At 40.8% G+C, this 72,089-nt stretch overlaps 1 long non-coding RNA gene and 2 other non-coding genes across 3 annotated transcripts; 1 reads left to right on the forward strand and 2 right to left on the reverse strand.

The window, feature by feature from the left end:
* Positions 1-2,855: 2,855 nt before the first annotated feature.
* LOC143685414 (U6 spliceosomal RNA) lies at positions 2,856-2,965 on the reverse strand. The gene has a single exon (XR_013176644.1). It is a non-coding gene; the product is annotated as a U6 spliceosomal RNA (small nuclear RNA).
* A 9,658-nt stretch (positions 2,966-12,623) lies between these two features.
* LOC143682492 (uncharacterized) lies at positions 12,624-19,926 on the reverse strand. The gene is made up of 3 exons (XR_013175160.1): positions 19,841-19,926; positions 16,487-16,600; positions 12,624-12,945 (listed from the first exon to the last, which is right to left on the reverse strand). It is a non-coding gene; the product is annotated as an uncharacterized LOC143682492 (long non-coding RNA).
* A 48,886-nt stretch (positions 19,927-68,812) lies between these two features.
* Positions 68,813-68,919, forward strand: LOC143685397 (U6 spliceosomal RNA). The gene has a single exon (XR_013176633.1). It is a non-coding gene; the product is annotated as a U6 spliceosomal RNA (small nuclear RNA).
* The last annotated feature ends 3,170 nt before the right edge of the window (positions 68,920-72,089 follow it).

Below are 72,089 nucleotides of genomic sequence, written 5' to 3' on the forward strand. Positions count from 1 at the left end.
TTCAGAGAGGACATACCTGACGAACATCTTGTTTAAGACTTCAAACCTGGTTGACTGTATTTCTCAGTTTTCCCAGGACAGTACTAGATTATGCCTGTTGCCCTAGCATATCCCCTTTCACTCTTTAAAGTGTCTGTTTGCGTGGAAAGATATATAGTCACCATTTTCATAACACCTTCCTTGTACAAAGTTATTTTTGTGACTTATCACCTCACCCTAGACCTGTGTGTCTGAACCCACATTCTTATCAACCTTGTAAGGTTATGGGGAGAACCACATGGTTCACCTATTGACATTCTCAGAATGTGTCCCCAAAACACTCTCTGGGTGCCATGGAAAGAGGGCGTTCTAGGCGATTCTAACCATTTGTGACTTTGCATTGGTTCTAGTCTTCTCTGTCCGTATCTTGCTCTTGACCCCACTCTTCATTGAAACTCCTCCATTGAGTTCTTACTTCTTCTTCACCCATCTTTGCCTTCTCCTAATACTTAAAAGTAATAAGAGAACTCATTCATGCCCTCTTTAGTCACAGCCCCAGAGGCAGGAACAGTTTTATCAAATTTATCCCAGCCTCAGAAACTCCCGTCCTTCAACTTTCAGATTTTTCTTAATCCAGTATACATGGTTTTTCAAATTATGTTATAATAAAGAAGAAGGAGGCTACTAATGAGGCAATTGTATCAAGGTATGTGCAGAAAAGAAATGCAACATTTAGGCCACAGAATGTGTGAGCTTTGTTGCCCTTTGGTCAGCTGTGGATCCCACAGTTAATGGGGGCCCTGGAGTGAACTGGGAGGGGAGGATGTAAGATAAGTAACAGCTTAGGGAACGTGGGTTAAGTGAGAATAGGAATATGTTGGAGATGGGCAGACCTGTGAAGGTCAGTCCAACGCAAGCAGGCAGGAATTAATATGATCCCTGTTGCTAAATATTTGAAGGGCCCAAATGAGTGTGGTATTCATATTCCAGATGGCATAACCACTGCTATGATCATTGCTTTTATTTATTGTAATTATTGTTATTTCTTTAGAAAGACTTTTCTGATTTTAGTCAGTTGGACCAGGAGAGTCCCTTATCTCCTGAGGAAAACTTGGTCTTAATTGTGAATTTCAGGAACCAATGATGAATGGCTTTTGCAGAAAATTGGTATGAGCTATTTATTAAAAACACCCCATGGAACATGCACCTCTCCCGGCAAAGGACCATAATCTGGCCCACAGAATTTGATTTGCAAAACCTTAGGGAAGATTTGACATCATTAATAAGAGAGGAGCTCCTTATCTAAATTATTTATGACCTCCAGCAACTATGTCAATTTGTGGCTATTTCACAGTTGCTGGCTATCACCAAGTTAGACATACACTCAGAAGGCAAGTAAGTTGTCCCGAGCAGCTAGGCAATGAATGCTATGAATACAGATGTGTGCCTTTCTCAGTGTGTTTTTCATCTCCTGCTATGGTTTAAATGCCAAGTGTGTAAATAAAAAGACAACAGGATGTCATAAGAAAAGCTATCCTACAGTGAAGATCTTTCTAGGGAATAATAAGTAATCTTCCAAAGGTTGGCCTCTAGACTTGTAAACCTGTAACAGGTTTTGTTGCCTAGAATCCTAAGCAATTAATGGAATTATTTAAAGGTTTAATGCATTGTTGAAGAGTTGAATAGACATGTATAAATAAAAAAATAAAAATCTTTACTTTGCACCTCTGCCAATAATCTGCCCCAATCAACTCTTTTGTTTTTTTTTTTGCATGGGCAGGTACCGGGAATCGAACCCGGGTCTCTGGCATGGTGGGCGAGAACTCTACCCACTGAGCCACCATGGCCCACCCAGCAATAAATTATTTTATTTGGTCTATCTGCTCAGAAGCAAAATGAGATCAATCCATCTGCTTCCTCTGTCCCAAAAGGGTAATGCTATCGAGAAGTGAAATAGAGGGCTAGAAATAGAAAAATGGGGGAAAATCATGGCCTTGGAAAACCTATCACTTGCTAACCATTGGATAACTAGGAGTTGCCTGAAGCATAATATAAGTTGGTCAAATAAGTCATGAAAATTCCCCTCCTTCTCTTCATCTTCTGTCTTTCTCTTACCTTGAAGTCTTCTTATTCTCTGTCCATCTCTCATATAAAGAGTCCCCCAAGTTCCCCTTGGCCATTTTCTCAGATACCATTTCTTCACTGGTAATCATATCTGCTTCTACCGTTTCAATTATCAACCACAGGCTGATGATTCCCAGAAATCGATGCCTTCAATCCTAATGCTTCTTTGAGCTCCACACCCAATTTCCAACAGACTCTGTATTTCTCTTTGTAGCCACTTTCTGGACATCTCCATCTCAATCTCCCTATGTAGATAATGGTGACTGACATCTGAAAGTAAGTCAGATATATATTATGAGCCTTTTGCCACTGTTTGTGATGATCTATGAGGCAATGTCTTAGAGAGAAGCTGGTTCAAACCATGCAAACCATTCAAATCTCATTTTATTTTCAAAGAACTGGGCAGGATTTGGGGGAATCTGTATATAAGACTCTATGATGAAACAGAAAAACTAGATAAACATGAGACAGCTTAAAATGAGTATGGGAATAGAGCTTGTAGGAATTCACCAAGCTGAATAAGGGAGCAGTGAAGTTCCCAAGAGATCTTCTGTGCTATTACATGAATCTCTTCCCTCCTTTCTTTGTATTGGTCAGAGGTGGGAACATCATTTAGGATGGAGCAATGAGAACCTTCCCAGGATTTTTAGACTTAAAGTCAAGAAAGAACCAAAATATTCTGTCTTCAACAGCTAAATGTCCTAGAGAAGCACAAGGTGGTCAACAAAGAGAAAAAGGAGGACACCATTGCTTAAGATGGAAAATAATTCTTTATGAACTTGTGTGTTATCCTTGCACAGAGGCTATGCTAATCTTCTTTTGTATCATTCCAATTTTAGTGTATTGCTACAAAGTGATGACTGGAAAAGATGCCTGGTAGTATTCAAGTCCCAGGTTCTGTCTCTCTTTGAAATGCTACTCTGTTACTGCCCTTAGCAAGATTTGTTTTTCTTTGGTCAAAAGAAAGGAATGAAAACCCACTCCAACTCTTTAAGGCTAGTCAGGTTCATTCTTGAAACCAAAGGAGTTTTACTGAAGACAGTCACCAAAGCCTGCTGTACCTCTGCAATGATAGGGTCACCTGTTCCTGATTTTTCTTTACCTCTGATGGATGAAGTGCCCCTGTGCTGGTTTGAATACCCAGAAAAAGCTATGTTTTAATTCTAATCAATCTTGCAAGAGCAATGGTTTCTTCTAATCGCTATTCAGTTGGAAACTTGGTTAGGCCATCTCCACAGAGATGTGACTCAATCGATTGTGGGTATTAAACTCGATTAGATGGAGACATGTCTCTATTTATTCTACGTGGGTCTTTATTCCCTTACTGAAATCCTATAAAAGAGGAGAAATTTTTGGAGAGAGTTCCTTGAGAGAACAAGGAGAGAACTGCAGAACCATGACAGAATGGCGAGAGCCACAAGGAGAACCCACACAGACAGAGACCTTTGGAGATGAAGGAAAATGCCCCTGGGGAGCTTCATGAAACAAGATGGAAGAGAAAGCTAGCAGACTTCCCCATGTGCCCTACCAGCTGAGAGAGAAACCCTGAACATCATTGGCCTTCTGGAACCAAGGTATCTTTCCCTGGATGCCTTAGATTGGACATTTCTATAGACTTTCTTTAATTGGCCTTAGAACTGTAAACTTGCAACTTATTAAATTCCCCTCTTTGCAAGCCATTCTGTTTCTGGTATATTGCATTCTGCCAGCTAGCAAACTAGAATAACGCACAATGACATTGTGCTTATATTTATGCTCCTTGCAACCTCGCACAGTATCTCACATAGAGAAGGTGCCTAGCTAGCATACTTTGGGATCCTTTCCTGCAGCATAATCCAGTGACGACACGTTTTTTTATTTGGCAGTCTGATTCACATATCACCCGTGTGTGCCTTATCACCAGTTATTTGCAGTGGAAGTTTGACCAGGATACACAAGCTAGAGTGTGACCGAAAGAGGTCTGGCTTTGATCTTGGCTCTGCCACCAAGCAGCTTTCCATTGTCACACTCTGATCTCCATTTCTCACTGCTCCTTGTGCATGCTAAAACAAAAAGGCTATTTTTTTTTAACAATCAGATATGTGTCCTCAATAAACTGCTTTCTTAGATTAGTAAAAAAAAATTCTAAACTACAGAACAGCCTAACATGCCCTCTCAGCATGCACCTTGTGAAGAAGGCAGGAAACATGGGGAAAGCAGGAAGGCCACAATGACTAGGCAGAACAGCCTCTTAGAAAAACTATCAGAAAGACATACATCTTATGCCAAGGTCTTTTGTCAGCCCCCTCCCTTCTTTTGACCGAAGGATTGGGTTTAGCCTCTGCTCCTCTGTGACATTTCACTCCTCTTCTATTTCATTCCAGGCATTCAACTCCAGTGATTTATTTTGGAAATGTTATCATTTGCTAGCTTAGCTTTTATCTCAGTTGGATGCCTTTCCTGTTTCACTGCTTTTCTTTCAAGGAGGCAGAGCCCACACTTGACTCTGGGAATTTTATTCAACACACCCCTGTTGTTAGATGAAGTAGGGAAACTTTGATTAAAAAGCCTACGCAGAACTTGGGTGATGGCCTAGGATGTGTATCTGCCACCCTCTGAAGGCTGAAGGAGAGATAAAGTGAATGGAGCCTCTGTTTGGGATACTGGCCCAGTAAATAAACCCCAGTTGGGTGGGACCCAGAGGATGTTCTGCTCGTGTCGGCATGGAGCAAAAGCCTTTAAGGAAATGGCTCCAAATGATGATTCTGGGGTTATGAGTGGCGAGCTAAGATTCCTCTGCCGCCCAGGTCTGTTTCTGATCATGCAAAATCAGTCTTCACAGACAATGAAAAATTGCTGTTTTGGGATTCTGGGACTGTGAGAGACAGGGATGGCATTAAAGGGAAGCCAGAAATACAAAGCTAGGATGATGGAAAAGAAGACTCTGCAAGTAATTGGCAAGGAGTAGCACTTTGGCAAATGTTGAAAATCATCACCATCATCATCATCATAATAACACTTTATACTTAACTAGAATTTTAAAAAGTTGTATATACAAATTACATTCATAATCATTAACACACTTGTTCTTATAAAATTTCAAGGGCTAAAACTATGCAGAGGAGGGAAACCATGATGTAATGTCATTGATAATCTGAACAACACCCAGAAGGGAAAACCAGTTATCCAAGACTGATTGTAGAAAGAAAAAAAATATTTTAAGAGGTAAAAATTGAAACCCAAAATGTTATATGGGAGAATTTATTAGCCTCTTGATTGGTGAGGGAAGTCAGGCCTTGCTTATCAATTCATAAGGTTCAGAAACATACAGGAATTTATCACAATTTAAAACTTAGATTGACGAAAATCATCTTGCAAACAAATGACAAAAGACAAGCTATGAGAAAATATTTTAAACAAAAAGAATTGATATCCTATAAATCAACAGAAAAAAACAAGTAACTAATTCAAAAATAAGCAAAAGAAATGAATAAGCATGTCACAAAATAAGAAAGTAAAATAACTAATACGCATATGGAAATGTACTCAATGTCTCTAGTAATCAAGGAAGAAATAAATATATAAAGATACTTTCACCCATCAGATTGGCAAATATTAAGAACATTAATAATATCCAGAGTTAATAAGGATGTAGGAAAATAGCATTTGTATCTATTGGTAGGAGTATAGAGTATTAAAAATTATTTTGGAAGGCACTTTGGGTAATCCAAAAAATTCAAAATGCACATACTGTTCAAACAGGAATTCTATATCTTGGAATTGTTCTTAAAGAAATATTTACATGTGGGAACAAAGATGTTTGTAAAGGATGTTCATTTCAGCCTGTTTATAAGAGCAAAGTTGGAGAAATATAAAGACATAAGGGAATCGTTAAATAAAATGTAACGCATCCTTATAATGGATACTATGCAGTTGTTAAAAAGAATAAGGAAAACCTATGTATACTAACATATGATGCATAAGATATACAGTTAAATGAAAATGAGAAAAGCACAAGACATTGGGTATTATGTGATTCCATTTATGTAAAAGATGTGTGTGTGTTGTATTAGTTTGCTACTGCTGCCATAACAAATTGCCACAAATTGGGTGGCTTAAAACAACATAAATTTATTATGCTATAATTCTAGAGGTCAAAAGTCTGAAAGTGGTCTCAAATGAGCTAAATCGAATGTGTTGGCCGGACTGCACTCCTTTCTGGAGGTTCCAGGGGAGAATCCATGTTCTTATCTGTTCTGCTCCTGCAGGCTGCCTGCACTCCTTGGCTCATGGCCACTTCTTCCATTTTCAAAGCCATCAGTGGCCAGTTGTCTTTCTCATATCACAGCACTCTGACACTGGCTCTTCTACCTCCCTCTTCCACAGTAAACACCCTTGTGATTGCATTGGGTCCTTCTATATAATCCAAAATAATCTTCTTTATTTTAAGGTCATCCTTAATTCTGTCTGCAACTTTAACTGCCCTTTGCTGGGTAACCTAACATAGTCACAGATTAGGACATAGATATCTTTAGAGGCCAATTTTTATGCTTAATACAGGTGTATAAGCACATGTATGCATGTAAATGCATAGAAAAGGACTGGAAGGACATACACCTAACTGTATACTAAACTAAATATATAACGGTGATTATTTCTGAGAAGGAGGAAGGGAAATTAGAAGAGAAATAAAGGATAACTGTCTCATTTTACCTGAGGATCATCAGATTTACCTTGGAGTAGCAAACCCTGAATTAAAAGATTTTAAGGCATATTAATAAAACAGCATCGAATTTTGATTATTTGTTTATATTTCTCATTTTGTCATCATGTACAATCTCCATTTTCTTGGACACTACATTTATAATGGATTCAATGGTAGAATTATTGGGAGATCAACATATATCCATGAATAATAGATTTTAGAAGTAATAACAGATTCTGTTGCAAAAAAGATCTGCCCCTGTGATTTGCTGATGGTCATGTGAAAGTCTGGAATGTATAGAAAAGTGTCTTATCTGTCTCCAAGAAGCACTTATGTGTCAGATGTAATGGGAGGTATGTGTGGTGTGAAACTAATATTGAAATTTACAGAAAGCTGACATATTTCCTATCACATTCTTCTATCTTGATTATCTCATCAGGTGCTTCTGCTTAATTAGTCCTATAGCGTTTTACTCCTCATTTCCCTCACACCTCATTCTTCAGTCTGTGTTGTCTTAGTCTTAGAGTTTCATTTCATCTCTTGGCTCATTTGTCTCTAATTTAAGCATTTCTTCTTTGCTTTTTCAGCTATTTTTATAGTCCTTGAAATTTTTATACATTTGACTAAATAAATACTCCAAAGTATATGAAAGTATTTGCATCAATATATGCTCACAAATACATATAATTATAAAAATGTTTTTATGCGCTATTAAAATAAATGACTGGCTTAAGGTTACACGTAAAGAAAAACTGAGCTTATTTTTAAAAACTGAATAGTTGAACATATACAATTTTCCTAAGTACTATCCACCTCATATGCATCAAATGTAAATATTTATGAATTAACAGGTTGGTTTTCATACGATCACATGGTCGCTTGAACATTCATTGATTAGAGTGATGGTATGAAAAATCACATCAGGCTACACATTGACTCTTTTAAAACAATAATCTATTTATGAATCATTCTTTTTTATGATTTAATGAGAGAGAGAGGGGGAACAAAGAGATGTTCGTAGGCAGAGAAGACTTGGACTTCAGAATGGGTCAGGATGGGGTAAAAAGTAGAGGCATAGGCCAAACTCTGGGTGGGTGGGAAGTTGCAAAGCAGCTGCCTGAGTACTAGCAGGCTGAGAAGAGGGAAAGCCGAGATGCTGGGTAGCTCAGCCTGTGGGGGTGGTTTCTGTGAGAAGCCCTTTGCAACCATCCAGCAGATACTGAGACAGAACTGCAGCTCATAACCGAAAGGCTGTAACCCAGCTGAGAGCTTAGAGGAAAGCGTCTCTCAGGAAGGAGTGTGGTTTCCTTTCTGCTGATGCAGAAGGAGCAGGAGAGGGTGACTCTCCCATTTCCAAAATAATCAACAGTAGTAGCGGGAGCCTCAGAGATGCTGGGTGCCGGGGGCGGGGAGGTGCTGGTGGCTCTAATAGGTGGTAGCAGTTATAAGCGGTACCAGCTATGACCATGGCAGAAGCCTCAAACTCTCCTGACTTCATGGCCCAAACCATCGACTGCTGCACTCAGCCGTCAGCCCATTCCTTCTGCAAGCTTGTTAATCTAGTCCACCTGCTATTTGAAATTATAGCATGCTCTTTAACTGCCTTTGCATTTTCTCTATATTGTTTTCTATCTTTAGGTTGCCTTCTCCTTCAGGGCTGAATCTGTGTTTTTATAACTCCTTATGAATATGCAACAGAGCATATACGAAAGCTCAGTGATGATGAGCAGAACTAGAGAGCGGGGGAACCTTCAGGCTCACATACATTTCGACCCATCTCAGGGAGCTAAGTGTTTAAAAAATATATAGCTATGGAAAGCTTTTTGTTGTTCTACTTTTTTTCAGTTTATTTTAATAACATAAGTAAAAGGAAATGGCATCAATATACCCAGAAAACATAAAAGAAGTTCAGGTAAAAACTCAATTAGAGGGGGTGCACGGGTGGTTCGGTGGTAGAATGTTGCCTTCCATGTGGGACACCCGGTTTCAATTCCTGGACCATGCACACCCCCCAAAAAAAATTCAATTAGAGATGGCGAATGAAACATATGCATTTAATTCCGTTTCTTCCACAAATCCTACTAAAATATCAATAAAATGATTTAAAAAAAATATATAAGCCCGCCAGAGAAGACTTTGGCAAAAAATTTTTGAAAGCTTGGAAACTGAAGGAAAGAGTGATAACTGACTAAGTAAATTTAAAAAAAACTGAATCTTGAGCTGGTACAAGGCAAAGGTAAGAAAAAAAGTTTTTTTTAACTGCAGGCCCCTCAAAAAGCTCAGGAATTGATGGCACCAAGATCTTTGCAGTGGGAATGAGTGTGCAAATAATGACAGACCTGACTGAAAGTCTATTAGAGAAGCAGTTAGATCCTGAGAGCCTGTCTCCAAGTGCAAATAGCTGACCTCTCCTACACTGGGGGTGAACACTGGAGATGTGGTGTCTGGATACTTTTACAGACGGTCTCTGGACTGGAGAACTTAAAGATATTGAAGTTTCCAGTTATTACTACTGCACAATTAACCACCTTAAAACTTAGTGAGATAGAACAATCATTTTATTATGCTCACAGAGTCTTGAGTCAGTATATTCAGACAGTACCTGGCAAGGACAGCTTGTTTCTGCCCCACAGTGTCTGGGAAGACATGATGGTCAGGGTGCTGTAATCATCCTGAGATGTCTTCACTCAACTTGTCTGGAAGTTGATGCTGGCTGTCACTAAAGGCCTTGGCTGGACTCAGTTTGTCCAGAAGGCCTGTATGTGCTCTGCCCGCTCCTCCCCACACCCTTTGCTGGTCTTTCTGGGTGAGTTGGGGCTTCCATGTAGCATGGTAGCTGAGCTGCAAAAGCAAGTTTATCATGAAAGCAAGAGAGAAGTCAGTGTCATTCTTGGGGCTCTAGCCTCCTGCAAGATATAGCCTTCCAGAGGATGAACCCAGGTTATAGTTTTGAGTTATATGCCCATAGCTCAGGGAAAAAAAAGTAGAGTCATCCTCAATGTCAGGGGTTTACAGTTTTGTGAGTCTATGTAGCTTTGATTCTGACTCTGACAATTAGTCCAGCAGAAGTCCTCTTTTGACTTCCACAGTCTTTTTTTTTTCAGATCTGAGCTTATGCTGCCTTCACAACTCAATGGAAATGTTTTTCTTGCAGTGCTTCAACTTTTGAGTTCAACTTTTGCCATGTTTTGATCACTATAGGTTCAGGGTATTAGTGTGTTCAGATGGACATTTGTTGAGCACCTTTTGTCAGTTTATATTTAGATTTGCATAGACATCACTCAAGAAAGAGGCTGTTAATCCCAACCCCCCATCCCCCCAGTGGAATATCTTGACTTCAGGTCGTTTGAAACATCTTAGTTTGGTCAGAGAGTCTGCATAGCAGGGAAATGAACTGGAAGAGAAACCGCCCTATACTACCCAGCCATCACCTTAAAAATATATAGTATTATGACTAAATGACTAAAATATGATATGTTATTAAGATAAATTTAACCACATTAAAGAACATTACATTTAAACATGCTATTCTTACAAAGCCAGATTTAAAGAAATAAACACCTATGTAATCTTTTGGCATCTTATTCACTAAACCTCTTAAAATTGTTAATATTTTTTTGCAGGCAAAACCCTGGCTCTTTTCCCTCCCCTTTTAGATTTGTCATTGAAGTCTCTAAGATTATATGAAGCTTAGCTCTGCAGATAAGTGCAAATGGATGTTCTCATAGCACTCCATAGTTGCTCCCGTAGCTCTGTTAGTTTAGTCCTGTTGTCGTTCATTAAAGTGAGGAAGAACTGTAAGTAGCATGAGAAAAACACAGCATCACTTCTCTTCCTCTCCTTGGAGGGCTGGCTCTTTCTTCCACAGAACAAACCTGGAAAAAGTAACATGGTAGTCACACCATAATGACTGAGGAGTGTAAAACCCTTTTTCTACTCAGAAAAAAAGTTTAATTTTCAGCAGCTTTTTTGAGAGGATCTCACCCTTCCCCTACATTCATGAATAACTTTTCCTTAGAATCTAAGGTGTTGCTTTCGACAACTCCCATAATATGTAAATCAATTTCCATGGTAACCAAAATATTTGTAAAACAGCTTCCAGTTACAAAACAAAATGTTTTAAGTTTGATTTACATTTATTTTTAAAGGATGTTTTAAGAACTTTGTAAATGAGTTATTTGTTTTTAATGCACTTTTAATCTTACCATCTAATGTTCCTCTACACGCTGATTTCTGCCTGGTGGATGAGACTTCCTCCTAGTTTCTACCTCACCCAGCCAGGCCACTTTCAGCTTCTAGCCTCTTCCACCCTCCTTCCGTCACAGGTTGCAGGGCTTTTCCATCCCTATTTCATCCCCAGTGTCAGAACGGTCAGTCTCCTACTTTGGAGCCCAAAGAGAAGACATACCACATCTCCTGGTTCTCTGCACTGGAATCCATTTATAGTATCTGCTCAACCCCTCAACTCACCCTTCCAGTTATGAGAACAGACTCAGGGGACGCACCTCTGTAAGGGAGGATAAGAGGGACATGTAGACTCTCTATGTGATCTAATATTCTTGGGGGTGGTAATAAATAAGCAAGAAGATGGTGAGGAGCACCAACTGTTAAGGGTGATACCAATGGACCAAGACTGGAAATATGTGGACATAAGTTTCTATTCACTGGGATAAAAACCAGCTCTAATCCCAGACTCTACCGGGAAGGAGTTTGGCAGAGCCTTTGATGGCTCTGTTGTTGCTGTTTCCCGAGATGGATCAGCCCTCAGGTACACAAGCTAGAGCCCTTGAGACCAGCATTTCAATAGGCGATGCAGCTTTAGCAAGAAGAGTGTAAACATTAAGACAGGCAACATCCATCTTACTGGGAAGCCAAATTGGAGTCAGGAAAAATGAAATTCATATTGTGTGTGCCAGGCTCACTGCTCTCACAGTAATGGAGATTAACTTGGCCAGCAAAGGAGCGAATTTGACCAGATTGATTGAGGTGATCCTCCTCTGCATTCCCAAAGCTCCCTGCTCATGATTCTGGAACAGCCCTCATCAACACTCCTCTAATTGTCTGTTGGGTGGTCTTTCTTCTCCGCTTGACTATGAACTCCTTGAGGGCAGGCGCCATGCTTAATTCATCTTAACCACAGTGCGTTAAACAGTGCCTAGCCTCAAGCAGGTACTCTAAAAATGCCCAAGTGTAAGGTTCAATGGATGAAAATCAAAGAGGGTGACAGAATTTGAATCCTAAAGTTCAGATTTTGGGTAGACAGATATGTCTGCTACCTGTAGAGGATCTGCACCTTTAAAACTGCTTCCTCTTCAATTTAGGAGAGGTGTCTTCCTCATTTAGAAGCCTGTTCAAGAATCTATCCAGCCTAACCTGTGGCTAATTGTTAGCCTTCTGCAGTTTAAAGTTTGTGGACCATGCTCGCAGGCCTCACCTATAAGGGATGACCATTTTAATTCACTGGACCAAGTAGCCTGAGAAAGAAGGAAGCACATTGACAGCCAGCCAGGGGAGAAGATCATTGCATAAGGCAACAGGAAACCATGGAATTAAATGGAGATTGGTAGGCATCGATTCAACAGTCTATCTAAGGTTTTCTTGCTTTTTCCCTCCCCAGACCATAAAGTCAGCTTCTCAGGGTAATGACTGAGTCCTGCTTAACTCTGCATTCCTAGCACCTGGCATGATTTAAGAAGAAACATCTGAAGATATTTCATCCCTTGAGACACAGTAGGAATATGGGATGGAATGCCAATATGTAAGAATGATGGGTAGATGGGGATCTTTACCAGATGGTGCAGGGACGGAGTTAATGGGGAAGAGAAGGGAGGAAAATAACATTTATTGGGCACTAATTATATACCAGACATAGTGTATAAAATTACATACATATTACAGAAGTTGATTGTTTTCCAAAATTTCTGAGACTTGATTTATTCCAGATTAACAACATCTCTGAAGTTCGGATATCTTAACTCCAAAAAGCAAACGAAGAGAAAAAGAATTTTCCAGCCCAGAAGGTATGGTAATAAGCATATTTTGAAAGACTTGTGTTTTTAAGCCCTTTTATTTTGTATAATGGCGTCTCTCCAGATCAGTTGAAGAAAGTAGTAAGTCTCCATCATTATTTTGCAGAGATCAAAACCATCTGGGTTTCTCTGGAAAAAGGAAAAAATATATTATATCCAATCTTAAATCTTAGGCATATAAGCATGGATAAAAATAATGCATTTGATTCATCTGTCTCATACTGAAAATCAGAATTTGCAATGATCATTCATCACCTAAAACTGGCGTTTTATATATACATATAATTTTTATTCTTTGGAAATGCTTCTTGATATGTGGCAAATTCCCTCATCCTTGGGAGTTATTGTAATTGCATCTGCAGAACCAAAGGAGAGGATGATGCAATCATCTTTTGAGGAGATTTCTTGGGGCCATCTGTTTTCTGTAGCAAAGTCGTTCGTTTCCAAACTCCCCTTTCAGCCTGTGCTTCTGGAGTGTTTCCATGAAGTCTGTGAGATCATCACAATCTAACCCGCCCCGGTAGGACCATTCTGGCCGGTCCACCAGGCTTTCTTCCCCTCTGTCCATGGCCCGCGGTGATATCCTATTGCACCCTGATGGAGCCAGGAGATCACCACATTGTCCCCCCGGGGAAGCTGCCTCTATTCAGACTCTCTAGTAAACAATCTTCTATCTGTTCTTACCCAATCTTAAAAGACCACACTAAAAATCATTTTACAGATGAGGCAGCTGATGTTCAGAAGTGTTAAAATACTATTATCTGCCCATGATCGTACATCAAAATAAGGACTAGAGTCAGGAGAGTGATGATTTGGAATCAGTTCTGACTCAAAATCTATACTCGTTTTCCTTTATGCCCCTCTGGGAGATTAGTTGGGGAGAACAACATAAAATTAGAGGAAGCATTATGTACTGGGTATAGATTTTGGTCTACAAACTTGAGTGTAGAAGAAATTCTCCTGTCTTTGTCTGTACCTCAGCATAATTTATATGTCTAGATCTCATTCTGTCAGAGATAGACTCTCGGCCAATGTAGGCTACCTGTCTCCCGACTTTTCTGGTTCCATCCAGGCTCTAGGGGGCAAGTTGGGGATGGGAGGCCTCAGGTTCTTAGCTGTCCTCCAGTCACACTGGGGCTCACTAAACTACCCACCCTCTCCTCCAGTGATGTCCAGTCAGACCTCAGTCCCTTAAGGAAGCACAGTTTACCCTGCTTCTTTCATGCCCCTCTTGGTCACATGACAATCATCCTGCAGAACCCAGTAGGACGCCTGGAACCACTCTCCACTTCTGGGCCATGCTGGGGCTTGGATGACTCCGGGAGGTTGAGACCCTGTCTGCTTAGACATACCAAGTAAGTATTCTCTGGAATCATGCGGCCTCACAGGCCATCTACCTGGATAGCAGGGAGCCAGTCTCCTCTGCTTTCAGATCCCACTTTCTGGTCTGAGGTTCTGCCTCTTCTACCTAGAGTGAAGTAAGCTCTGTAAAGGCAGGGATTGTGTCTAATTCATCTTTGTATTCTAGCACCTGTCGTGAAGACTGGCAGACTAAAAGACCTTCTACAAAGGCTTGCTGAATGAATGATTGTCACCTTCCTAGATGGGAATCACTACCTACTTTCTTCTCTTGCTTTGTTGTGGTCTGTTTTCAAAGCTTGTCCAATATGCCACAAGTATATAAGAGAGTGGAGGGAAAGGATATTAGATCATACACGTGCTCTTTAAGGACTGGCTTGTCACAACTTAAAGCAGCAAGCACATTCCAGGAATTTGGCTGTGTGGTCACTAGAGGTGATTCTAGCAGATGCAGTCAGTGCCCCATCCACGTACTCTCACTCCTACAACCTCAGTGCATAACAGCAGACCTCCAACTGCCCACACTTGCATCCTTTTCCTGAGGATTTTCTTTGGTCACCGAGGCCACGCTATCTACTTGTGCCATGAAAGTGTCAGGGAATTAACACCCTCCAGCAGCAACCCTTAATCAATGACTAATAGGAGTTGGTGTATAAATACCCCAGCTCCCCTGTCCTTAGAATGGTAATGGTATATCTCTGAGGCATGTGTTTTCACCAGCTTCAATAATTTTGCACATGGATGCTCAATAAAATGCTTTTTATAATAATAAAAAACTTAAAAACAACATAATTGAGGACCCAGTTAAGCAAATTATGACAAGATAGGATGTGCCCATTAAATGGAATATTTTACATGTAATTAAAATGCTTGTTTTATAACATGAAAAAAGGTGGCAATATAGGCACGTTGCACATATTTTCAAATCCCACTAGGAGCTAGGGTCCTGCTTCTACCCACTATGCTTACAGTTTCCCTGGCCCTGTAAGAGTGATGTCTTCTGAAAGGGAGCCCCAAAAGAAGATGGTACTAGAATAAAGATAAATGTGCAGTCAGGAAAAGTGGGCAAAACCAATATAAATATCAGAAATTAAGGAAGTGAAAAGGGAATTGAAAGACACTGCATTAACAGAACTCTACTTGCAACCCTTCTTCCTTGGGTACTTCCTGGGCTGTGCCACCATCCCATGCCCCCAAGAAAGGAATAATCACAATGAATACTTTTCATTGAATACCCACTACAAGCCACACATCATACTAGGTGTTTTGAAGCATTATTAATAATATTTCCAGCAAACTTCTGGGAAAATATCACAATCTCTATTTTTTTTTAAATAAGGAAATTATGGCTCAGGATGGTTTCAATAGCCAGCCTATGATTGCTTCACTAGTAAGTGATATCAGAATTTAAACTCTAGTATGTCTGTTGCTTATAAGATCTGTGCTAGGGACAGAAAGATGACCTTTCCTATTGACTTGGAAGTGATTGCGAAACTTCTGAACAAGGTCAAGGAAATGTGTCACTACAGGAGCTTGGGAAGAAAGCCCTTCTAACCCATGCTGGGCTGGTTCCTGGTGTGGCCACCTGCAAGTGACCCTGCTCTCATCTTGTTTCTTTTAATTATGTATTGAATTGACATCAGACTTTCCAATGAATAAGGCACAAAAGCTGGCCTTTCTTTACTTTTGAGTCCGTTCTCAGCTGTGGCAGCAAACAATTACCAGAAAAGAATTCCAGCTGGGAGGTGTGCATCTAGCCACATGCCAGGGCCTCTGCTTGCCTGCTAAGATGGTTTTCCCTAATTCTAGAGAGGTGCAGTGAGCAGGCTGAGTTGGCTTCCACTGGCTTGTGAGAGATGACTATGTATATCTCTTCCCAACTCGGTGTTCAGTGATGTCATGAGGGTAGCTTGAGGCTGGCCATATTGTGGATATTTGTACCATGGAAATTGGCAAAGGCTGCAGATCAGGGTTATTTTCTTGGAAATGGGGTTGGCTACTGGACATCCCCCTTAAGGACCAGAGGCTGCCCTTTAGACACTGCCATTTGTCCTGCTGCAGCAAAGACAAAGTGGTAAGACAGTGGATAGTATAAACTGGGTCACCAAACCTATTAGGGAGTTAGGGGTCCTGTAAACATACCCTTGTGCCCTGATCCAGTTTTGAACCAACTAAGAAAGAGAACAGTCCAGCAGATGGAATCCATGGTTTACGTTCTGTGCTGATAAAGAATAGGTTGGTGAATGTGATTTCAGTGCAGCAAGAATGAGCTTCCTCATCCTGCACTCCAAAATCAGGCAGACATACCCACCTGGACACAAGTTCAGCTGGCCAATCACTGGGCTCCCCAGATGAGCTCTCCCACTTCCAGTCTTACAGCACAGAGAATCAGAACAAAATCTTAGTTTCTGTGACCTGCTGACTCCTAAGGGAAAGAAGAGAAGAATAGACTAGGATACCTATACCTAGTGCCTCTCCCAAAGCTCTCAATAAAAGCAGTTGCTCCTTCTGTCCTGGGGAGGAGCCAGTGAGGATCAGAAAGGCAGTAGCCGCATTATTCTACTTGAGCACCTATAACATGGAAGGAAACACCAGAGTAGAGAAGAACCATTATCCTTCCAGGAAAACCTAAATCTAAGTGGGAAAGTGATGAGAAATGTAAAGTGGATTTACTGAATCACAAGCTGGACACATATCTACCATCCCAGTATCAGTTGTTTTTTTTTAAAGTCTCAAAGTATCTGGTATCTTAAGGAAAATATGCTACATGCTTCTATGTATTTATATGCACACTCACACGCAGGCACACACACACACCTTTAACCATTGCATTGCAGATGGTGTGTACAAAAGCCATTGGAGCCTATAAAAGCAATACAGGGACCTCGTAGTCCCCTCCTAGCTGTAGACTCCCTGTGTCATCTGGCCACAGGTGAGAATTCTTGTGGGACCTCTCCTAGAGAGTCAGCTTTGTCTTCCCCTGGGCTCAATGGGTTCTTCACCTAGAAGCACACAGATACCTCTGATTTCCTGCTCTACCCATTCACTTTGGGGCTGATGTGGCTTTACACTGGTTGATCAGGACACCATAGGGGGATGGCCTTCTGCATTGTGTCTTTACAAAAGTTTTCTCTTGAACATATCCCTCCAGTTCTCATTCTGGAGATGCAAAAAAATACCTACCAGTCTGTAGGTATCCTGCCTGCTTTAGGGCATGTCATGAAAACCGATGCAGGTGACTCTTTCCTCCTGAGAGGAGACCAGTTTGGTCTGGGAAAATCTGACTGGGATCTATAATACCTAAGTGGACCCTCCTAAGGGGTGGAGGAAAAGGCACCATACAGTCAAGGCAAGAAACAAAAAAACAAGAACTGAAAAATTCTGATCTATTAAACAAAACCTAAGCTAGAGGACTAGAAAAAGCTGAACTGAATGTCAAAGAACAGATAGACAACAAAGTCACCCAGCAAGAAAATCCTAGGGAAAAAAAGTGATAACAATCTCCAGAATAAACTAATTAAAGTAATTAAATGCTTAGGCACCAGCAAAAAAAACTAATTATACTAGGAAAATTGAAGAAATGGTCCAGTCAAAGGAACACATCAACAATTCAAATGAGATACAGGAGTTGAAACAATTAGTTCAGAATGTTTGAACAGACATGGAAAAATCATCAAAAATCAAATCAATGAATTGAGGGAGGATATAAAGAAGGCAAGGAATGAACAAAAAGAAGAAATTGAAAGTCTGAAAAAACAAATCACAGAACTTATGGGAATGAAAGGCATAGTAGAAGAGATGAAATAAAAACAATGGAAATCTACAATGTCAGATTTCAAGAGGCAGAAGATAGGATTAGTGAACTGGAGGATGGGACATCTGAAATATGACAAGCAAAAGAAAATATAGGGAAAAGAATGGAAAGATATGAGCAAGGACTCCGGGAATTGAATGACAACATGAAGTGCACAAATATATGTTTTGTGGGTGTCCCAGAAGGAGAAGAGAAGGGAAAAGGAGGAGAAAAACTAATGGGGGAAATTATCACTGAAAATTTCCCAACTCTTATGAAAGGCTTAAAATTATAGATTCAAGAAGTGCAGCATACCCCAAATAGAAGAGATCCAAATAGATGTACTCCAAGACACTTACTAATCAGAATGTCAGATGTCAAAGAGAAAGAGAACATCTTGAAAGCAGCAAGAGAAAAACAATCCATCACGTACAAGGGAAGCCCAATAAGACTATGCGTAGGTTTCTCAGCAGAAACCATGGAGGCAAGAAGACATTGGGATGATATATTTATGATAGTAAAAGAGAAAAACTGCCAACCAAGAATTCTATATCCAGCAAAACTGTTCTTCAGAAATGAGGGGGAAATTAAAACATTTGCAGACAAAAATTCACTGAGAAAATTTGTGACCAAGAGACCAGCTCTGTAAGAAATACTAAAGGGAGCCCTAGAGACAGATAAGAAAAGACAGGAGAGAGAGGTGTGGAGAAGAGTATAGAAATGAAGACTATCAGTAAAGGTAAAAAGAGGAGAACAAATAGAGGAACCTTATAGGCAGAGTGGAAAGCAATGGTGACTAAAGAACATGACATATTTAGGGAGCTGCAGAAGTTCAGTATTGTTGGACCCAATGGGCAAAGGAAGCAGGGATGAGGCTTCCAGTGTGACAGATACTGTTCTAAACTGCTCTATATTGATTATCTCGCCTAATTTCCATAGCACTTTGGGGGTGGTACTGTTAGTCCCATTTTACAGATGAGGATGTGAAGACTTAGAGAGGTTCTATACCTTGCTCAAGGTCATCAAGACTCCCCAGAAGGAGTGACATTATTAATCACTACACAAAACTGTCTCCCTCATTTCTATCTTCATACACCAGCTCACAGACAAACTTTTCTGGTTTCAGTTTCATCAAGTGGCCACCAGAGTCCTTGTTTTCATCAAGAGATTTGGAAATATCCTGATTAAAAACAACATCTTGGAAATATGGAATGCAGCCATTTAACAACATCACTCCTCGGTTAATAAGAATGCAGATTGAACCCCATTCCTCCAAACACAACCGTCACTATACAGCAAAGGAATTTCAAGTTCAAGTCTGAGATTCAATAACTATCAGCTAATCAAAATGTAGCACACCCTTAAAGTGGCTTTAGAAAGGTTTGACCTGGAGAGGGAGTTTTAGAAAGAGCTGTTTATTTGAAATTAGAGAGACAAAAGTGTTTATTGAAAAGCAGCGAGGTAGGGTGCATGGGTGGTTCAGTGGTAGAATGTTTGCCTTCCATATGGGAGACCCAGGTTCGATTCCCAGACCATGCACCAAAAAAAAAAAAAAAAAAAAAAAGCAACCAGGGAAAATATACCTGGAAGTATTATGTATTCAAGGAATATGATGTATACAACCTATTCTTAAATGTCTAGAAAATAGATAGATGACTATATAGCTAGACAGAGAGATGGATGGGCAGACATAATTGGTAGAGTGATAAAATGATAAGGTAATTATGGCAAAATGTTAAAAGTTAGACGTGGATATCTGAGTGGGGTTTATGTTAGAGTTCTTTATGTGGATTTTGCAGATTTCTTGCAATTGTCCTGTAGATCTGAAATTATTTCAAAATAAAAAATTATCTTAAAAAAAAAACACCTTACCACTGTTCTCATGGGTCTCTCTTCCTTCTCTTAATGCCCTCATAACAGCCCGGCATGATGGAAATCCCAGCAAACCTGTAGTCCAAGAGCCTCTGTTCAGTCACTTAAGATACTGTAGGAACTTGGGTGAGAACTTTTATCTCTTGTTAATTCCTTGATTCTGAGTAAGAGTAATTAAGAGTGCAGATTCTGGGGCCAGATTTGTAAAGCTCAAATCCTAGCTTTGCTATTTCCCCTCTGTGTGCCTTAGACGAGACATTTAAATTCTCATGCATCGGTTTCCACATCTGTAAATCAAGAATAATAATAGTACCAACTAATGGGAAGAGTAAACAGGATAATTTGTACTAGGATCTTAGGACAGTGTCTGGCCCAGAGAAAGAACACACAAAATATGTCAGCTTTCTTTATGTGATTTTCTTCTTGTTCCAGACTTCTCTGCTCCATTCAAAGCTACATGCTCCCTCCTCAAGAAAATCATTCTTCTTTTTCTTTAATTTTTTTCTACTTAAGGAAGGCAACTTTACTCTTCTGAGTATAATATCATTGCTGGCATTGCATCTCCATGTGGATTTGAAGAGGCCAGACCTCCAGCTTTGGCCTGGCCCACTTGGAACTCGGTGTCCTTTGTTTGCTGCAGCTCCTCATGATCAACAGGAAGCCATTTCGTTGCATATAAATAACGGCAGCGTTATTTCCTGTCTGCTCTCTGGTGGGAATTGCTGTCTCTTTGCCATAACCAAACATTCTGATCTGGGGAGATAGAACATATGATGATAAACTTTGTATTTGTTTCTTTTGAAAGAAGGAATCCTATAATTTTGAGTTGACAACTTCTACTGCATAGCTATGGAAACCGTGCCCAGTCACAACTGAAATGTGGTTTCTATATATGTTCTTTGGATGTACATGCTATAAGCATTGCATTTTAGCAAGTATTTTATTTTCAATTCTGTTTCCATGGTGTTAAATTAGAGCCCATCAGCTAACAGCTTCTCTGTTCAGTCTTCAGGATTCCTTTCTATCTTTGGGATGTTGAATCATGTGGTGGGAACCACAAAAATCTTGTGATTAGTTCTGGCTATGCTACTTCTGTCCATGTGCCCTCGGGCAGGTTACCCAGATCTTCCTGACCCAATAAAAGTCTCTGGATTATAAGCATCTCATATGGTTTGGGTGAAGGTTGTGTGAGGCAATATGTGCCTAGGTACTCAATACCTTTCTAAAATGCCATATAAAGGTAAAACAATTTTGCTTCCAGAAAAGATGCTTGCTTTAGAAGTTGTACATCACAAGTAATTTCTGGAGTTCCCATTTCTTCCTGACAGTTTGATTATGAGGAGTATAAAAAAGTAGGGGATAAATGCAAGCTACTTGGATAAGAATCCCAACCACAAGATTATCTATGTAAATCTTGAGAAGATTACTTAACCTCTCTAAGCATCATCTTTAAGTTTTTCATTTAAGTTCTTCATCTTTAAAACAATAATAAAAATTTATATCTAGCTTTATTGAACAAACTAGAAAATAATTGCATGTTAAATAGAGGGCTTGTCAGATGTACTTTCAATTGGTTTTATGTGATGATCACAGTCCATTTACAAATGATACTTATTACTGGAGGTAAAGGTGCAGTACACAAGCTGACACCATCAAATTCCAAATTACTCAGAACAATCTGGAACTGGTATCTACCAAAAGAAATATCATTTGTCAACACCTGAAAATTCTTTACCATTCTTGAAGAGCATCTGCTTATATATAACAACTACTCACAGATCCTGCAACAAACATTTATTAAGCATCTACTAAGTGCATGGAAACATGAATAAAAGGGCAAGAGTGTGTTCTACATGGTGTGGCCTGTTGGAGTCAAGCAAGCTTGTGCACAAGTAACTAATCTCAGCAGTAACTCATTGGTAATACTCACACAGCTATCTCTGGTGCACATTGTAATAGAATGATCAAGAATGCAAAGTTGAATTCTTTCAAACACAATTTCTTGCATAGGAGTCCATGAGAACTCAGAATAAGAAAAACAGATTCAAAGATTCATTGATACGGAGGTACAGCAGGGATATGCCTGCTACTGCAAAGCTTCGTACAGTCTCTGGCTGGCCCTCATATTGAAGAACAGATGGGTATGGAAGAAGTGTTAATTATTAAACAGGAGCCCTTTGAACCATGTCAATCCGGTGACTACCTTCTGTACTAGTGTAGTCATTAAGGCATTCAATTTGGATAGAGTTTGAAAATACGTAGTCTCCCTGGGCCAGAGCTGTCCCTTGTTGGAGAGAAGAAATAGTTCTAAGTTGAAACAATTATGTCAGTAACTTAATCAGGAAAGGTGAGGCCTGAGCCAAGCAAGAAAAGAATCTCATTTTCAGTCTTGGAGTCCATTCAGCTTGGCTTATTTAGTCAATTAAGTGTAGCTATATTTTAGTTATAAAGCACATAAACAATACCCTGGCTATGGATCAAATGTGATAAATTTTAATAAAACAACTGAAGCAGTCACAAAACTACACATGTGAGATGTGTGTGCAGGCATACATACACACAACTCAACCCTGGATTGTGATGCTCTTCATGTCCCAGTGAATGGCAATTCTCTTCCCCTCTATCCTTTTTCTTCTCTTCCCTTCTTTCCTCTTTCTTTTCTCATTCCCCTCCCCCTTTCTTTTCTTATTCCTTTCTCAGCCTGATTTTGAGAACAATAGGATACTAATGGAAGGGTAAAAGAGTCATTTAGAACTGACCATTATGCCAGGACTCTCATTTGTTATTTAGAGCGCGATGGTAGCAACAGGAGCCCCTCATGGGTCTGACTTTCACCTCAATACTTCATTTTTAGGAGGCAGCTGAGCCTTTATTGAGTCTCCTCTAAGGGGAAACGTCTTGAGGCATGAAATGACGTAGTAAAGAGTTAATAATAGACTCCAGTATATTTGGAGACATATTTGTAAGAAATTTGAATGGGAACGAAAATGTTTCACGAGTGTAGTACAGTGAAAGCTGAATCATAGGAACTCAACGTATATCTGTTGAGTGAATAAATTGACCAATGAAGGAAAAAAGGAGAAAGGTCTATTATGAAATTAAAGGATGGAGAATCAGAGGGAAAGATTGCTCAAAGCTCCAAAATTCTCCTTCTTTGCTTAATGTTTTCTCTTTAAATAACAGCTTCCAGTTTTCCACCCAACACGGGCTTACTTTATTGCACCTGCTCAGTCAGAACTCCACATTCACACACATGCAGACACACACACACACACACACACATACATACACACACATCCCAATAATTCCAACTTACCTAAGCCTGGAATCTCCACCCATGAACTTGAACCAGATAGTGGTAGATTGAGTTCCTATTGACATCTCTGCTGGTAGACCTCCAACATAAGAGTTGTAAGCATCAACCACAGAAATTCAACAAAATTTGATGACTCATCTTTTGTTTGCCCATGCAGATCTTTTTGGGTCCTGAATGCTCCCTTTCAATTGGTTTTATGTGATGATCACAGTCCAGTGAGGAGATGTAGACTTCTCTTCTCAACACCAACCCACATCCCAAAGACCTTTAGTCAAGGAATGTCACCCCAACTTAGTCCACTAAACTCAAAGGAAAAGGAGCTCGAATAACACCTACAGCTGTGAAATAATAGGTTTTCAAATTGGGGCAGGCCGGGATAGAGCAAGCATTATAGACTATGGAGCCAAAAAGGGCAGTCAGAGAACCAGACAGTCCGGACCTGGACAGGAAGTCAAAGACAGAGCTGAACAAAAACAAGGGTTGGAACCAAGCCCAAAGAGTGGTAAGACCTAGGAAAGCAGCCAGGAAAGCAGGGGAAAACATGACGTTCTTGCTTTTGTTTACTCAAATGTTTGTTCTTTAATATATTACTCTACTTGTGAGCCTTTAAACGGAGGCTGGGTTACCTCAATCTGTAGGCATTTCACTTTTTTTTTCCTGGAGCTGGAATTTTTGATTGGTCACTACAGGTTTTCCAGTCCAGGGCCTGGGTATTCCAATGGTAAGAAATGGTAGCATGCTTCTACTAAGAGGACATTCTGAGCTGTCACTCAGACCTGGATTTGAATGCTGACTCAACAATTAACTGTCTATGTGAACTTGGGCAACTCAGTTAACCTCTGGGAGTCAGTATCCTCATCTGTAAAATGGGACTAGTAATAGCTACTCAGAGGGTGATTGTGAGGATTGAATGAGATGAAATGTTGCAACCTCTGAAGTACAATAAGTTCTCAATATGTAGTAGCTTAGTAGCTATTTGTTACTAATGTTTTTGCTGAAACTCCATCTCACAGACCTCAATAGAGGCCTCTCCATGAATTGCTTCTCCTGGGTATGGAAGGGAGTCCAGGACAGGATAAGCAGCCTTGGGTCCATGCCACTTACTTCTGTTCAAGGGTTATCGTGGAGCTGGGACTTAGACTCTGTCTGCCATGACTTCAGTAGAAGCTGTCTGCCATGACTTCAGTAGAAGCTGGCAGATGGTCCTGCTTCCTACAGCTGTCTCAGGAACATCTGGGCAAGAGGAGCTGAAAAGTGACCCTCATCAGCACTCCCATCTCATAGAATGTTCTAGCCCCATCTAATCTGGCTTCTCAACTTTTGACTTTTCATTTTATACAAACAGCACCTGGCTGCCCACCAAGAGTCTGAGGAACTCAGAATGACAACATGACCTATAATGATGAAATCTGATGTCCAGACATTCCCTTCTGCCCACAGAGAGAACTTGGTCTCAGGTATGACCTTCAAGACAGCTGTGCTTCCATTTCAAGTTCATTTTATATTGGAAAACTTCCTGATTCATTATTGTTCATTTGTTGAATGAAATGAAGGGAAAAAAATGTTCACTTAAATGACGTCTTTAGGATCTCCCTAGAAAATGAAATCCTTTGAATACTTCAGGACCAAAGAAACAAACAAACAAGATAAAAAAAAACCCGATAAAGCCAGGGCTTTAGACTCAGTATTGTAGGTCTAAAAGGTAAGAAATAGAATGCAGAAGGATAGCACAGCATAATAAAAACGTCCTAGATGTTAGTTGATAGATTCTTTAAAGCTGATGAGACCCCACACAGCCTAGGGTATAAAATGCAGGGGCTAGATTCTCATTCCAAGCAGGAAGCATTAGCCAACAAACCTCAAGCACCAGGGAGCTGCACCCACTCATAAACATGTATCTTTGATACTGATAGTTTCCTGGCCTGTTAAAAGACTCCTGGGAATCTCAGTTGTCTTTCTTGCCAATTCTTTTAATCCCACCCCATCCTACATGGGCTGTCCTTGCACAGATGGAGAAAGATCTCTGTTTAAATTCTGGCTCTGCCATTTGAAGATCTAGGATCATGGGCAAAGTATTTAACCTTCTAACCTTAGTTTTCTCATCTATAAAACAACCCACACATCAGAGTTTTTCTGAGGATTAAGTGATATAGCATGAATGAATTGTCTAAGACACCCAAACAAGTAGATGCTTGGAAACTGTCAATTCCCTTCCCCCATCTTCCACAGGTGACCAGGTGGAATGGGCTTGAGTTGGAAGACTTGGTTCTGCCTCTTGTAATTTATGTGCTTTTAGGCAAGTCACTTCACTTCTAAGCAATAGTTTCCTCCTTTATAAATTGGTAATGATACCTATTTTTTTTTATTATAAGATATTCTCTTCCATTTTAACATCTCATGCCTGCCTATCTTACAGTCCAAGAGCCAGACTGTTTCATGACATGGTTGTCATTGCTTGTGTGTGCAAACTTCTTGTTATTCCCGACAGCGTGGACTGGACAACTGCAGGCTCCTGACCATTTAGGAACAATCTGAAAAAAGAAAATGTGTTCTGGTTATCCATGGAAAATTTTTCACAACTTGTGATAAGATAAATAATATATATATCTCCACATCAAACTTGAAAAATGGGCACCAGCAGCATGAAAGAAAATATTGGAAAATTTTTTAGCAAACAGGAAAATCACTGAAGCACTTGATGGCTCAGAGGATGATAACAAGGGCAAATACAGTCAATAGTTTGGGGAACTTCATAGAAAAGGCATTTGGAAAAGTCAGATTCTGAAAGTGAAGCAGGCTTCACTTGACTAATATATTTTGATTAATACCTTGATTTATTTTGCTGTGTTTTCTTTTCAATGTAATACAAAAATGATATATAATAGAAAACTATGTCTTCATAAGTCTAAAAGACTGCCTTTAATATGTACATAGCAAAAAGCTAAGTGATAGAAAATATTTCATCAAAACTTAATTGACAGTATTCTTTCAATTTTAGTGATACATTAAATAACAGTTCAGCTTACAATTAGTGGCATCTTATATTTAGTGAACCATGGTAAAAAATGCTCCCAGGTTTGTCACAAGAAATAAATGACACAATGCACGTGAGACTACCTGGCATGCAATACTCATGCAACACATACAATTGTATCCCCTTCTAAATTGGCAGTCATGACTCAGAGTTAGAAGGCCCTGCCAGTTAAACTGGTACCAACTATGTCCACAGACCACTTTGGGGAGTTTCTCACACATGGGTATCACATGACACCAAGCCCCTGGCCACATTTGCTTGGAGTAGAGTCTGAAGCATCTACCCCAACATCCATCTCTATGCCCACACTGACCTGGTACTAGAGTTTGGCCCAAGAGACATACTGTCCTGGATGGCAACTGACCCTCTTTCGGATCCCCTGACTTGGGCATTTGCAATGCATCAAAACAGCTGCCAAAGTAAAATGGAGCCCAAACATCCACAGAAAGGAGACTGAGAAAAGAAGCCACTGGACTGTAGAAGTCATAAGCAAGAAGCAGCTGTGTATAAGCTGAGGCTAAGAAACAAAGTAGCAGAGGAGTAAGAAAAGCAAGAAGAAAAAGAAGCAGAGATGAAGGAAACTGAAAAAAAGCTTAACTCACTCTAATCCAAGCTATAGTTAGAATATAGTGTTTACATTCCTCACTCTCCCATTACTTAAGATATTTTTTACAAAGAAATGAAGACACCCTTTAGCAAGCTCTTTATAACTGTTTTCTTGCTCACTGGCTGGGTGATCTTTCTTCTTAAAGCATCTTTATCAAGGACTGAGAAATTAAACTTATAGCCGACTATCATGCCCAGGACAATAAAATAAATCAAAACATTTCCATATCTGCAATTCACAATAGTCATAAAGACACTCTACACATCACATTTAACTTTCAGCAAATTGTCATAGGCAGAACGTCTCTTACTAACAAATTTGGAGAAAAGGTAATTTCCCTTAATGCATGGAATAGTTACTATAATCAAAAGCATATGTCTGTATATATATTTTGTTCTCTGTTTCAATTTCCAAAAGCACAATCTGTGTTATGTTGATACTACATTTAACATACATAATGCCTTTATAATTAGACCTCTGAACACTTTGTATATATGTAACTCTATGTTTGCTATAATTATGTATATGATGTACATGCATGTGAATATAAAGAGAAACAAAGTTACCCCAATGAATGATACCATATGCCATGAACTGAATTAGGCATTTTATATTTATTTTTTCAGTCCTCATAAAAAGCTTGGGAAATAGGTCTATTATTCACCTTTTACAACTGGCATAAACCATGCACATAATAAGTGGTAGAGTCAGGATTTGAACTCTCATCTCCTTGGGATGAAAACCTGTATTCTTTAGAACTTAACCAGCATGAATACTTTACTATTGTCAATTAGCACAGTAGAGCCACTGTTTAAAAAAAAAAACAAACAGTGTTCCAGGAAGTTTAATGAACAATTAGGTGTATTGTATGAGGATTTGGGGGGGTGTCTGATTTCTTAATGACCTTTACTTTTTGAAACATGCCTGATTCCGTGTAATAGTGAGATAAAATTTACTACCTTAAATTTGCAAAACCCTTACAGTTTTTATGACAGATTCAATTCTCTAAACACTATCCAAAGATGAGCCCTCATCTTCTAGATGAGGAGGCTGAGCTTCTTAGAGGCTAAGTGTCCATCTCCAGGTCACACAGCCAGTGAATGGTGGAATTAACACTTGCACCTAAATCTTCTGCTCCCAAATCCTGTTCTTTGTTTTCTGCTAACTTGCTATATTATGTCAGATTTTTAATAGTACTTATTATCCATTGCAGTGGATGCCATATGGTAAACCTCACACTGATGCAGCTCCTACCCTCTGAGAATGTCAAATGTTAAAGACTGAACGCTATAAACAAACAGAAGAATGGGGGTTTCTAGAAAATCGGTTAAATTAGAACACATTTCTCAATTTGCTGGTTTTGGTGTACTTAGAAGCATCTCAATAAATTTTGAGAGTGGAATCTTTTGAATATAATGAAAGAGTAGTATCATGGTTTCATGGGTGTGAAGAAAGAAGAAATTGGGTGGGAACCAGGAGTCCTAAGTGTCCTACCAGCATTTCCAGGAACTAGCTCTGCAACTTTAAGCCAATCACTTAAATCCCTGAGCCTCAATTTCTCTATCTGTAAAATGGCAATAATAAAATCTCTCCTACTGACCTGACGGACTTGCAAACGCCCAAGGAATTTGAAGAAGGCAGCCTTCATGTGAATGAACTTACTATCTTTCATGGTATATTGAACCAAGTGAGTTATTAAAAGGACTCAAAATATTCTCCGGACTGGGCCCCCCAACTAGCTCTTTAAGTAATAGAGGGACAGGAGGGGACAGTTCTCCACATGAATTCCTTGGTTCGAGCAGATGTTCATGTGGCTGTCTCACAAAGCCAAGGAACTGGGAGCAGAGCACTGACTTAGGCTCACCCTGACCTCCTGATGCTGATATCAGTATCCATTACATGGCCTGATCATCACATTTAGAACACATTTTTAAATTACTTTGAAACTGAAGTTAGAATCAAGATTTTTTTTAATGGACTTTAATTGTTTCCTCAATTTCCGGAAAATTGCTTCCCAGCCCTTTAGAAGCTGCACTCCCCAGCTAAGGGACAGAAAGTTAGTTGTCCTTAAGTTTGGTAGCATCCCTTGAAGCTGCACTCCCCAGTCGGCCCCACCAGCCTGGGAGGTAAGTAAACCAAAGCCAACTGAGAGCTCTTCGCATTATGGTGGTAACTTGCTTAAGTCTGAGTAGGACGAAAGTGCAGGACAAAAGCGCAATCACTTACCGGGAGAAGGAAGTTACAATATGGCATTATCAACTCCCTGCATCATTCATTTCCCTATTTTCATTACAAGTGGATGTTTTCCAGTATATGTTAGGGCTTTACATAGCTCTGCCTTTTCTAACTAATTTAGGTATTTTTTTTTTTTATGTATAATAGAAGATCCCCCAGTTTCAATTTGCCCATTGAAAATTCTTTAAACTTTCAAGTTCTTTAAACTTTCTCCTTGTCACATTTTCATAATACACAGACTCATCATACATTATTTCTTTTGGAAGTTTGCCCCACTACCACCACCTCAGTCTTTTGAAACACTAGCTTTTATAGGCAGTCAACAACTCATTTGATAAAAACAATAATCCCTTACACGTATGTTGCAAAATGTTTTATCGTTTACAAAATCCTTTTACATGCTTTGTAGGATTTAATCCTCGCTTTGGCTCTGTGAGATAGAAAAAGCAAGTATTTAACGCTTATTTTACAGATAAGGAAATGGGTAGAGAGAAATTAGACTCTCTTCTTTTTTTTGTATGCAGTATGGTACGGTCACATTTCATTCTTTTTCCCTGTGAGTATCCCGTTATTGCAGCACCATTTGTTGAACTGTTTATTTGTTTGTTTTTATTGGTTTGTTTGTTTGTTTGGGAAGTGTGTGGGCCGGGAATCAAACCCGGGTCTTCCACATGGCAGGCGAGAATTCTACCACTGAGCTACCCTCGCACCACCAGTTTTTTCATTTTAGAAATAAAGAAATAGTGAAGATTTGGGAGTCTTTTTTGGTTTGATTCCCATCTCCCCATCTTAGTTTGCCAGAGCTGCTATGACAAATACCACACACTGGTTAGCTCAAGTGACAGGAATTTATTGTTTAAAACTTTTGGAGGGTAGAAGTCCAAACTCAAGATTTAACAGGATGTGATTTCTCCAGGAGTCATAGCACTTGCCTTGCATCTCTGCCTCTGTCACATGATAATTTCTCTCCTTGGTCTCCTTTCCTTGAGGCTTTCTCTGATTTCTGGTTTCTTCTGATGAAGAGCATTCACATTTCCTTTCTTTATGGGGCCTCCAACCATACTTGGATAAGGCCCAGTCTGTTAAGTTTGGCCACACCTTAGGCATATCTTCAAAGGTGCTATTAACAAATGGATTCTCACACACAGAAATGAGGATTCAATCTTGAACAGGTCCTTTGTTGGACACATGGTTCAATCCTTAACACCCATTATCCTTAACTTAATTCTTGAACACTGGCCTTGAAAGGCTTTGCTTATCATTGATCGAAACCTTCACCTGTCAGTGAACTGCTTGGTATATTATGCCAGGTTTCACCAAAGTAGCTGTTGGTCAGGAGGATATTCAAACGTATTAGAAATATAATACATATTCTTTGCATCCAGAGAACTTATGGTCACGTTGGCGGTAAGCAATCACAGGATAATATACTGCCTTTGATTTGATACACGTGAAAGCTTAAAGTAATAATACGGCCTGCAAGTGAATAGGAGAAGGGAAAGATATCAGTCAAGGTCCTGGCAGGAAGCAGACAGCAAATTCAAATTGGGTAATTTGAGTAGATTTTAATTTTTTAAAAAGTTACCAAGATGAGTGCAGGTTGGAAGTAAACCATGAGAAATTCCAGCATTGCAGGGATGGGGAAACCAATCCATGCTGCTCAGCTTCCTGGAGCACAACAGGTGGGAGAAGGGTAGAGAGTGGCTCTGTAGCAGCAAACAGAAACCAGCCCTGTAAGAATCACCATATGCTGGAAAATTCAGGGGAGGGCTTTGAAGAAGTGAAAATGACCTCAACTGTGAATGAATAGAGTGGAATGTATAGTATAGAGGGGATATGAGGGCATTACACACAAAGTGAACACAGGGAAGTAAGGCTTAGATTGGGGAATATGCAATACTCTGGAGTGAGAAGGGGCAGAGGAGTGGGGCATATGATTTTGAATATAACTTGGGGCCAAACTGTGCAGCTTTCAATATCAAGCCAAGGAGCTTCTACCCAGTCCTGTGAACAATAGGACCATTTTTAAGCAGGCAGGTGATGTAATAAAGTCAGCATTACAGGAAAATTAATCTACATTAATGCAAAAACTGGTTTACAAGAAAGGCACAAGTGGCAGAATGTTCAGTTTAGATACAACAGCCAAGCATGAGGAAATGGAGGTTTAATGATTCATTTTATGTACCAACTTATCTAGGCTATGCTGTCCACTCATTTGGTCAAATACTAACTTGGATGTTGCAGCAAAGGTATTTAGTAGATGCAGTTATCATCTACAATCAGTTGGCTTTAAATAAAGGCGACTGCCTTCGGTAATGTGGGTGGACCTCATACAATCATATGAAGGAGCGAAAAACTGAGGTTTCCAGAAAAAGAAGATATTCTACTTCAAGGCTACCACATCTGCATTTGTCTGAGTTTCTAGCCTGCCGGGATCCCCTGCTGATTTGTGACTTGCTCACCCCCACAATTGCATGAGCCAATTTTTTAAATCTCAATCTCTCCCTCTTATTAAGTCATTAAAAAAAAAGTAATTCACTAGTATAAATATGAGAAGGACCACTTGGTTCCCAACCAGCTTCTTCAGAGAGAGGGAGAGAGAAAGAGAGAGAATCTCCTATTGGTTCTGTTTCCCTGGAGAAACTTAACTGATATAGGAGATAAAGAAGGCAGTGGGAATGGAAAGGGGGAGGAAACATATGTGAGATACAGTGAAGGAAGACACAATCCTCACAAGGCAAGACTGAAATATGCTTCTGAAATGTTCTTTCCTCCCAAGTGTTAGTCCTGATAGAAATGCACCATCAGTAAGCCAGGACACATGCTCCACCCAAGCTGACGAGGTGCCACTTAATTCAGACTCTCTTAAATATAGGCCTGGTTGGGGTGTGACAAGGTCAGAAGATGGACCCAGAAGATGTGGTGTGAACCCTTGCTTTGCCATTTATGAACTGGATGTCCTTGAGCAAATCACCTGGCCCCTCTTAGCCTCCAACTTCCTTCCTTCCAAGGAGATATTAATACTTACCATATACAGTGGTCATGAAAATCCTGTCTGCGAGATTTGGGACCACAGAGGCCACAGGAGGGGTGAGATAGAGGGGTTACTATTATGCCCAATCCTTCTGAAAATTTTGTTCCTCTGGTGCAGAACAAGCAGATAAGAAGCAGGCTCTTGCCAAAATTAACTTAAGTTCCATTCTCTTCCTTGCCAAAGCTGCTGCAAGATCAGGTTTGATGGATTATTACAAGCCTCAGCCTTCCAATTATCCGTCCACTGCTGGGTAAAGCAGTCCATTTTATCCGACAAGTTCTTTTTTTTCCATCTTGGTTTATTTTCAGTCTCTTAGTCTATATTCCCAGGAGAATTTTTCTTTTCTGTTTCCTGAGTTTGTCACAAATGCTAGCTTTGGCTGAAGAAAATTTCTCTCTAAAACTTGGTCTTTTTTTACCTGAGTATTTAGCAACAGGCTGAAATAGAGATTATAGCAGCGAGCCTATTTTAACAAAACGTGAAATTTGGGTGATTTTTACTTTTTTGAAGTTTATATGCAAAGACGTTTGTAAATTCCCCAGTGATAGCACTGCTTTCATTTTTAGTTTTGTTTTTTTTTTTTAAAGCACATAATTGAAGTTTTCATCCCTTCAGAGAATGTTTGCAGATCTGATTGTAGTTATAAAACAACATGGCCACACTGAGATGGGGACAAAATAGCTGGCTAATCTCACAGTTCTCCACACTGGATGCTCCTTCCCAGTCCCCTCTGTTTGTTCCTCCTAATTTTCCTAAGCCCTGAAAACTGGAGTCCCTCAGGATTCTCTCGGTGACTTCATCCACAGATTTTAATCATATGCATATAAGTCTGACTCTCAAATCATGTCTCAAGTCTAGATTTCTTCCTTGAACCCCAAACTGGCTTATCCAATTGCCTTTTCAGTCTCCACCTGGATATCCAATCAACATCTCAACAGATGCTAAAATGCACACAAGATCCCTCCATGCCCAAAACCTGCTCCTCCTGCAATCGTCCCCATCCAGACCAAAAACCATCCTTGATTCCTTTCCTTTTCTCACATTTTATATTCTCAAATCAGAGAATCTGTTTTATTCCTTCTTCAGAATATATCCAGACACTACCAATCACTTTTCACCACCTGCATAACTACTATATTGTCTAAGCTACCACCTTCTCTCGCCTGTTACTGCAAGTCTCTTAACTTTGTCTCTTCTGTCCTTATTCTTCTGAATTCTATTTTCAACCCAGTATGCAAAGTAAGATTTTTCTAAAAAAGTAAAATAATGTAATTTCTCAGCTCAAAACCTTCTTATGGCTTCCCAGATCACTCAGAGTAAAAATCAAGGTCCTTCCCATCGTCTGCCAGATTCTTACCTTTCTGAGGCCGTCTCTGTCACCGTCTCCCTGATTGACCCTGCTCAGCCATACTGGTAGCCTGCTGTTTCGAGAACATGTCAGGCTTCCTCCAACATCAGGACCTTTGCATTGTCTAGACCCTTTACCCTGAAATCTCATTCCATAGGCTCACTCCCTCTTCTCCCATGGGATCTTCTGAGTGAGGCATTTCTTGATCACCCAATATAAAATAGCATTCCCCTGTGATGGTTTGGAGGTTTTTATGCGCCCCAGAATAGAGCATGTTCTTAAAGCTAATCCATTCCCGTGGGTGTAAACCTATTGTGAATGGAACCTTTTTTTTTTTTTTTTTTTTTTTTTTTAAAGGAAAGACAGAGAGAAGGAAGGAAAGGAGGAAGAAAGGGAAACATCTTTTAAACATTTTCTTGTTTTATTGTACTTTGTTTCTCCGTTTTTGTTACATGGGCTGGGGCCAGGAATCGAACCGAGGTCCTCCGGCATAGCAGGCAAGCACTTTGCCCGCTGAGCCACCGCGGCCCGCCTGAATGGAACCTTTTGATGAGGTTATTTTAGTTGACGTATGCCCAAAGTGAGTCCTAATTCTCTTACTGGAGTCTTTTATAAGAAGCTGAGAGAAAAGGACTCACACAGAAGCTAAGAGAGACAGAAGCTAAAGGACAGTAACACAGAAGCTCAGAAAGAAAGCCACTGATGAAGCAGCCAGGAGTTGAAAGCAATGAAACCCAGGAGAGAAGGACCAGTAGATGCTGCCAGGTGCTTGGCCATGATGTGGAGGAGTCCCAGATTACCAGCAGCCTGTCTTTAGGAAGAAAGTATTCTACTGTTGATATCTTGATTTGGACATTTTCACAGCCTTAGAACTGTAAACTTGTAAGCTAAGAAATGCCCCTTGTTAAAAGTCAGTCCAGGGGGTGCAAGGGTAATTCAGTGGTAGTTCTTGCCTGCCATGTGGGAGATCAGGGATCAATTTCCAGCCCATGTACTTCCAAAAAATAAAAAATAAAAATAAAAAAAATGGTGCTGCAATAACAGGATTGTCACATGGAAAAAAAAAGGAAATATGACCCCACCATACAGCATACAAAAAAATAAAAAGCCAGTCCATATTGGTATATTGCCTTTTGGCAACTTTAGCAAACTAAAACACCCTCCTACCCTGGCACTCCCTTTTCTTGTTCTATTTTATTTTTCTTCAGTAGCACTTATCATTATTTGACTTACTGTATATTTGTTTTTTTATCTCTTTCTTCCCACTATAATGTAAGCTCAGTGGCAGCAGGGATTTTGCTCACAGCTATATTTCTAGTACATTGAGCAGATACTCAAAGGAATATTTGTTTTATAGATGAATTAATTTATGTCTTTGAAAAATGAACAACTATGGCCTTTGTGCTATTTCAGAGAAGGGAGCATACCACAAACTGAAGTCAGTGAAGATCTTAACAGATGGCAAATCCAGATGTTGTAGAATGGGGAGAATTGATGGGGTTCACAGAAAGCTTTCAGATGAGGAAACAGGTTAAAAACTAAATGTTGAGGAAAGAGAACTCTAACAATTTTTAACAATATTAATTGCCTACTGTTCTAGTTTGCTAGCTGCCAGAACGCAATATACCAGAAATGGAATGGCTTTTAAAAAGAGGAATTTAATAAGTTGTTAGTTTACAGTTCTAAAGCTGAGAAAATGTCCCAATTGAAACAAGTCTATAGAAATGGCCAATCAAAGGGATCCAGGGAAAAGGTACCTTGGTTCAAGGAGGCCGATGAAGTTCAGGGTTTCTCTCTCAAGTGAGAAGGCACATGGCAAACACAGTCAGGGTTTCTCTCTCATCTGGAAAGGCATGTGGCAAACATGATGTCATCTGCTAACCTTCTGCTGGCTTCCTTTCATGAAGCTCCCCGGGAGGCCTTTTCCTTCTACCTTTTCAAAGTTCGCTGGCTGGTGGGCTCTCTGCTTCTCGTGGCTGTGTCGTTCTGCTCTCTCCAAATCTCTTGGCTTTCTCTATTGTCATTCTCTTTTATAGGATTCCAGCAAACTAATCAAGACCCACCCAAATGAGTGGAGACATGCCTCCACCTAATCCAGTTTGACAACCCCTCTTGATTAAATCACATCTCCAGGGAGATGATCTAATCACAGTTTCAAACATACAGTACTGAATAGGGATTAGAAGAAACGGCTGCCTTTACAAAATGGGATTAGGCTTAAAACATGGCTTGTCTAGGGTGCATACAGCCTTTCAAACCAGCACACCTACCATGTGCCAAGTACTTTAATCCATTGTCTCATATTATTCTCACGATCGCTATAGCAGACAGTTATGAGTAGTAGTATTTTATAAACGAAATTTTGTTTCAGGGATTTTTAAAAAGTAGCTTTCCCCAAAACCTGTAACTAGGAAGTTAAAAGTCATTCTTGTCATTGGGGTTTCACAGAGGCCAGAGCCCCTGCTCTTTCTCTTTTTCTTTGTCTTCAGCACCATCACCATCGTGTATTTTCTACCTTTTATGCCCCCACCAACCCTCCACGGTGACCCTTGTCAGTTCTAAGCTAAGTGTATTATAAGAAACAGAAGAAATAACCAAGAGTATTCTCGAGTTGTCCTCATTAACTAATGAAGGTTAAACCTCTTTGAGCTCAATTACATCAGTGACAGCACAGGCTTTCAGTTCCCTGGCCAGCATTTGCAAGCTATTTCCCCTGTGGTCTTCTCAGCATGAAACATCTGTCTGTTCATTTCTTTGCTGAACCTGAATGGAATATTCCATCCTGGGAAAATAAAGCTTCAGGTTTAAATATGAAATCTTTATTTCTATCTGGCAATTGGCAATATCCTCAACAATCTGGAAGAAAGTGATGTTTCTGCTGCCATGAGCTACAAAGTGTTGGACGCCCACAGTGCTATTTATCAGATTTACATGGATTCCAGGAGAATCAGATCCAATGGCTATAAGGAGTGAGTATTAAGGTAATTGTTATTCTATTCCACCAGAATGCCTCTGATATGAGCAAAACAAATGAATCTGAAGAGGCAGAAATTAAAATGAGGTTTCATTCACCACTGAAATTCATGAGATTGCCAGGGAAGGGAGAAGAGAAAAATTCTGTTGTCTTTTCCAAAACCCATTGTCTTCAGAATAAAGTGAAAAGCATTTATTAGTCAGCTTTGCTGTGGTAACAAACAACCTCCACATTTCAGTGGCATACAATTGCAAAAGTCTATTTTTTGCTCATGTTACATGTTAGCTGTGCGTCATTGTGCAACCAGCTGAGGGTCAGCTCTATGGATTGTCTTCATTCTAGAACCCAGCTGAAGAAGCAGCTCCTCTATAGGCTAAGCCTTCTGATAGCAGGGGGGAAAGAGAGAGAGAGATGTTGGAAATAGAATGGCTCTTAAGGCTGTTCCAACATGGCATACATCTTATCTGTTGACATGTAATTGCCAAACCAAGTCACAAGCCCAGTGTCAATGGGGCAAAAATGCCCTTCCTATAGGAGACACTGGAAGTCCTAGGGAAATGACAGATGTGTTCTTCTCTTGTTTAAAGAGCTGGGAAACATAATAAGATCTGCTGCATACTCCTTATCCTATCCCAACATTCAAAACTCATTGTACAGCCAGCCTCATCTTCTACCACATCCCTATCTTCTCCATGCTCCAGCCACGTAAGCTGTTCTCCTTTCTCCTGAGAACCACATGCTCCCACACTTCCATGTCAGTTTCCTCAGCCAGAAATGCAATTCCCTCCATTTTCTCCAGCTGAAGTTGCATTCATTCTGCAAGGCCCCGCTCAAATCTCCCTTGGTTCACAAAGCTTTTCTCCATCTCCCAGTCAAAATTAGATACTCTTTCCTTAAACTAATAGGACATACTAGTTGTACATTTTTTGAGCTCTTACTTTAGTCTTCCTTATGTTGTAATTCTTCATTGGCAAATTGGAATTTAAAAGCTTCTGGAGGGCAGAAACAGGAATTCCATTACTCTTGAGGCCCCCTCTCCAGATTCTTTAGAGTCAGAGTCTTGACCAAAATAGATTAATAGATATTTAATAAGCTCTACTGGGTGACTACAAACCTACTATTCACTATCAAGCTTATCCTTAATGTGAAGTTATAAGTGCTTTTTATATCTGTGGAAATTACATAGAAGGATCATTTGGGAGTTCTCTTCAGTCAGCAACAGTCAGGAAGACAATCCTGTCAGCAACACAGTCGAGGCTCTAACAGTACTGAGTGTGTGTGTGTGTGGGGGGGGGTGTGGGTGTGGGTGTTATCCCCACCTTTCCACCTAGAAACCATTTGGGGCACTATGTTTTCACAGCAACATTGCTTCCCTTGCCAATGATTGTTGTTTTGAGAAATGGTGTTTCTTTTCTTTCTTTTCCATTGCAGCATCATCTTCCCATACTTGACATTCTGCGTAATGTATTCTGCGTAATGCATTTATTCTCACGATGGTCACTCTGTAGAAGGAGGAGGGGAGCAACGAGGAGATGGGGCTATGGTGCAGTGGATAAAGGAGAGTCTGGGTTAGATTCTTGTCTCTCCTCTTACTAGCTTTGTGGCCTTGGGAAAGTCACACCACGCTGCTATCCCAACTTTCTTAATTGCTAAAAACAAAAAAACAAGAAGGTATAAAAGAAAGGAAAGGGGAAGGAAAAACCTCTCTTTCAAGGATTTTTAATTAGAATATGTGAGCAGGCCTAGCACATTTGGGGAGCTGAATATCATCACGGCACTTTTATGCTTAAAATGTAATACTGAGCTGGCCACCATGGCTCAGCAGGCAGAGTTGTTGCCTGCCACGACCCGGGTTCAATTCCTGGTGCCTGCCTATGTTTAAAAAATAAAAGTAATGCTGTTGCCCTCCTGGTACGTGGACATGAAATTCAGGAGTGAAAGTCTCCCTGGCGATGTGGGAGATGACTCCCAGGGATGAGTCTGGCCCTGGCACCGTGGGATCAACAATTCCATCTGGACCAAAATAAGGAAAAGAAGTATAACTGATAAAGTATCAGTGGCAGAAAGAGTTCAAATAAAGACGAGAGGTTATTCTGGAGGTCACTCTTATACAAGCTTCAGTTAGACATTGCTACCTATCATGACTTGCCAAACCCCAACCAAAACCATTCCAGCCAAACCTAAACTATACCTCGGGCAGTATATAAAATTCCACAAAGGATCCATGAACCAGAGTAACTTTCCAGAAACCTACAACCTCCAGATGGGTCCTGGTTCAGATAAGTCCCAAAATGCAGAAGGACCAGCGTCTCCAGAACATCAGCTAGTTCCATCTGCTTACCCCATATTATTGACAGCCCCTTCCAATACGAAAAAGTTAGAATTGCCAGAGCTCAAATACCCCTGAAGAGAGGGATAGAAAGATCAAAGGTGATGGTGAAGTTATACAGAGACGATAGGATTTAACAAATGAATATGATTGCTGAATCATTAAATTGGTATCTCTTTTAGTCTCCAGTATTTTAGAGCAGCTAGAAGTAAAAGCCTAAAATTGTGGAGTTGTGACCTGTGCCAAACTCTGAACTTTGTTTCTACAACTAATTGTGGGGCTGTGTTTTGAAATTTATTGCTTTTTTGGTATATATGTTATTTTTCACGAAGAAGAAAAAAGAGTTGATTGTGATGATAAAAAGTATTTATTCCTTCTAGCCTCCTATATTCTAGAGCAGTGAGAAGGAAAAATCTGAGAGGATTGTATAGTAGCCCATGACAAACTCTGGGATCTGTCCTGTAACTATATGTTGAACAGTGCTTTGAAAACTATTGTTTTTTCTTTCTTTGCTTTGTATGTATGTTATATTACACAATTTAAAAAGTTAAAAAAGAAAAGGAATGCTGTAAGCAGCTCTTACTCCATAATAGATGATTGTTGCAGTTAATGTCAATTACCCAAATGGTCTTGATGATGATGAATATGCAGCATTTGGTTCTCAACCAGCTGCCTCTGGCTCTTATCTCACCTGCTTACCCTTGGGCTATAGATCTCCATCTTGTTTCACATGAAAACAGCAGTGATAAGTCAAGGATAATGTCATGGTTAGGGACAGGTGTCAACTTGGCCAAGTTGTGGTACCTGTTCATCTGATTGGGCAAGCGCTGGCCTGTCTGTTGCAATGAGGCCATTTCATAGGATTAGGTCATGAGCAGGTCAGCTACATCCACAGCTGATTCCATTTGTAATCAGCCAAAGGGGAGTGTCTTCTGCAATTAGTGATGCTAAATGCAATCATGGGAAGCCTTTTAAGGAGGACTCAGAGGAGACAGGTTCCATTCCTGCTTTGGCTGGTGAGCCTCTCCTGTGGAGTTCATCCAGGCCATCCACTGGAGTCATTGGCTTCGCAGCCTGCCCTATGGATTTTGGACTCTGCATTCCTACGGTCACGTGAGACACTTTCATAAATTTTATATTTGCAAGTGTTCCCTGTTGATTCTGTTTCTCTAGAGAACCCTAACTAATACAGATAATAATGTCCTACCTTTCTGGTTCCTGGCGGAGAGGAGACATTTAAAGTTAAGTGACTGTAAGCAAGGCTTTCCTAGTATATTGGGAAAGGATCCATAGGACCATGAACCTCCTGGTCAATTGTGTGAGTGCTGCCTACTCCACTTGGTGGTTGTGGTAGGCTGAATTATGTACCCCAACAAACGCATGTTCTTACTCTTAATCCATCCCCATGGGTATGAACCCATTGTAATTAGGACCTTTTGAAGATGTTGTTTTTAGTGAAGGTGGGGCCAACTGAATCAGGATAGCTTTTGAAACATAATATTGTGATGGAGATGTCATAATTTCTTGCCAACATGGCTGCCGTGGTTGATGCAGGGCAGCACAAAATGGCCACCAAAAGTGCTAACCTTAAATCAGCCCTCCACCCTAGCAACAATGGTGACCAATCCCAGCCCGACATGTAAATCTGCCCTCCGCCCTAGCAACAATGGCCACCAATCCCAGCCCGACACCTGTCCCTGCATGCTCCCAGCCTATACAAGCCTGTGCACTTCCTCAATAAAGTGGATGCCTTCCACTCACCCCTGAGGGTTGTCTCCTGAGTTGTGTGCTGTGTGCTGTGTGTCTGTGTGACTGACTCAGTATGGCCACTTACCCCCAGCCATCAGCTACCCAACAATACTGGAGACCTTATAAAAAGGAACTTGGAAGTCACAGAAGCCAGAAAAGAGAGGACATTGCCTTATGTCCAGAGGCAGAGATAGAAGCTAAGGAACCTTAAGGATTGTCTGCAACCAGTACCAGGACACTACAGACTCCAGGAGAAAGCAAGTCTTGCCAATGTCTTGATTTGGAACTACTTCTACCCTTAAAACTGTGAGCCAATGACTTTCTGTTGTTAAGTCAACTCATTATGTTGTGTTTATCATAGAAGCCTGGCAAACTAAGAGTTCAAGATCAAAGAATCAGACCCTCACTTTCAGATATGCTCTTTTCTTCTTGCTTCTCAATACAGGGTTGGTCTTTGTGAAAGTGGTCTTTGAATAGGCAGCCAAAGTATGCAAAACCTTTTGCTTCTGTGCAGAGGATGGGTAGAAAATCATAGGTCTTATCAGATTTCAGAGGAGTTTCTAGCCCAGACAAACATGATAACTTTTCTAGAGAAATCTAGTTTCAACAACTTTCTCCCTCCTTTCTTGAAGTAACAGTAAGCATTCCACTGAAGTGAGAAGCAAAATCATAGGGATTTAAAACTAAAAGGGACCTTAAAGAACATCTCATCTGCCCTCCCTTGCAGATAAGAAAACTGAGGCTCACAGATGACACCTCTTTAGCCAAAAGCTGGGACCAGAATGTTGGCTTCCTGACTTGTCCTATGACTGTCTACTTTGGTTTTGGATCCTTAATTGGGCATGAGACACAACTTAATGTCCTTTCATGATAATTCGCTAGGGTCAAGTTGAGATTTGAGTTATTCATGTGGCAACTGAAAAGTAAATTACAACAGCCCAAGTGTCCTTCTTGGCCATGTTTCTTCTGGGGTAGCCCAAACCACTTGAGGAAGAAGACAGTGGGTGATTTCCTGTGCTGGAAGCATTTGTTCTAAATTATAAGGAAACAGTTATTGTGCAATAGAAAATATGCATTGTTTAAAGCACACCCTCTGGGGTGGACTATCCGATTCAGATTCTATGGGGGGCTATTTCAATCAGTAAATTGTAGATAACTATTAACAATGACAACTAATTCTTGTCTATATGCATGCAAATAACTTCTGTCCAGGTGAAGGACAACTCTTCCCATCTCCAAGAAAAAAGGCAGTTTTGTACCCATTTGCACATTGGCATCAATATTCCTTTACGTGATTTTGGAGTACAAATTTGTGTTTCTTTGACTTCTCCTTTGAACCAGTTATAATATCTGCCTGGTTCCCTCATTAAAATGAGTCAAAATCTGTAACAATGTTCATGAAAGGTTTAGGAGGCAAAAGGGTGAAAAAGAAGAAAAGTAGATCAGGAAATTTAAAGTGAGCAAGTTTATTTCTGCACTCCCGGGTAGAGCTCACCACATCCAAGATGGAGAGAGGTGAGTCCGCACATGGGCTTCAGTGTGGGCAGCTTTTAAGGATGGGGGTCAGGTAACATCCGGAAGGGGTGATTCATTAGTTCTGGAAGTCAGGTTGGGAAGGGTGACACAGCCTCTGCAGCTCCAGCTGCAGTGCCCTTCCCCATTCCCCTGACCTAACATTCCAGCCTTTTTGTGATAATAGGGCGCCGAGATCTTTCTGGCTACTTCCTGCTGTAATGGGGCAGCATGGGGTTATAGGCCAGAACCGTTATGGCCAGGGGAGTGGGGAAGCTGGCTGTAGGAATCTGGTGAGGAAGGCAGGTGATGATAATGCTGCAGGAGCATCTGGTTGACTGCTACCCAGGATAGTTCCTTTATGCGTCCCTGAAGGAAGTTGAGGAGGCAGGGAGCTAGGAGGAAAAAGAGACAGATTAGGATAACTGGTCCTAGTAGTGGGAGGAACCATGTCGCCAGGGGAGAAGAAAACCAGCTTAAGGCAGAGTTGGTTCCTTGTTTTCTGTGATAGAGATCGTCTCTTAGTTTGTTTAGGGTTTGAATATTTTGTTTCACCAGACCTGACTCGTTGACGTAATAGCAGCATTCCTCTTGTAGGAATATACACGTTCCTCCTTTTTCAGCTGTCAGCAGGTCTAAGGCCCATCGATTTCGAAGAGTTACCTGGGCTAGCGAGGTGAGTTGGTGTTGTAGAGAGGAGAGGGATCCTGCTGTTGATTCCAGGGCTACCTGTAGTCGAGTTTCGAAGTTTTGAGAGGTCAAAATATTGTGTCCCAGCACCCCTCCTGCTGTGGCTGAGGCTGCGACTGAAGCGGTTAGGCTGACACCTACTAGGATAGGAAGAAAGGCAGCCCTTTTTGAGCGAGGAGAGGGCAGTAGCCAGGTTAGTTTGGACTCCCCATAGAGGGTCAATTGAGGAACAACAGTTACCAGGAAGCATGGTCCTGGGGCAGTGGAGTTAAGGCACTTGGTAAGAGTTCCATTACACCAGAAATACTGTCCTTTGGGGGCATGGGTGGTGTTGTGGATAGTGACATTAGTCTGGCACTTGCTATGAAGTTTTGTTTGATCTATGGTTATATGTGTGAGGTAGCAGGTTTTCAGGAGGTAGGGAAGGTTATCAGGCTCTGGTTCCCATAGGGGGATATTTTTTAGAGTGGTATGGCAGGAATCAGGGCTATGATTGTGTATTTGAGTGAGATTTATAGGGACGGCTGCCAATAGTGGCCTATTTAATGATGCACAGAGGAAACAGCGGGATACCTTAGGGAGTATTTGCATTTGGTTGAGGAACTGCAAGGTTTGTTGGAGAATTTGGGGCCATGTATGAGGGGTTGTGGAGGCAGAGCTTTGGGCAAGGTGGCTGGAGAGGCTTTGCTCAGCCTGCGAAATGTCCATGGATACCCGGGTAAAAGTAGTATTAATGAGGACATATTCGCGGTGTATTTCAATGGTGCTTACAGGGTATCGGGACCAGCCACTGTAGTATAGCTTGCCTTGGATTCCTGCTACCCATCTTGTGTCCCAGGGATCTGCAATATTTATGTAAAATTGCTGGGAGCTAATGTAGAAGGTACCTTTATGAGCTGCCTCCACATAAGCATCATGTATTCTGCATGACCAATAGGGGCATCCCCCATATATATTGTCATAGTTTTTTTGGTTACAATAGCTTTCAGTTTGGGCATATGGAAAGCAGGCATATGGCCTTGGGCCCTTTTCAACTGATTTAGGATTTATGGGGATGGTTATAGGCTGACTACAACCTGTTAGAGGGCAGTCTCCTGTGCCAATTATATGAGTGGTCAATCTATCATTTTGGCTAAAGGTTTCCCTGATTTTGAACTTCCATACATAGGATGCACCCTCAATGGGGGTTAGGAGAATGAGTAGCACGAGTGAGGCGGACCCGAGTGGGCCCCAGGGGGTGACAAGTGTAGCGATCCTCATCTCGTTTGTATAGTTTGACCCGTGATAGGTGATGCCAAGCGGAGTCACCCAACAATTTTACCACCGTAGGAGTTGGGAGAATCACTGTGTGTGGGCCAGTACACCGTGGTTGGAGTGGTCCAGGCTGAAGCTGTTTAAGGAGTACTTTGTCTCCTGGCTGGAGACTGTGGGGAGGATCAGCAGGATCAGTTTCTCCGGGCTGTGGCAGGAATCGATCGGTGTGTTCCCACAGAAGATGCCTGATTAGGGAAAGATATGGTAAGTAAGAGCCCAAAGGAGGAGGCTGCACTGGCAGGTGGTGATAAAGTAGGAACGGATGGCCGTACATGAGCTCAAAGGGACTTAAGAAAGTAGGTGCCCGTGGGGCAGCACGTAGTCGGGTAAGGGCTAGAGAAAGGAGGTTGACCCAGGATTGTCGTAGTTCGATGGCTAACTTGGTTAGTTGTGTCTTGATAAGACCGTTAGCTCGTTCTACTTTACCAGAGGATTGGGGTCGGTAAGAAATATGTAGCTTCCATTCTACTCCCAAGGCCAATGAGGTTTGCTGGACCACCTGAGAAATAAAAGCTGGGCCATTATCAGATTGGATGGAGGTAGGTAGTCCAAAGCGGGGAATGATCTGCTTCAGGACATCAGCCACCACGTCAGCAGTTTCCTGTGTAGTAGGGAAAGCTTCTATCCAGCCTGTTAAGGTGTCAATTATAGTTAGCAGGTATCATAATTTTTTGTGGGTGGGCATGTGTGTAAAGTTGATTTGCCAGTCCTGACCTGGAAGGTGGCCCCTCAGTTGATGAGTTGGGAAAGTGGAGTGCAACCCTCCTTGTGAGCTTGTTACCTGGCAAGTAGGGCAGGAGGAGCAGATTGATGTTATGAGGTGAGTTAGAGATGGGTGATGGAATAAGGGCTGGAGGAACCTTGTGAGGGCCCTGGGTCCGATATAGAGTGACAAATGTACCTGAGAAAGAATATCAGGGGACTGTTTGGCTGGGAGAGCCACCTTGTTATTGAGGAAAATCCAGCCTTCCAGTGTAGTTGAGCCTCCCTGTGCAAGGAGGTTTTCACGTTCCCTGGAAGAGTAAGCAGTTTGGAGGGAAGGAAGACTAAAGAAAAGAACTGGTGCTGGAGGGTTTAAAGGAGAGGGCTCTTTAGTCAGCTCTCGTGCAACAGCATCGGCCCAGTTATTTCTGCGGGTGATGTCGGAGTTGTCTGTTTGGTGCCCTTTGCAATGGATGATGGCCACCTGTGAGGGCAATGGAAGTGCTTGGAGCAGGTGTTGAATGAGCTTAGCATTAATAACAGGTGAGCCTTTTGTGGTAAGGAATCCTCGCTCCTTCCAGATGGCTGAGTGACAGTGGGCTACCAGAAAAGCATATTTGGAATCCGTGTATATATTAACGGATTTATTTTCAGCTAGGTGTAAGGCCCTAGTGAGAGCAACCATTTCAGCCTTTTGAGAGGTGGTTCCCTCTGGGAGCCGTGCAGCCTCAAGTATTTTGGTGGACAAAACTATAGCATATGAAGCCCTGCGCTTTCCCTGTTGGTCTATTACTGAGCTACCATCAACAAAGAGGGTAAGTTCTGCCTGCACCAGTGGCGTGTCCGAGAGGCCCTGGCACGGGTAGGCAAGCTCCTCCATGATTTTAGTGCAAAGATGTGTGGGCTGCGGAGAGAAGTTTGATAAGGGACCCTGAGGGAGAAGAATTGCAGGGTTGAGGCTAGGCGAGACAGAGAGGGTGATATCCGGGTTTTCTAGGAAGAGTAAATGAAACTCCTGGAGATGAGAAGGAGTGAGCAGAGAGAGGGACTTATGAGACAAGAGGTCTTGTAGATGATGTGTCGACAGGACTTGGAGAGGCCTACCCAAAGTAAGTTTAAGAGCTTCACGCGTTAGGGTAGCAGCCGCAGCCAGTGCTCGGAGACAGGGAAGCCATCCATGGGTGGTGGGGTCCATCTGTTTAGAGAGATAGGCTACTGGATTATAAGTTGGTCGCAGAGGTTGGGTTAAGACTCCCACCGCTATTCCTTGATTTTCATCTGTGAATAGGAAGAAGGGTTTGTTAGGATTTGGAAGAGTGAGAGGAGGTGATTGAAGTAAGGCATTACGGAGGACCGAGAAAGCTTTGGATACAGTGGAGGGGTCGTCTGGTGGTCCTGTGGGTGCTGCCTTGGCTGCTTCATAGAGAGGCTTTGCTAGGAGAGAAAAATTAGGGACCCAATGCTGGAAGAACCCCACGAAACCTAGAAAGGACAAAATTTGTTCAGCATTTTCTGGAGGTTGGAGTTCATGGAGTGCTTGTTGTCTGTCTACTGTGAGATGCCGGGAGGTAGGAGTGAGGCGGAGACCCAGATAAGTGACGGTGGAGGAAGAAAGTTGAGCTTTGGCTGGTGAAACTCAATATCCTTTATCAGCTAAAAAATTTAGTAGGGTGGCTGTAGCCTCTGCAGAAGCCTTTTCAGAAGGGCTGCAAATTAATAAGTCATCTACATATTAGAGAACAATACTGGGAGTTAGATTGCACTCTATTAGGTCCCTGGGTAGGGCTTGGCCAAAGATATGGGGGCTATCATGAAACCCCTGAGGTAATACTGTCCATGTAAGTTGCTGGGCAGCCAAAGAGTCTGGATCTTCCCAGGTAAAAGCAAATAGATTGTAACAGGCAGGGTCTAGGGGGATGGTAAAAAAGGCATCTTTGCGGTCCAGAACTGAATAATGAGTAGTGTGAGGAGGTATGTGTGAGAGAAGAGTATACAGATTGGGAACTACTGGGCGGATGGGGATGACAGCCTCATTAACTAGTCTGAGGTCTTGGGCTAAACGGTAAGAACCGTCAGGTTTCCAGACAGGTAAAATAGGGGTGTTACATGGTGAGTTAGTGAGTATGAGGAGTCCTTTTCCCTTGAGCCGGTTAATGATGGGCTGTAGCCCTTTCCGATGGGTTATGGAGATAGGAAATTGTGGCTGAGATGGGAATGAGGATGGATCTTTTAATCGTATGAGAACTGGTTTATGATGGGAAGCTATAAGGGGGTGGAGGTATTCCACACTTCTGGGTTTACTAGATGAGGTGGTAGGGGAGGAGTGGGAAGGGTGGAACCCTGGGTGGAGGTGGAGGCCACACATAAGGGTAATAGTAAATTTGCTTGAGGATTTTTTATCCAGTGTAGTCAGGCTCCTAATTTGGCAAGAAGATCTCGCCCCATTAGTGGGCTGGGGCGAGAAGGTATCACCAAGAAAGAGTGTGTAATGGGGTAGCCTTCTATTAAACATGTAAGTGGTCCAGTAGTTAAGGGGTGCAAAGGACGGTCATCTATGCCCATAACCGTGACCTGGGAAGGAAGGAGTTGACCTGAGTAAGAGGGGAGGACAGAAAAGGTAGCCCCTGTGTCCACTAAAAAGGAGGTGGACTTACTCGCTACCTTGATTGTTACCCTGGGTTCGACGAGGGTGATGGGGGTCGCTGAGGCCGGGCATCGTCAGTTGTCGGTGGCCAGGCCCAGGACTGCTAGCGGTGGGTTAGGGGTTGGAAGGACGGCCCCTCCATGGCTAGGCACCGAGGGGCAGTCACTTTTCCAATGTCCCTTTGTACCACAGAGAGGGCATGGTCCCTTGGGCAGTCGAGGATTGGGGCACTGACGGGACCAGTGTCCATCAAGGCCACATCTGAAGCACTTTCCTGGTGGTGGATTAGTCATAGCCAGCTTCTTCTCCATTGAAGTGGGCCGCAGAGCCGCAATCAGGGATTGGGTTTGTAAATTCGCCTTTTGGCGGTCCCGGGATTCCTTTTCCACCCTCTCCAGTTCATCGTGAGTATTAAAAATTTTAAAGGCTGTGTTTACCAGGTCACAGTTAGGGGCCTGAGGGCCTTCCTCAATTTTTCTAAGTTTACGTCTTATATCTGGAGTCGATTGGGGTATAAAGTGTGTGGCTAAAACAGGTTTACCAGCCTCTGAGTCGGGGTCTAGGCGGGTATATTGGGAGAGGGCTTCTGTGAGAAAAGCAGCCGGGTTTTCATCAGGACCCTGGGTAATTTCCCTTAGCTTATGGAAGTTTACTACTTTATGTGAAGCTTTCTGCATGCCGGCTATGAGGCATGTACGTATTTTGTCCTGTCTAGTCCGCCCGTTCCTCCCCGCTGGAGTGTCCACCTGGTATTCCCACCCTGCCTCCTGGTCTGGCACGGCCTCGGCCCCCACCGGCATGGTGTGGTTGGTTATATGCACCTGGTTAGCGTGGGCCCTGGCTGCATTGAAAATGCGGTCCATTTCATCTGTAGTGAGGGAAGAAGAGCAGATTACATGAATGTCATGCCAGGTGAGGTCGTAAGCGTTAGCTAGATACTGGAACTCTTTAGTATAGGTAGTTGGATCGTTGGAGAAGGAGCCCAACCGTTTTTCAATGTGTGAAAGATCAGCCAGAGAGAAGGGAGTGTGTACCCGAATTAATCCTTCAGGTCCTGCAACCTCCTGGACGGGACAGAGTAAAGTTCTTTTTGAGCGGGTATGGGAGCTTACGGGTGAGGGTAGCGAGGAACTAGCTGGTGGCAGAAGAGCCGAGGCAGGGGGTGGGGGGCATGCCGGTAATGGGAGAGCCTTTGGAGTAGAAGGAGGAAGGGAAGGATAGAATAGTGGCTGGAATGCTGCTGGAGCAGGGGTAGGAAGAGGGGGGTAAGATGGTGGCTGGAGCGCCACCGGTGGGGGAGGAAGATAAAGGCAAGATGGCGGCGGGAGTGCCGCTGGTGCGGAAGGGGAGAGAGGAGGGCAAGATGGCAGCTGGGATGTCATCGGAACAGAAGGAGGAAGAGAAGGAGAAGATGGCGACTAAGATGTCGCCAAAGCAGAAGGGGGGAGGGAAAGGCAAGATGGCGACTGGAGCGCTGCTGGAGGGAGGGGAGGGTAGAGCAAGGGAGAGAAGGTTAGTTTCGCAAGATGCGGTGGTGGCCCTGGTCTTTTAAAGGAAGATGAGTCAAGGGGGTCAGAAAAGGAGGAAGTTTCTTCAGAGGAAGTGGGGATTTGGGAGTTTCCTTGGCTAGGAGAACCTGAGCTGTAGAGCAGGAGGTACAAAGGGAAGGGCGGGAGTGCAGAAGGAAAAAAGCCTGGACATAAGGAATTTCAACCCATTTGTTGTTCCTCTGGCAAAAGTTGCAGAGGTTCATAAGGATATTAACATCAAAAGTCCCATCCTCAGGCCAATGAGAGTCATTATCCAATTGATATTGGGGCCAAGCCTTTTTACAAAAGTAAGTGAGGCGTTGCCGGATGTCTGGAAGTAAATCCAGTGTGGATAGGTTAGTCAGGAGACAACCCAGAGGAGTATAAGGTTTGGTTTTTGAGGATTTATTGCCCATACTGATGGGTCTCAAAAGAGAAAGGACTGGCCCAGGGGGTGTCGGTGTCCCAACGCCCTGAGAGAGTCCTCGGAGCTCTTATGAGCTGGGGCTCGTCTCCCCAGGGAACGTCTCACCCTGGTTTGAGGCCCTTTCAGGTCCTGGACCTGAATTTGGGAGGGAAACGAGAAGCTGGGCGTCCCCACGGCTTTTCGAGTCCCAGAAAAAGGGTGTGAGGCTTGCAGGCATCCCCATTCACCTCAGCCCTCGGAAGAGAACCTGACGTGAACACGATTTTCGGAGAGTAATTAATGGACAGGCTATCTCAGAACCATGAGACCCGGCAGCAGGGCTAGGAGGGAAGGGACTTACCCAATCCGTGGTGGATGCAGTGGTGGTCCGAAGGATCCCTTGTCGCTGGCTACGTGGAGGAAGGAGGAGAGAGGAAGCTGGGGCGCCCTTGGCCAGGCAGGCGGCACCCGTGCTCCTCTCCCGGGTTTCCGGCACCAGATGAAAGGTTTAGGAGGCAAAAGGGTGAAAAAGAAGAAAAGTAGATCAGGAAATTTAAAGTGAGCAAGTTTATTTCTGCGCTCTCGGGTAGAGCTCACCACATCCAAGATGGAGAGAGGTGAGTCCGCACCGTGGGCTTCAGTGCGGGCAGCTTTTAAGGATGGGGGTCAGGTAACATCCGGAAGGGGCGGTTCATTAGTTTCAGAAGTCAGATTGGGAGGGGCGACACAGCCTCTGCAGCTCCAGCTGCAGTGCCTTTCCCCATTCCCCAGACCTAACAGTTCACTTTATATTTCTATATCTCATGATTTTGCCTCTTTTATGTAGAAAATTGTCCTTTAATAAATGTCACCCTTTTTTTCCCCAGCACATTAAAAGGATATTCTGCTTATGTGGCTGAAATGCTCTACACGGCATCCACTCAGCTCTGTTGTGCTTTAAATTCCCACATTAAAAAACAATGTTTAATTAGGTTTTCACAAGATTTACTCCACTGGAATCCAGATAGGAAAAAAAAAAAAAGCAGAAGAGGAAATAGAGGCTCTGACAACAAAGCAAAATAGACTGGGGGGTGAGAAGAGCACAGGGACTTCTTTACCACTTAGTAAAGGATCTGAGAAATTAGGCTGGGATGGGAGAGGGTAGATAGAGGAAAATAGAATAAATAATGGCTCACAGCAGTTGTCTCGAGACTCGCCCAAATCATCAGTTATCCCTCTAATGAGCTGTTTTACTACATCCCACGCTCCACATAAACTGTTATAACAGGTTATTAACGAGTGTTTGGGGCTCTGTGTCATCTCGGGAATGTTTTAGTCTACCCCTCCTGGGAAACAGCCAGTGAAGATCTGGGCGATACTGAGTGAGAAGTTCTCAAGAAGAGGTCAGAAAAGGGAAAAAGGAAAGGATCTATACAAACCCAGTTCCCAGACTGCTTCATTTCCACTCCCCATCCCCGCACCCCCGTGGGGCCTGGATCCTACAAAGCTTTATATGTGTGTGGGGCAGGAGAACTAGGTGAGGAGAAGTGCAGCGCTGAACCCCATCTCTGCCATTCCCAGGGGGGTCTGAATGCTTTCTACACTGTCTTTGCTATTGACGTTTCCCTGCTGTTTTTGTCCGTGCCCAGTCACTCTGTGCTCCTTGCTTCCTGGTGGCCTTGCTGGATGGTTGTCATGGTTACTATTTTCCCAGCTGATAGCTCCGCCTTCAGTTTCATCACCTGTTGGCTACTTGCTTGGGGGTCCAGCTGCTCATTCCTTTCCATCAGCAGAGCTTCCATTGACTCCAAAGGATGCCCAACTCCTTTAACTCCTCACCATCCTCTCAGCAGAGAAATGTGAGAAAAGCTCCACAGTTTACTTTTCCCATTCCATCTCCTATCGCCACATTTCTAGTCCAGATCCCCCTTGTCTATTTTCTGGGCCATGCAACAATCTCCTAAGTGGAAACACAGACAGTAGGACCTCATTTTATGCCACCAATACATTCCAAGACCCTTTGCCTAAGTTAAAAATCACACATAATATTGAAACCCATCATTTAATAAGTATTTTTATATGAACATACTCATCACACTTTTTTTTTAAATAAGTAAGGCAAGTAAACATGCCAGTGTTTTTCTTGCCCACATCTTCTCATCTGCTCCATTTTATCCCCTTGCCTAGGTTTTTTTCTGTTGTTTCACCACTGAGGTCTCAGGGTTGCAAACCCCCAAGTCCACTGACTGTGTGAAGCCTAGTATAGCTTTACCCCTGGTGATTAGAGAAAGGGTTCTCCATCACCCTGGTCCAGGAGTATCTCCCCTATATTAATTACTGCTTGCCTCACTTGTTTCCCTACTTCTGGTCTATTGGACAAAGCAAGTTACAGATCAGTCCAGTTACTATAAATAAGGAAATAAACTCCATCTCTCGGTGGAAGAAGTGGCAAAGAAACAGCCACAAATAATGATAAAAATAATTAAAATAAACATCTACATAGTGCTTTGGAGTTATGGCATTTTTACAAACATCATCTCATTTGAAAAGATGGACTTTTTGCTTCCATTTTCCAAAAGAGAAAATCATGGCTTAGAGAAGTTGTCACTTGCCCAAGACCATTTATCTAGGAAGAGACAGAGCAGGGGTTAATACGGGATCTTCTGGCTTTTATCTCTTGTTTTCCCGTCTTGCATTGCTTAGTTCTAGCTCTAAGAGAACATGAAAAGGTTTCCTTTTTTCCTGTTTGGCAACCTTACATGAACATACTAGAGAGCTAAGAGAGAGAGAGATTGAAGAGCTATAAAAAATAGGCTAAGGAAACAGATGGATTGGAGCACATATTTGTGACCATAGATTGTGACTTCTAGGTTTTACCAAAACTATGATGAATATGTTAAGAAACAAAACCCTGAGAAAGCTATTAATAACAGCGTGGTATGAACATGGTTTACATTTATTAAAGAAATGCTTACAGATATTTCTTGGTGGAATGCAATTCTCCCAGTCTCTTTGAAGAAGAGTAGATCTCAGCTGGGCTTCCTTTGAGCCAACAACCTCAGAAGATTAGGTACAACTATGTAAGTTTCAAGATATTATTCTGAAATATCATCTCAATGTCCTGGATTGAACCATGCCAGCCACTTTAACTAGCCAGTAGTGACAAAAGGCGAAAAGAAGGAGAAAAGACAGAAGGGAGGCAGGAAGAGATAATGGAGCATTTTAGAGAAGATCAAGTGTCTTCTGGTTTCCAAACATGCTTCCATTGTCTCAGCCACAGTGAGGACATGGCTCTGCGAGGGGCTGCCAGGTATGGTTGGGCAGTTTGTTCTGCATCGGGACAGGCTGCCTAGGGACAAGGAGGTGTGGAAATCCAGCTTCCTCTCCACTTTCTAATCCAGGCTGTAAGGACAGACAGTGTCTACTGAGGGTGGTAAAAGATTTTCCTATTTTACACCAGGGCATGTTTCTTTCCTCAGTCATGTGCTTAGAGGGCGTGCCTTCCTCTAATTTGTCATAAAGGCACTTTATGCACTACCAGGGGCACTGTCCCAGCAACAGATGAGCTGCTTACTGCAAAATAGAGTTCAACTTCATAAATTAAAAAGCCATGCTGAAGTGGTGTCTTTTCAAAAATGGGCCATGCCTGCTCTAGAGTCTCAGTCAGAGACCTGCCAGGCTCTTCCACTGGTCACTTGGACAGGCCACTTAGTTTCTTTGGTCCTCCTGCTCCTATCTGTGAAATGAGGGAGTTGGACCAGGTGACACTGGCATCCCTTCCCAGTTATAACATGCTGTGGCTCGTAATTTTGTGAAAGGCAATGGTCAGGGAGTAGGCTGGAGTTAAGTGTCCCTCCTGGGGTTTTCTCTGGACAGCTTCACTTCATATTTTCTTCCTTCTGGCTATGCTGCTCACATTGATTCACACCTGTGGTGACTGGAGGATCACAGAGAACCAGAGGAAAAGAAATTCAGCTTGAGATTAGATAAAGACAAGCAAATACATGCAAACATTGGGTCTCTTCCCCTTCCTTGGTTCACTTTCTTATCCAAATGCATGCATACACACACTCGTGTGCACATGTGAACACACACACACACACACACACACACACACACACACACACACACTGAACTTTGAACAGAGCTCCCCAAATGCTGAGGCTCCAAATGAGAGGAGCACCCAACACAGCAGGAAGCCATGCCTGGATCCTTTGACTCCAATTCCAAAGCTTCTTTATCTTGCTTTCACTTACTAATTTTTTAGAATAGATAGTGGCCCATTGAAAGGAGGGGATTCTAGAACTCGGGGATTCAGTCTGAGAAGCATATCAGACCCCAGGTCTGAGTACAGTGGTAATACTTCATTCATTCAGTCAGTCACAGATATCTAATAAGCGCTTATTATAGTTTAGGAACTTTTTCTAGGCATAGGAAATATAAAAGTGAACAAAAATAAACCAGGTTTTTGCATACTTACATACTTACTAGTACTTTGTTAAATTGTTCTCAGATACAGTCATTTAATGCACTCTAATTTATTTCCTAAATCCCAGATGTAACTAGAGTGCAGAAAATCCATGCCCAAGGGATTTCTATTTACACGTTACCATAACTTTTTGAAGGAAGTAGTTCATATTAATAAATAAGATGATTTGCCTCCCAGTTTTCTCCTCATAGTAAGTACTATCAACACCCTCATAAATCATTCCACACAAATGGAATTTCCTAGACAAAGGAAGCACTGCGCCGTTCCAATATCTTCTGTTCATTTCCCATGTGTTCCATGCATTTCCATTATTTATATTTTTTCCATAAAGCAAATGATTCCCCAGATAGCAGAGGCAGATAGATAGATGCTTTATTCTTTGTGCAGGCTGGCTATAAAGAGTAAGAGAGGGAGGAGAGAAGATAGAAAGGTTAGGGTGGAAAAAGAGAGACTCAGATAATGAAATGCATGAAAATGAGCACAAGAGAAATTTGAGGGCAGGGAGAATAAAAGAGATTCAATAAAAACTGATTTAACATTTACCCAGCACTGTATGTGCCACTTGCTATTAGAATGACTACCTGGCTGTCCCACAGGCACCTGATATTCTGCAAATCCCAAATCAAACTCATTCCCTGTTGCTGCCCAGAGGCACCCCTCCTCCTGCTCCCCCCACACTGAGAATGCACCATCACCCATCTAGAGATTTTTCACATATTGTTTCATTCAATCATAACATTAATCTGTGCAATTATCATTCCCAGTTAACAGATGATGAAATGGAGACTCCAAGAGGCAAAAGAACCCACCCAACACAGACCATGCTTGTGTCTTTTGACTCTAATTCCAAAGCTTCTTTATCTTGCTTTCACTTACTAATTTTTTAGAATAGATAGTGGCCCATTGAAAGGAGGGGATTCTAGAACTCGGGGATTCGGTCTGAGAAGTATATCAGACCCCAGGTCTGAGTACAGTGGTAATCATTCATTCAGTCAGTCAGTCAGTCACAAATGTTTAATAAGTACTTATTATGACTTAGGCACTTTTTCTAGGCATAGGAAATATAAAAGTGAACAAAAATAAACACTGAACACTTACAGTCTAGTTCTTACTTAAATAAATGAAAAAAAAAATGGCAGCACTTACCATTGGCAGTGAAGCAGAAGCCGATGTCAGTGGTGCCTGAGAGTTGCAGCAGAGTTGTTAACTGAGTCAGTGAGGCGTAGTGGGTGCTGCGGTGTGCCACCTGGTCCCCCTCCAGGACAGAAATGCTCAGTCCAGCTGTTCAGAGTGTTAGTGACCGGTGTCTCTCTGCTGAGGCCCCCCTCCAGGAATTTCCCTCAGTCAAAGAGACTGACTCACCTGGGGTTGTTGAGGAAGGATAGAATAGGGCATCATGGTTATGATCCTGAGTCTTCTATTCAGCTCTGAAAGAGTTAAAAGACAACCACAATTCTCCTGTTTCTTATCTAGCTCCAAAGGAACTAATACAGAGCTGAAAACTTGAGCTGCAAACATCTTGGGACAACAATTTCCCTCAAGTTCCAAAACCATTGAAACCTCCCCCAACCATGAAAGCTTGTAACATTAACTCTTAGTTAATGATAGGAAGCATACGATCATAAAGACTGTTAACCATTTGCCCAAAGACCAATTTTACATATGTGACAGCAAACCAGGAGCTAGCTATCTCCCCCTAAAACAAAGAAAAGTAGCTATCTCCTCCTAAAACAAAGGAAAGTAGCTATCTCCTCTTAAAACCTCCTAAAACAGAAAAGATGCCTCCATGGCACCCCAAAATCCATAGGAACCTGCAGAAAGAAGACACCTACTATTCAATGGTTACTATTGTTAGAAAGAAAGACATACCTGAAAGAGAATAAACGTGGACCTGATTGCGGAGAAGAAAAGAATTTATTAACGATGTTGCAAAAATGAGCACACAGCCAAACAATGGTGGCTGGCACCCTGAGCAACCAAAAGCAGTAATATACACCCCTTAGGCCTGGCACGCAGGTCCTTCTCCTGTTTCTCTGTTAACTGGATACTCCAGAGTTTACAGCATGTTCTAGTTTGCTAGCTGCCTGAATGCAACACATCAGAGACAGATTGGCTTTTAATAAAAGGGGATTTATTTCATTAAGTCTTCAGAGGAAAGGCAGCTAACTTTCAACTGAGGTTCTCTCTTACATGGGAAGGCACAGAATGGTGGTCTCTGCTGGCCTTCTCTCCAGGCCTCTGGGTTCCAACAACTTTCCCGGGGTGATTTCTTTCTGCATCTCCAAAAGCCTGGGCTGAGCTGCAAGTGCTGAGATGAGGTATGCCGAGCTGCTTGGGCTGTGCTACGTTAAGCTCACTCATTTAAGCACCAGCCGATTAAGTCACACATCATTCATTGCAGCAGGCACACCTCCTAGCGGACTGCAGATGTAATCAGCAACACATGAGGTTTACATACCATTGGCTCATGTCCACAGCAACAGAACTAGGTGCCTTCACCTGGCCAGGTTAACAACTGAATCTAACTACCACACAGCCTATCCAGATAGTCTAATTCAAATTTCCCACTGAAGGTTCCCACTTTTGATTATACTTTACATTTCAGTGACCCTGGCTGTTTATTTAAACTTGTTTCTACCTATTTGACACTAATTCTAGGCTTGCGTCAGAGGCTCTCTCCATCCCAACCTGAAAGACTGGTTTGAGCTATCCTGCAGCCCTTTCCTGCACCATCTTGTGTGAAAGCTAAACTTAACTTATTTTGATGCTACGGAGACATGCTACCTACAAGACTTCCTATAAAGGGAGCTAAACCCAATCCGCTCAGTGCGTGTCCCTCCCTTGTGCATGTCCTTCCCTTGTACATGTCCACGTTACCTGTCTCTCCTTTTCTTTAATAAACTTTATTATTTATATCTACTGGCCTTCTTGCTTCTAAACTCTTTTAACATTGAGACTGACGAAACTGGATCGGGGCTTAGCTAGCACAATTGCCAGCAGGGCACTACAAGGTCACCCCTTTCCCACAAACAATGACTGACTAATTTTGTGGGTACAAGTGGTTGGTTATAAAGGTCTGGCCTTCTTATCTCCTTATCCCAAGAATGGGATGACTTGGAAGGGCCACCTAAGCTCCAAGGCCTAGCTGAGGTCTCTGCTGCCAACACGTTGCACTTCAATTCCTCTCTCTGCCCAGTTTTCCTACCTTCATTTCCCCATAGGAGTTGATCCCAAAGATACTCTCCCAATTAACTTGCTTTACCTTGACACAAATCTTCATTTCAGACTCTGTTTCCCAGAAATTCTACCAAACCCAGAAGATTTATCTGAGAGGCAGCATTGCAGAATGAATAGGCAGGGATGGTGAAGAAGAGTTATACAGAGAGGGAACACTAAACAGAGGCAGGACACAGCCAAGTACAGTTCATGGAGAGGAGCTTGAGGCCATTCACAGAGCAGGGAACAGTTGTCAGGGTGATACCCAACAGGGCATCCTGGAGCTTGTCAAACAAAGATGTCATTCCTTGTAGATAGTAGATTTGTTTCTGTATGTGTCATGCTTGAAGGGAAGAGAATTTGGCTGGGGCAGAAGAACTGAGCATCAGATTGAAGCCAAAATATTTATACCAAAGAGATCTTTGAGCTCTAAAAATAGGTAGATCCAGGAAAGGGGTGATGCTCAGGCATGAGGAGACAGAGTGAAGAGCAGTACTTAGAGGAGAAGCTGGGTGATTCAGAACTAAGCTTATGAACACACTAAAGATCTCACTGGAGAGCTAGGGGAAGGGCACTGAAGAAGAAGGAGAGAAAGGGAAAAGGGAAAAGCCATATTTTCTCTACTTCCTGGAGGAATCCATAGAAAGATGCTCTGTCTGCACAATAGGGCTTTAAAAAAAAAACTGCTAGCTAATATGGAATAATAACTATCAGAGGAGGCCAGAACAAAATCACCTGCATGAAAACTAAGGCAGGGCCTGAGTCTTAAGCTTCATTTTATTCTGAGTCTTCAGCACTTGGTAGGAACCTGATAAATACTTGAATGCATGTCCCTTTGTTTACCTAAGAGGACACCTTAGGGCTCTAAGGGTTTCCAAATGAATCCTGTGGGTCTAAGCCTGGCCTCAGAGACCTGCCTCTGAAAAGGAAGAGATTAATTCAGTTCATTCCATTTTAAGATCTTTTTATTGCTGATTTTGTTTTTATGCATTGCTACATAAAATACATAACTGCCCAAGGCTTTTTGGTAAGGAGACTGAGATTACACAAAGCACAGATCTTGGAATTTAACAGCTTTTCTTTCAAGAATGAAATCAGATTCTTTCTGAGAAGTGTCTAAAATACATGGTTTAATCATATGAGAAGAGCATGATACATGTGAGGATGTGGATAATTTTGGAGCATTTTTTAAAATTTTATTTTATATTTTTGGTCTTACTTACCTGAGTCAGATCTTTAGCTTTCCCCATTTTCTGCCTTTAAATCTTAAGCTACTGAATTTGGGGGGAGGTTTGCTTAGAAGAGTACTCAGAATGCAAATCTTTCCACCATTAAACTGCTACACTATTTATCAAACCTACTGTTTGCTCCTTTTTGAATGGTGAGGCAAAATAATATCAATAACTTGTCAGATAAGCGCTATTATTCACCCCCAAAGAGCAGCCCTGAGTAAATGATGAAATCACTGAGGGTCCCGAGAATGATTTCATTTGCATCTCTTCTAAAAGGTGGCTTTAGCCAACTCTAGTAGGAGAGCAGAGAATGAGCAATGAGACCTGGAGTGGTAGGCGTCCAGTTTAGGAAGCCTGGTCAATCTGGAAGGTGCCGAGAGGTCTGAAAAAGTGGCAGAGGTGTGTGGAAGACATGTTGAACCCTTCCATCTGTAAGAATAAAATTAAGTTTTGCTTTCACACAAGATGGCACAGGAAACGACTGCAGGACAGCTCAAACTGATCCTGCAGGCAGGGAAGAAGAGAGCCCCTGACACAAACCTATAATTGGTGCCAAATAGGTAGAAACAAGTTTAAATAAGTAACAACCAGGGTCACTGAAATGTAAAGCGTAATCATAAGTGGGAACCTGCAGTGGGAAATTTGAATTAGTTAGACTATCCAGACAGACTGTGACCTCTGGAGTATCCAAACGGTGGAGAAACAGGGGAGGGACCTGCATGCTAGGTTTAAGGAATAAATCCTGCTGCATTGAGTTGCTCGGGGTGCCAGCCATCATTTTTTGGCTGGGTGCCCGTTCTTGGAAGATTGTGAATAAATTATTTTCTTCTCCACAATCAGGTGAGCATTTATTCTCTTTCAGGTATGGTTTTCTTTCTAACACACCTCAGGTACAGTTGGAATAATATGGAATAGAGTTACCACAACTGAGAACTGGATTGAGGATAGGCATGTTAAAAAGAATATAAACCAACCAAATCATTAGAAAACTGGAATTAAAGCAGTTAAGTTAGAGACCATTGTTCTAAGCAGTGTGTTATGAGTATTATGAGTCGCATTATATTTTTCTTCCATGACTGAAGCACTTCCAAGCGCTGTGCCCAGGCCAAGCCAGCCTGCCCCACCCTTCACCCGGTAGACACTTTCTAAGGTAGAGGCATGGGAAACAGAAGAAAAGGAAAAGTAATGTTCATGTCATCACATGCTCCTTTCACTGATGGACATATTACACCTACCTTGTTCATTTGATTATTAAAAGAAATGTACACTATTCAGTTTAAAGGTGAACTTTCTAAAATCCTGTTTTGGATTAAAAGCTCAAAGCGTTTTCGGTGTGCTAATCAATAGATACTTTCATCTTGACACAGCCTGACATTTCCAAAACAGCTTTGTGCATTTTCTTAAAATAAATCAGCTTACTTAAAAGGTCAGATTACTTTCCCTCCAGTGACCTGATACTCATATTTTTATCACATTTCTATCTACAGAGTCATATAAACCACACTCCAGATATAAATGCTATATAGAGTTCGGGTCTTCCAGTGGTCTTCATCCTTGTTGACAAACTTTTATTGACCACCTTTATATGCCCATAGAGAGGTGTGAGGCAAAGTCTGCATCCTCGAAGTGCCAATAAAACAGAAAAGGAGATGCAGAGCACTCTAAATGTCAAAGAAACCTACCTCTAACAAATAGTAGGCTTGATAAATAACATAGCAGTTTAGTGATAGAAGATTAGCATTCTGGGTTTACTTCAAGACAAATCTAAAAGATACAAGAAGCTTAATGTTTAAAGGTGGAAAATAAGGAAAGTTTAAAAGTGTACTCAAACAGTAAATAAGAATATGTGCTGGAAAAGGTCCTCTTTGCCTCTTACCCTACGTGCTGCTTCTAGGTAACCGTATCCTCAGCTTAAAGTGACATGTGTGAAGAGATGTTCAAATTGTTTCTATGTACATTGCCAACTGTATTTTCAACAATTACTTAAGTCCTCTTTCAAACCTATGAAAAGACTAGGTATTACCCTAGAATTTTTCTCTTTCTCACCTTCCGTGAAACTATGTTGAACCTACCTTCTAAATATCTCTCGAATCCATCCTGTTCTCTCTGCCCCATTGCCATGGCTCAAGCCCAAATATTGCAATAGGTTCATAACCTACCCAACACAAGACTCTCTGTGTTCTCTTCCATTACTGCAAAAGGGCTTTTTCAAGATTGAGAGTCTGATAACATTTCTTTTACTCTTAAAATCTTTCAGTGCCTCCCTGTAAACTTGAGGCTAGAATCCAAAGTCTCGTCATGGTATATGAGGCCCTCTCTGATCTGACTCTACCTGCCCACTCTTCAGCTACTCTGCATATGCACCCTGTATGTCAGTCACATCAAATACTTATAGTTATAATGCTCTTTCCCAACTCTATTTTTGCCTATGTTACACTGGCATGGACGTCTTTGCTTTGCAGTTTCTGGCTGGCTCATTAAGAACCAACTCAAGCCTGAAGAACAGCATAAATGAAAGCCTGAGCCAGGGGATATATGTGTTTTCTGTTGAGAACAAATTGAGCAAGGTATCTGTTATTCCCAGTCTGGCCTAAAAGCCGAAACTTTTCTTGACAAAATTCATAAGGATGGACTTGTACTTCCAGCCAAGATATTGTAACAGGGATCAGATTTTCCCAGTCTGAAATAACTAATAAACAAAAATATAAAGTGATGGTTTTAAAGACCTTGAACATCAGAAAACAAAGGACAGTGATACCTGAGAGATGGGAAACAAACAAGGTGAACCTTAGTGAAATGCCTAGAGAATATCCAGACCATGATATAGGAAACCATAAGTGGATACCCCCGAGTGGAAAAGGAGAAGCTAGTAATTTAGGAAAAGTCACAGTAGCTAGATTTCATGGAGTAGAGTACTAAAGAGGAGAGAGTTTCGTAGGAACGGAGCTTGGAGATCTGCAGAATTAAATCTTCAACTGAGTACTTGAATCTTCAATTGAGTACTCATGAATGGATCTGTATGAATTTGATACCAGAAGTCATGGGGCGGGGGGGGAAACACTTGAAAGTACTATAGTGGACAATATATAGGGCTCACAAGGGCTTAGAACAGGTTGAGTTTTCACCAGAAAAGTGGAAAACTCTTAATTATGAGGCATCAGGTAAAGTACTCAGAAAGAGTTTTCCTCAATGGTAGGGTAATTTTAGCCTTAGAATAAATGCTGTTCTGGTCTTGCCTAATAAAGCTTGAAAGCAAGCCTCAAAAGACTAACATGTTTCCAAGTAACTTAACAGAGTCCCAGAACCAAGTGCAAGAATATTTATGAGAAAAGCAAAATTTTACAGCACTTAACTATAAAAATTTACAATGTCTAGAATCCAATTAAAAATTATCTGGCATGCAAAGAAACAGAACAATACAACCTATAATGAGAAGAAATATCAAAATCAATTGAAACCAACTCAGAATTTACACAAAAGACATAATTAGTGGAAAAGAAAAATAAAATTGTTCTTACAACTGTTATCCATATGCTCAAGAAATCAGGGGAATGATTAAGCATATAGATGATTAAAAAAATAGACCTACATCAAACTTTTAGAGAGAAAAACTACCAATATCCAAGATGAAAAATATACTAGATGGGATTAACAGTATATTAGACACTGTGGAAGAAAAGTTTAGTGAAATTAATAATATAGTAGCAGAAACTACTCAAAATGAAATCTACAGAGAAAAAAGACTGAAAAAAAAATGAACAGAGCATCAGTGATCTCAGAGATGATTTTAAATAGTCTAATATAAATGTAATTGGAGTCTCCAAAGGAAATGGAGAAATGAGGGGAACCAAAGAAATGATTGTTGATATTTTTCCATGTTGATGAAAACTATAAACCTCAGAGCCAAGTTTAATAAACCTCAATCACAAGAGACATGAAGAAAACTATACCCGAGAGCATCTTCATCAAATTATTTAAGACAAGAGACAAAAAAGGAAATGTTAAAAATAGACAAAGAAAAAATATATATAGAGAGAGAGGAACAAAGATAAAAATGAAGCAGGCTTCTTGTTGGTAACAATGCCAGCCAGTATACCTTTAATATACAGAGAAAGAGAGGAAAAACCTGTGAACCTAAAGCCATACACCTAGGTAAAATATCTTTCCAAAATGAAGATTAAATAAAGTTTTTAAGCATAAAAACCTGAAATAGGGTGGGCCACAGTGGCTCAGCAGGTAAGAATGCTTGCCTGCCATGCCCGAGGACCCGGGTTCGCTTCCCAGTGCCTGCCCATGTAAAAAAAAAAAAAGAAAAACCTGAAATAATTCATCAATAGCAGTCATTCACTACTAATAATATTAAAGAAAGTATTTCAGGAAGAAGGAACTAAAAACCAGATTCAAAAATCTGGATCCAAAAATGGAATAAAGAGCACTGTCAAAGGTAAATGCATGAACAATTAGTAAACATTTTTAAATTATTACTTAAATTTCTTTAAGAGGTATTTGACTGTCTCAAGCCGAAATTTTGACAATGTGTTGTGAAATTTATAATGTGTAGAAGTAAATTACGCAGCAATAACCCAACACTGGGAGGTGGGAAATTGGAAGCATACTGTGTAATGCTCTTATGGTAGATGTGAAGTTATATCACTTGAAAATAGACTGGGAGAAAAAAATACAAGATGCATATTCTATCGGTTATCCATCAACGTGTAGCAGATTACCCCAAAATTTACTAGTTTAAAATAGTACATTTATTATCTCAGTTTCTGTGAGTCAAGAATCGAGGCCTGGCTTAGTTAGGTCTTTTGAATTAAGGTCTCTATAGACTGCAATAAAGTGGTCAATTGGGATATAAGTGTCTGAAGACTTGACTGGGGAATGATTCCTTTACAAGATCGCACGGTCGTTGACAGTATCCAGTTTCTTGAGGGCTGTTAGAACGAGGACCACATTCCATTTCTGGCTGTTGGCTGGAGGTTCTATGCCACATGGGCCTCTACAACACGGAAGCTGACTTCATCAAAGCCAGCAAGAAAGAGTAGGCTGGCAAATTGAAAGTCACTATCCTTGGTAATCTAATCATGGAAGTGACATCCCTCCAATATTGCTATGCTGATTAGAAGGAAGTTACCTGAAGAGAGCAGATTACACAAGACCTCAAATACAAGTAGGGGCATTACTGGGGACAGCTTAGAAGTCTGCATACCAGCTTATATACTATAAACCCTAAAGCAACCACCCCTCCTATAAACACCCCAAGAATTGTTGCTAAAGGGCCAACCAAAATCTAAAAGGGATAATAAAATGTTCATTTAATAAAAAAAAAATCAGAAGAGAAAAAAATCACCAGAATTATCTCTGAACAGTTGGGTTTTTATTTTTATTAAATTCAAAATACTTTCTAGTTTCCCACTTCATTTCTTCTTTGGCCCATGTGTTGTTTAGAAGTGTGTTATTTAGTTTACTAGAGATCTTTCTGGTATTGATTTCTAGTTTCATTCCATTGTATTCAAAAATATACTTTGCATGATATGAAACGTTTAAAATTTGCTGAGTCTTGTTTTATGGCCTAGAATATTGTCTCTCTTGGTAAATATTTCATATGAACTTGAAAAGAATGGGCTATTCTGCTGTTTATGGGTAGAAAGTTTTAAAAATGTATAGTGTCAATATATTGATGTTGTTCAAGTCTTCTACATATGTGCAGATTTTCTGTGTTCTTTCAATTTATTGGGAGAGAAGTATTAAAATATCTGACTACAATCGTGGATTGTCTATTTATTCTTGCAATTCTCTCAGTTTTTGCTTCATGTGTTTTGAAGAACCAGTATTTGTTGCATAAACATTTAGGATTATTAAATCCTAATGAGAAATTCATCCTTTTATCATTACGAAATGACCTTTTTTATCTCTGCTAATATTCTTTGCTATCAAACTACTTCATCTGTTATTAAAAAGTTATTCTGCTCATTTTTCATCAGGATTAGCATATTATATATTTTCCTGTCCTTTTACTTTTACATTTTCCATCCTTTTGTGTCTTTATATTGTAAGTGAGTTTCTTGTAGGCAGCAGATAATTAGAACTTTCTTTAAAAAAGAAAAGTTTGATGATTTCTGCCTATTGATTGGATATTTAGACCATTTACAATTAATGTTATTATTTATATAATTTTGGTTTAAATTTATCATCTTTCTAGCTGTTTTCTATTTCTCCACATGCTCTTTGTTCCTTTTTTCATTATTTCTGTCTTCTTTTGTATTAACTGAATTTTTAATGCAATTTTATTGAGAGATAGTCTCAATAATCTCAAAATCCCTTATTCTCACAAGCAGTGCAGACAACCAAAGCTATAGGCTGAGCCCCCAATCTTGGGGTTTGTTCATATGAAACTTAACCCCACAAAGGATAGGTCAAGCCTACTTAAAATTAGGCCTAAAAGTCACCCTCAAGAGAACCTCTTTTGTTGCTCAGATGTGGCCTCTCTCTCCAGCCGACACAACAAGCAAATTCACCAACCTCCCCCTGTCTACGTGGGACATGACTTCCAGGGGTGTGGACCTTCCGGGCAACGTGGGACAATGATCCTACAATGAGCTGAGACTCAGCATCAAGGGATTGAGAAAACCTTCTTGATCAAAAGACAATGAGACAGAATAAAATGTCAATGGCTGAGAGGTTCCAGAGTCAAGAGGTTATCTTGGAGGTTATTCTTACACATTAAATAGATATCACCTTGTTAGTCAAGGTGTAATGAAGAGGCTGGAGGGAACTGCCTGAAAATGTAGAGCTGTGTTCCAGTAGCCATGTTTCTTGAAGATGATTATATAATGATAAAGCTTTCACAATATGACTGTGTGATTGTGAAAACCTTGTGTATGATGCTCCTTTTATCTACCTTATCAACAGGCAAGTAAAACATATGGAATAAAAATAAATAATAGGGGGAACAAATGTTAAAAAAAATTTAGATTGAAATGCTAGTGATCAATGAAAGGCAGGGGTAAGGGATATGGTATGGATGAATTTTTTTCTGTTTTCTCTTTATTTCTTTTTCTGAATAGATGCAAATGTTCCAAGACATGATCATGGTGATGAATATGCGACTATGTGATGATATTGTGAATTACTGATTATATACATACACCGGAATGATAAAAAGTTAAGAACGTTTGCGTTGTTTGGTGTTTTTTGGTATTTAAAAAAAAAAAATCCCTATACCATATAATCAGCCAAAGTGTACAAGTAATGGTTTACAGTATCATCATTTGGTTGTGCACTCATCACCACAATCTATTTTTGAACATTTTCATTACTCCAAAAAATAAAAATAACAATAAAATTAAAAATAAAAATGAAAAGCAAAAGATCCCCAACTCTTTATCCCCCCCATTATTTATTTATTTTTTGTCCTTATTTTTTCACTTGTCTTCCCATACAGTGGAAAAGGGGACTGCCAGCCATAAGGTTTTCACAATTGTACAGTCACACTGTAAAAGTAATATAGTTACACAATTGTCTTTAAGAATGAAGGCTACTGGATTATACTTCAACAGTTTCAGGTATTTCCTTCTAGCTATTCTAATACATGAAAAGCTAAAGTGGGATATCTACATAATGCATAAGAATAACCTCCAGAATGACCTCTCAACTCTGTTTGAAATCTCTCTGCCACTAAAACTTCATTTTGTTTCACTTCTCTTCCCACTTATGTCAAGAAGGCTTTCTCAATCCCATGCTCCTGGGTCCAGGCTCATCCCCAGGTGACATGTCCCATGTTGCCAGGGAGATTTATACCCTGGGAATCATGTCCCAGGTAGGAGGGTGCAGTAAATTTACCTGCAGTGTGGATTAGAGAAATAGGCCACATCTGAGCAACAAAAGAGGTTATCTGGAGGTGGCTCTTAGGCACCTTTGTCTCAGCTTCCTTTTCATAGGAATAAGTTTCATAAGGGCAAGCCCCAAGATCAAGGGCTCAGTCTATTTAATTGGTTGTCCCCACTGTTTGTGAGACTATCAGGAATTTCCCAGGTGAGGAAGTTTAATATTTCCACATTTCCCCCTAATCCCTCAAGGGGTCTTTGCAAATACCTCTTTATTCTCTGCCCAAATTAGTCTGGGATGCATCAGGGCATCACACTAACCTGTACAAACGAACAAGATCTTACTCCTTATTCAAGGTTCCAAGTTATTAAGGTGTTCAAATAAACTGACCATACAAGTTCAATTAGATAATGTGTTACAGAAAATGTTTTGTAAACACCTCTTTCTTGGTCTCACACAGAAGTTGAAGTTTTAAAGCACAGTCAATATCATCCTTTACCCTTTAGTCTGATTTACCTTAGTCCTAACCAAATCTGCTTCATTCATATTTCTAATTGAAGTTGCTGTATTGGATAATGTTGACTTTCATAGCTGCAGAACTCTAGCTGTGAGTCTCAGGTGTCAAACAGATACCTGAAATTCCAAGAAATTACCAGGTTATACACAAAGAGCTCAGCATCTCAGAATTTCAAAATAACTCTTACAACTCCAGAATAGATGTGGCTGCTGTAAGACCTTACAATCTAGGAAACTTTACAATAAGCCTTCCCTTTGTAATTTATGTTCTCAGATTCTATTCTCAGAGTTGCACATTATAGTTAATCCATGGTAGTGAGGTGTTATAATGTTTGTTTTTTCACTTGTCCTCAAGATTGACCCAATTAGTTACATGCCTCACAACTTCATTCCTCAATATTCCATTGAGGAATGGAATACGCAATATTCCATTGTGTGTATACACCACAGTTCAGTCTTCCATTCATCACGAACCCTTAGGTCACCTCCATCCATTGGACATCATGAATACTGCTGCCATAAACACTAGTGTGCAAATGTTCAATCATGTACCCACATTCAGTTCTTACAAGGATATACCTAATAACGGGTTTGCAGGATCATATGGTAACCCTATGCCTAGCCTCCTGTGGAGCCACCACACGGCCTTCCAGAGGGGCTGCACCATTCCACTTCCTACTAACAGTGAATAAGTACATCCCTCTCTCCACCTTTTCTCCAGCACTTGTATCCTTCTGTTTATTTTTTAAACAGTTTTATTTACATAAAATCCATCCTAAATAACCAATGGTTCCCTGTATAATCACATAGTTATGCATTCACCACTATAATTTATATGAGGACAATTCCATTTCGTCTGCAAAGAAAGAGGAAGAGGAAGAAAAGAAAAATATATAAAAAGCAAATGAAGTAAATAAACATATTAATTGAATTTTATGATTGTATTTTATTGAATCATTAAGTATAATTCTTCATTGTAATATTTTAGTGGATTTTCTAAGGTTTATAGTATGTACCTTTAATTATTATACTTTATCTTCAGGTGCTATTATACCACCTCATGTTGAGCATAAGAATTTAAAACAGGTACTTATATTTCTTCAGTCTTTCCCAGGTGCTATTGTTCGTGTACATTTTACTTCTACTTATGTTGTAAACACAATACATAGTTATTATATAAAAACAGTAAACTGTTTTTAAGGCATTTATATAATTTGAATCATCATTATATTTACTTGTAATATTACTTATATCGTTACCATTTAGAGTGCTCTTTATTCCTTTGTGTACACCCACATTTCCATATTGTATTGTTTCCTGGGCTTGGTTTTGCTGCACTTACTAGATCTGTGGGTTTATAGTTTTTTCAATTTTAGAAAATTTTCTGCCATTCTTTCTTTTAATATTTTTTCATATTTCCTCCCACCTCTCCTTCAGGGACTCCAATTACATGCTCACTGTGAAACTGGAATTTGTCTAACAATTCACTGATGCTTGTTCTGGTATTGGCATTTTAGAAAGTTCATATTGTTATGTCTTCAAGTTCTCTAATTTTTTCTTCTGAAATGTCTAATCTGTTTTTAGTTACATCCATTTTTTTTGTCTCAGACATTGCCATTTTTATATCCAGAAGTTTGATTTGGGTATTTTTTTATATTCTCAATGTCTCTACTTAACATCTTCAATATTTCTTGTAGCTTCTTAAGCATATGTATACATTTGCAACAACTCTTTCAATGTCTTTATCTATACATCATATCATCTATGCCATTTGTATTTTGGTTTTAATTGCTTGATTTATTTTGTGCTCATATTTTTATGTTTCTTTTCATGTTGGGTAACTGTTATTGGACGCTGGATATTGTGAACTTTATCTCATTGAGTGTTGTATAGTTTATATTCCTATTTATGAGCTTTAACACTGTAAATGCAATTGATGCCAATGAATTGCACATTTAACAATATTTAAAATGGCACGTATTCCATCTGGCTTTTAAGTTTTTCTCAGGTGGGAGGATAAATCGTGTCCCTATTACACCATCTTTGGTTGGAGCAGAATTCAGTTCTGCATCTCACTTGCTTTTATAAGCAAATCCAGGTCCTTACACAGGGGCTAACATGGTCAACCTGTCTTGATAAACTGCCTTTATTCACAGCAGCTTATATTTTCTTGGCATTCCCTCATCTTTCTGTTTAATCAACAATGGATAAAAAGTAGTCTGCAGGATCTCTGATGATGGTCTTTCCTGCTTATTGCAATGATATATAAATAAAGCAATTTTACAGAGTGCTCACTTCAGCAGCACTTATACTAAAATTGGAATGATACTGGGAAGATTAGCATGGATGCTGCACATGGATAACGTGCAAGTTCATGAAGCATTCCATACTTTTACAAAAGTACAAACATTATATGATCTCACTGGTATGAAACAATTAGAATAAAGCAAATTCATAGAGCCAGATAGAATATAGGTTACCAGAGGCTAGGGTGGGAATATGGAATGGGAAGCTAATGCTTAAATTGCACAGAGCTTCTATTTGGGTTTGTTTTTAATTTCCTAGACTGCTCAAAGCAAATACCATAAAATGGGCCAGGTTAAGCAATAATAATTTATTTGCTCATCATTTTAAGACCAGAAAAATGTCCAAATCAAGGAATCATCAAGGCGATCATCAAGGTGATGCTTTCTCCCTGAAGATTGACTGCCAATGATCCTTGACTCCTCTGCCACATGGCAAAGCACATGATGACATCTGCTGGTTTCTCCCTTCTCTTCCATATTTTGTGGATTTCAGCTTCTTGCCTCCATAGCTTTATCTCTCTGTGTGTGAATTTCATTCTTTTATAAAGGGCTCCACTAATGAGATGAAGACTATCCTGATTGAGGTGGAACGTACTTTAACTTGACCTCATCAAAAAGCCCTACTTTGTGTGCCATTGATTGTATAATATGGTTGGACTGTATGTGTGTTAAGAGCTCTCATTAAAAATAGTTTTTAAAAAGTCCTACTCACAAGGGGCTCACAACCACAGGAATGGATTAGGTTTAAGAATATGTTTTCCTTGGATACCTACAGCTTCAAACTGCTACGGGAGGGATGGAAAAGTTTTAGTAATAGATGATGGTGATGGTAGCAAAACATTGTGAATGCGATTAACAGCACTGAATTATATATTTGAACATGGTTAAAAAGGAAAAGTTTAGGTTGTATATATGTTACTAGAATAAAAACTTTAGAAAAAAGTGTAGGACTAATTCTGCAAGAGAAATCATTGCCCTCCCTGCTACGTGGGACATGACATCCAGGGGTGAAAGTCTCCCTGATGATGTGGAAGATGACTCCCAGGGATGAATCCAGACCTGGCACCATGGGCTCAACAATTCCATCCTGACCAAAAGGGGGAAAAGAAGTGTAATTAATAAAGTATCAGTGGCAGAGAGAGTTCAAATAGAGTCAAGAGGCTACTCTGAAAGTTGCTCTTACACAAGCTTCAATTAGACCTTGCTACCTATCATAACCTGCCAACACCCAGCCAGGACCATTCCAGCCAATCCTAAAGAATATCTGGGGCAATTTATAAGATTTCACAAGGGTTCCAGGCACTAGTGTAACTTTCCAGAAACCTACAACCTCCAGATGGGTCCCTAGGCCAGATAAGTCCTGAAACCAAGCCCAGCCTCTCCAGCACATCAGATAGTTCCATCTCCTTATTCCATATTAGTGGCAGGCCCTTTCAATATAAAAAACTTAGAATTGCCATAGTCCAACAACCCCAAAGAGAGGTAGGGAAGGATCAAGGGCGATGGTGGAATTATATATGGAAGATAGGACTTAACAAATGAATACGAATGCTGAATCATTAAATTTATATTTCTTTTAGTCTCCAGTATTTTAAAGAAGTTAGAAGTAAAAACCTAAAATTGTGAAATTGTAACCCATGTTAATGTCTGAAATATGTTCTACAACTAATTGTGGTGCTGTACTTGGAAATTTATAGCTTTTTTGTATGTACATTATTTTTCACAAAAAAAAAAAAAAGAAGGAAAAAAAGTCGATTGTGATGATAAAAAAGTATTTAAGCCCTCTAGCCTCCTATGTTCTGGAGCAGCTAGAAGGGAAAATATGAGAAGATCATATAGTGGCCCATGACAAACTTTGGGATCTGTCCCATATCCACTTGTTGAAGAGTGCTTTGAAAACTACTGCTTTTTTTATTTCTTTGCTTTTATATATGTTATGCTATTCAATTAAAAAAAGTAAAAAGAAAACAAAATATAGGACTGTAAACACAGTGTACCTGAAGTAAATCACAGACTATATTTAATAGTACAATTATAATAAAATTACTTCATCAGTTGTAACAAATATACCACACGAATGCAAGGTATTAATAATAGAGTGGTAAATGGGAACTCTGTATTTCATGCATGATTTTTCTGTGACCTACAACTTCTTAACTAAAAAGGTCAGAAACAAACAAATAAATGACAAAAAACAGGGATTATAATGTCTTCAAATGAAAAAAAATGCCTTTAGATGGACCTGGTTTTCATGACTGCAATATCACTTACTGCATCACCTTTGACAAATGTTTTCATCCCACAGTGATGGTATTTATCAATAAAGTCAGCAAAGGTGAGAGAAGTGTGGTGTGTTGAGAATGGGACTTACAATTTATACTATGCATACCTCTGTGCTCTATTACAGGGTGTATGTATTTCTCTTGTAATTTTTTTTTTTTTTTTTTTTTTGGCATGGACAGGCACTGGGAATTGAACCAGGATCTCCAGCATGGAAGGCGAGAACTCTGCCACTGAGCCACCATTGCACCACCCTTCCTTTGTAATTTATTGAATAAATGAAAGTAAGAGACAAGATAAAGTGCTGGTGATAATATCTGATTCATAGGGGTATCATGAGTATTAATTGAAGGAATATGTGTGTGTTATAAAATGGAGTTATAACTAAGCCCATCTTTCTCCTCTAAATGGTGAGTTGAAGTCCATGGTTATTAAAAGTGTTCCTTCTGTAAAAAATCCAATTTTCTTTCCCTTATACAAAACTCTGGGAACATCCCTAAGGGTCCATTGGTGTTCTGCAAGAATAGCTTGGAATTCCTTAAGTGTGGATTGAGGTTCCTGTACAGATTCCTACTGCAAGGTCTTTGGTTGGGTAAACCTCAAAAAATGCTAACCAAGGAATACTTTAGGCCACGTTTGAAGTGGAAAGGGATTTGGATTCATGGTGGCAATTAGTTGAAAAGAGATGAGGTAAGGAAGATATAAAGCCCAGTTAGAAAGAAAAAAAATCAACTTGGTGATTAATATTTACTGCATGCATGCAGTTAATCTTGAGCTGGTCACCTTCTCTCTGAATTTCTGGCTCTTACCTCACTTGGTTTTCTTTTACATCTGAACTCCTGCCATACTTTGAACAGACATCACAAATATATGACATGCTGGTTATTCTTCCCTCCTCCTGTAGGAAAATACTGTTTATCTATTATGGCATTCCTTCTGTCTGAGTCTTGAAATGGCCTCAAGGTCCTTTTCAATACA

The sequence above is a fragment of the Tamandua tetradactyla genome, chromosome 5 (genome assembly GCF_023851605.1).
Source record: "Tamandua tetradactyla isolate mTamTet1 chromosome 5, mTamTet1.pri, whole genome shotgun sequence".
Taxonomy (NCBI): Eukaryota; Metazoa; Chordata; class Mammalia; order Pilosa; family Myrmecophagidae; genus Tamandua; species Tamandua tetradactyla.